We start from the raw sequence: 70,800 nt of genomic DNA, 5'->3' as shown, positions 1-70,800 counted from the left end.
TCCTGTTTATTTGGTGTTGGGCTAGAACCTAGGGCCTTATGCCTGCTAGGCAAGCACTCTACCAACCGAATCATAATCCCAGCTGCAATTTCACTGATGTCGATGGTTGGCTTCCTAATTTGGGTTCATGGGTATTTGTTGTTGTTGTTTTTTGTTTTTTGTCAGGGTTTCTATGTGTAACAGTTCTAGCTGTCCTGGAACTTGCTTCATATACCAGACTAGCCTCCAACTCACCTGCCTCCCAAGTGCTGGGAGGTCAGGGTGCTGTATCCATTATGTAAGAAGCACTAGTTCATCGAAACAACAATAACAACAGAGGTGATGTATGCATGTGTTTATTTACTCATCTAGTAAGTTTGTGATGCTGGGGATGTAACCCAGGACCTTGTGCGCCTGGGCAAGTCTTCTACCACTGAGCAGCCGCACCTGCAGTCAAAGCAAATGTGAAGGGGGGCGGGGCTGAAGAGATGAGAACTGATTCCCAGAACCTGCATGAGGCAGCTCCAGGGGACCCGACACCCTCTTCCGTCTCTGTAGACACCTGTAGACACCCGCACTCACTCACACATGCTCATGCCCACACACATAGTTAAAATAAAATACAGCCTTTTGAAATGTTAAAACAGAAGTTATTGGAAGCTTCATGGAGTAAGATTATTCTGGATTTATTCATTAATTTATTTACTTGTGTGTGTGTGTGTGTGTGTGTGTGTGTGTTTGGGTGTACACACTATGGTGTATTTGTAGAGGCTGGACAACAACTTGCTTAAGTTTGTTCTTTTCTTCCACCATGAGGGTCCCCACATCAAACTCAGGTCATTGGGGTTGGTGGCACCTTTACCTGCTGAGGCATCTTGCCAGCCCTGATGATTCCATTTTAAGACACTTGCATTCCGCTATGAAATGCAAGTCTAACTTCTGAGGGAACCCAGAGGGACAGTGGGGACCACCCTAACAAACTTTGTCACTGGTTAAGTTATAAATACAAGCTTTCTATAAGGTGGCTAGTCAATGTCACACCCTGAATTTATAAAACAAAGCTAGCTGTGGTGCCTCCCACCTATAATCTTAGCATTAGGGAGGTCGAGGCAGGAGGATCCCCAGTTCAAGGACAGCCTGAGCTACACAACAAGACTCTGAATCAAAAAGAAGTAAAGAGGGCCAGAGAGATGTCTCAGTGGTAAAAAGCACTTGCTGCCCTTGCATAGGACAAGTTTGGGTCTCAGCCCCCACATTTGGGGGCTCAGAGCCTCCAGCTCCAGGGGAGCTGACAGTCTTCTGGTCTTTGTCGGCTCCTATGTAAACATGTGCACATAGACACACACAATAATAATAATAATGATTACAGAATGATATTAATGATAAATCTTTTTTAAAAAAAATTATAAAGTAAAACTCTAGTCAATGGTCATGTCTTTTGGATTTTCCCTCCAAAAAAGCAAAAGAGCAGCTATGAGGGTCATGCTGAGCGATTTCCTGCCCTAGCTTCTGCAGAGGCGGCACTGGCACCTGCAGAGTAGGGTGAGGTTCAGGACCCAGGGCAGAAGCCAAGAGCAGCTCCACCCCCTGAAGACAGTCTGTGTGCGGCATGAAAGCTAAGGGTTCCTGCTTTGTGCCATATCCTGATTCCGTATTTGTATTTCAGGCCGTGGTTTTGTTTTTAAAGCTCCTCTCCCTGAACACATGTCTCAAGGGTGTAATGAACAAGAATAGGGTGAAGCTCTCACTGTGGGGAGTAATCCACACAATGCCCGTTGGGGGCCTCGCTTTGGAGGCCACACTGGGTCAGCTCACCTCCGGTGGTATTTTCCCATGACCTCCACCACCAGCAACATGGAAGTCAGAATTGCCTTACATACTTACCTTGCTCTGAGACCATCCGAGAAACGTAGTTTGGGGTTTGTTTGTTTGTTTGTTTGTTTGTTTTGTTTTTTTAATCTAGGTGAATGTTGCTTACACCCCAAGAAGATCAGGATTTTCAACTGGGGATGGAACTCTGTGGTAGAGACCTGGCTGGGCAGAGGCCAGGCCTTAGGCTCCATCTTCAGCACTACCCACAGGGCAGGAATTCCCTCCTGAGAAGACATGGCATCTATGCCCACCTCAGAAGGTTATAAAGACAAACCGAAGTACAGCCCCAGCACAAGTCACCCTGGAAGCAGATGCATTTGCTGGGCATACTTACCAGCGTGGGTGGGTCACCAGCACGAGTGTGGGGGTCCCAGTACAGCTCCGCTGGAAGGTTTGCGCCCAGCATGGATGATGGCTTCCCCACAGCTACACAGGAGGACTCAGTTCAGTCACCCTTCCCCAGTCCACACACCCTAACACCCTCCCCCAAGACTAATTAGGGCACAACTGCATACAAATGGTTGGGAGGAGTAACAAGGGTCTCAGGTGAGAGGCCTGTGACTGTCCCCACCTCACCCCCTTCCATGAGGGAATGTAAACAAGCACCCAAACCCGATTAGGATGGACTCCTTGGGCCAGGCAGGGCTGACTGGAGAAGGTGGCGGATTTTTCGGAGAGACCCTTGTTGTATAAGAACACCACAAAGGAAAATCAAACAACGTAGAGAAAGGATAAAAAAAGAAACCAAGAAGAGAAAGGTCTTCTGTGGGAACCTCTAACGTCCCCAAAGGACTTTATCTCCCACAGAATTTCCAGAAAGGGAAAGAGGGTCTTCATGGAGGCCAGGATGCTTCCCTCTGCAAAGGAGAATGGGAAATGTAGCTATCGGTTTTGTGTTTGGTTGGTTTTTGCTGCTTCGTGTTGTTTTCATTGATTTTTAAATTCAGATCAAGGGCCAAGGATATAGCTCGGTTGGTAGTGATTGCCCAGTATGTACAAAGCCCTGGATTCAGTCCCCAGTGCCACCATACACCGGCCGTGGTGGTGCACACCTGTAATCCCGGCTGTAATCGAGAGGTGGAGATGGGGGATCCGGAATCCAGGGTTGTTGTCAGCTACATGATGGGTTTGAGGCTAGCCTGAACTACATGGAACCCTGTAAAACAGACTCTAAGGAAGAGAGCAACCCCACCCCACCCACGACACACACACACACACACACACACACACACACACACACACAATTGTGTGGAGTCAGCATATCTCATCGATTCTCAGACGCAAGTTTTGTTCCCACGTTTCCTATCTCCACAGTTTGGATGCCGCTGACAGTTGATGAAACCAGTTGGTGAAACTTGGTTGGTGGGCTGTTTTGCGATATGCCTGGTGTTGTCTGCAAGCTCGTACAACTTCCTTGGGGGACTGAGGGAGTCCATACTGAGTCATGAGGAGGAAGGCTAATATCAGTGATGTCAAAGAAACTGTCAGCAGTATCGCAGCCAACAGTAAAGCTCTGTCTGCGAGTGATGGCCATACAATGCTCTTTTGGAGGGTTGGCGGTTGGGATGCCCAGTAGGGACGTGAACTGGAGACCCTCCTGCCTCAGCTTACTGAGTGATTTACATGGGTTGATGTCCTATTCCATGATTTTAGAAGGAAAGGGTTTTGTTTTTAGAATATCTTTTATTAGTTGACAGTTTCACGCCTGTAGACGATGTATATGGACCCTCAACTCCCCTTCCACTCCGAGGTCCCCCCTCCTTCAGATCCTCTTCTTTTTTGTTGATAACCCACTGAGTCCAGTTAGTGCTCCCTGCTGGAATGTTGATTGGTCTTACTGTCTGGATCCAGGGGGGGGGTTGGGGTTGGGGGGGGGCGGGAATAATAGCTGCAGGGAGTTAGTGGGCGCAATAGCCACATCTCGGGCAGAAGCCAGCATTTATTTCACAGCTTTCCTCCCATCCTCTGGCTCTTTCGTCCTTTCTGCCTCCTCTTCCATAATGTTCTCTTCTCTGAGGCTGGGAGGGGGTGTTGATACAGACGTCCCATTTAGGGCTGAGCACTTAACAGTCATGTGTCCAATTATGAGTCTCTGTATTCAGTGCTGTTTACTGTGCCTCATGGTTTTTGGGTTTTGTTGTTTTGCTTTTGGAGGGAGGTCTCATTTAGCCCATGGTGCCCTCTAACTGAATTCATTATGTAGCCAAAGCTAGGCCTGGACTTCTGATACTTCCATCTCTCAAGTGCTGGGATCACAGGAGTGTGCCATCATGTCTGCGTTGCTTTCTCCTTTTCCTTTTTCTCGTTCTTTTTTTCTTTGCTGAGATACAGAGTCTCACTCTGTAGCCCAGGCTAGGCTGGACCCACAGTGAGCCCCATGCCTCAGCTTCCTAAATGCTGGGATTATAAGAGTGAGCCACCACACTTGGCTCCCCCAGTATAGATGTAACCAACCGTCTTATTAAATAAGAAACACAGAAACAATGCAAAAGAGAAAGCCGAGAGGTCAGAGCTCAGAGCTGAAATCTCACCCTTCCGCCTGCGGTGTCCCAGCTTCCCGAATCAGGGCTCTATTTCCTGTCTGTTAGTCTATTTAAAGAGACAGAACAAGCCACAGCTATCTCACCTCACCAGTTCCTCAGCTGGTCCTGTTTCCTCAGACTGGAAGCTTCTGTGTCCTCATCCCAATAGCTCTCAGCTGAACTGTGTTGCTCCAAAGCCTGAAAGCTTAACCAGCCAAATGCTTCTAGTTTCTGGTCCTCACGCCTTATATATCTTTTTGCTTTCTACCATCACTCCCTGGGATTAAAGGCTGGCTTTCTGGGATTAAAGGCGTGTGCCACCACCGCCACACTCTTGCTATGGCTCTAATAGCTCTGACCCCCGGGCAACTTTATTTATTAACATACAATCAAAATCACATTTCAGTATAATTAGATTACCACCACACCCCAGTGCTCTCGATGGCCCAAGGCTCAGCCCAGTTTGCAAAACCAGCAACATGCACAAAGTGCATTGGACAGGGATTGGGAAGAGCTGGGCACTGATCTGATTCTGGGCCCTCTGGAAGAGCTGCAAACACCCTTAACCACTGAGCTATCTCTGTAGCCCATAAATGGTATCTTTTAATATGAACAAGATGCTGGACCAGGCAAGTCTCTCAGGGGATGGAGTACTTGCTTAGCTGGCACTACACCCTGGTTCCATCTCCAGCACTGTATAAACTGAACGTGTTGGTGCATACCTGTAACCCCAGCACTCAGGATTTGGAGGCCTGAGGATCACAAGTTCAAAATCATCCTTAGCTACACAATAGAGTTCAAGGACAATTTAAGTTCAGCCTGAGCTAAGTGAGAATCCTCAGTGGGGCATGGGGAGAGAAGATGCACATTTAATAAGAATGTCTTTATAGCTCTCTTTCTCTCCCACTCACTTTCTATTTTCATGACAAGCTGTTTTTGTATCCAGGCTAGCTCTGAACTTGCCATCCTCCTGCCTCTGTCTCCTGAGATCATGATTACAGTGTTTCCATGTTGGTTCAAACATAGTGGCATAGCTCACCACTGAGGGCATCTTGGAGTCACGGGGATATGCTGTGCAAGCATGGACAGGTAGAGAGAATCCTGTTACCAACTTTCCTCACTGTTGAGACAAACTATCTGGCAAAAGCCATCAAAGGAACAAACGAAGACAGAAGAGGAGAGGAATGAAGGAGGAAGGGAGGGAGGGAGGGAGGGAGGGAGGAAGGAAGGAAGGAAGGAAGGAAGGAAGGAAGGAAGGAAGGAAGGAAGGAAGGAAGGAAGGGTTTCTGTTGGCTCACAGTTTGAGATGACACAGTCCACCATGATGGAGAAGTCATGATGTCAGAAGCTTGACATATCTGGTCACATTGTGTCCACCGGGAAGTCAGAGAAGGACAAATCCTGGTGCTCAGCTCACTTTCACCAAGGCTCCAGTCCATGGAGTAGTGCCACCCACAGCTAGGTTATATCTACCCATCTCAGTTAAACCAATCTAGAAAACTCCCTCTGTCTTACATAGGTGATTCTGGATGCTGTCGAGTTCACGAGTAATGTTAACCATCATATCAAGTGCTCACTATAATACTTTTGAACAACACACTGAAGAACTGGACCCCTGACCCTGCAGATATATGATGCTGGGAGCCACAACCCTGCATGGGTGTAGGTGTTTTGTTATGGGATCCAAAGTCACAGTGGACAGGGCAGAGGCTATCCAATGGGCCAAGATTAGTGTCCAAAACTCCCAAGGAACACAAGAGAAGTGTGTTTCCCTGGGAGCCCCAGGGTCTTGCGTCCTCAGCTGATCTGTGACTCAAAACATCCATTAAGAGCATTTGCTGGGGGCTGGAGATGTGGCTCAGCGGTTAAGAGCACTGGCTGCTTTCCCAGAGAAATCTGGGTTCAATTCCCAGCACCCACACGGCAGCTCACAACTGTCTCTAACTCCAGTTCCAGGGGATCGGACACCTTCATACCAATGCACATAAAGTTAAGTAGTTTATTTTTTTAAAAAAATAGCATTTGCTGATCTTGTAGTGGACTTGAGTTCAATTCCCAGCACCCACATAAATTAGCTCACAACCACATAACTCTAGCTCCAGGGGAGACGTTACCCTGCGTAGATAGACTTTCTTTTCCACTGCCAGTCCCAAATAATGACACGGAGACTTCTTATTAATTATGAAAGCTTGGCCTTTAGCTTAGGCTTGTCTCAACTAGCTCTTATAACTTAAATTAACCCATTTATATTAATCCATATTCTGTCACGTGGTGTTACCTCATCTCTCCATGCTGCTCATGTTGCGTCCTCTGAGTATGGCTAGCAACTGCCTTCTTCTTCCCAGAGTTCTCTCTCTGCCCGGAAGTCCCGCCTATACCTCCTGCCTAGCTACTGGCCATTCAGCTTTTTATTACACCAATCACTGCAATACATTTTCACACAGTGTACAAATATCCCACAACAGCCCTCTTCTGGCCTCTGTGGGCACCTGCACTCATATGTCATACCCCCACACAGGCATACAAACAGACACATAATTAAAAATAAAACTGTCACTGGGAAGCGACTTGGCTTGGTCTTTGGCTGGGGACTCTCCATGGCCAAATATCTTCCAGCTTCTTTCTAGTTTTTCTAGTTCTCAGCTGGGAGCCGCAGACAGGGCCTCACTTCTACATGCAGACTTCACTAGCTCGGTTTCTGGCTGCACTGCCCCCAAGCCTTACAGGTTTGGCCAAGCTGCTGAACCTCGGAGCTTGGGGTTTCTCAGCAGTGACGTGGGACAGTGATGCCGCCCTCAGGTATGTGAAGACCTGCAAGGGAAGCTCATGCCTTCTGTCCCTCCTCCTGGGACCCAGAGAGGGGGTTACTGCTGTCTCCTCAGACTTCCCTGCCACTGCTCCCGGTCCCTGAGGGAGAGATGCTCCCAGTCCCTGAGGGAGAGGTGCTCCCGGGCCCTGAGGGAGAGGTGCTCCCGGTCCCTGAGGAAGAGGTGCTCCCGGTCCCTCTCAGGGGCTGGCACTTGCAACTAGGGACATTTGCAAAAGGAGGTGTGAAGCTGAGAAGAGGCTTCTTTGGCCCCAGAAGGCACTGTGCAAGTGGCCAGCTCCACCCAGGACTAGTCTCTGGGTCTGCTCAAGAGGGCACAGCAGCCCTGTGAGCGAGCATGAGGAGTTCCGGCCCTGGGGATACAGCTCAGCTGGTAGAGTACCAATCTTGTATGCTTGAGGCCTGGAGTTAATCCCCACTCTATAAACCTGAGTGGTGGCAGTTGTCTGTGATCCCAGTGGGAGGTAGAGGCAGGAGCATCAGAAGTTCGAGATGACCATTGGCTGTATAAGAATTCAAGGAAAGCCTAGGCTACATGAGACCCTTTTTCCAAAAATAATGATCTCTTATATAGTTGGTATATGTATGAGTTATTAACAGGTTATAGTATAGTTCTGTGGGTTTGTTTGTTTATTTGTTTTGTCTTGTTTTTGTCAGGCTGGGGATGGACTCAGGGCCTTATGCATTCTAAGCTCACACTAATTGAGCTATATCTTAGCCTGTTTCCTCATACACATGTGTCTTTGTAGTTAGTGTGTACTTCACACTCCCAGCATGCAAGTGGTCGGTGGCCCTTTGTGGCCCATGGGTACCTTGGTGAGTGTTTTTGACTATTGACTTCTAAAACTTGCTGAAGGGATACCTTTCCCTGTCATTTAAATTTTTGTTCTTTTTGAGGTAGTATCTCATGTATCCCAGGATGGCCTCGAACTCTCTGAGGGTGACCTTGAACTTCTGATCCTCTTGCCTTCACCTCCAGAGTGCTGGGATGATAGCCAGGCATCACTGTGACTGGTTTTATGGAGTTGTGAGGATTGAATCCAGGGCTTTGTACATGCTGGGCAAGTACCCTACCAACTGTGCTCTATTACACTTACAAGTAAGTGTAACACAGTAAGTCCCTTTTTTGTGCACAAATAAGTTCCTTACACTTATTTGTGGTTTCTTTTTTATTACAATTTATTATTTATTGTGTGTGTGTGTACACAAGTGTCTATGTGTGCTGTGCTGGTGTACTCACGGCATGGCATACAATGTGGCAGCCAGAGGTAAGCTGCATGAGTCAGTTTTCTCCTTCTCATCCTGGACTGCGGGTCCAGGGATGGAACTCCGATGGTCCGGCTTGGCAGCAAGCACCTTCATCTTCTGAGCCATCTCACCCGCCCTTGCTTTGGGTTTCTGTGCCGTGTGACAGAAAACAATTGTAACCAGCTCCTGAGGAGCCCCAGAGGTGATAACCGCTGAAGTAACTGGACAAGGCATCAGAGGCGCCTGGCAGCCAAGAGGAGCTTCTGGCCAAGTTCGCTCTCCATCACAGTCACATGTACCTTCACCCCCAGGGACTTGACAGCTCCGAGAGGCTTCAGCATCTTTGTCGTAAGTGGTGACTCCAAGTTCAGAGAGCATGGCAGGTGCCGGCATGCCCAGCTGACGTGTCTCCTCCAGGACAGGGTGCTTGGCACCCTACTGCCCTCTGGTCCCCCGAGTCCCCAAGGCTGGGAGGCCTTGTGGCTTGACTGGACTTTCTGCCCACTGCTTCCCCGACTCCCTCACAGCTGCTGGCCCATGAGTACCTGACACCTCCATACAATGCTTATGCTTTCTTCCTCCTGTCAAATCCCAGCCCCTCCCCAGGCCACATGAACTCCTACTCACCCATTCAAATCATATTCTTAGAGGGCAGGCTTCAGAGTGAGGGTGATGGCCATGAAAAACCGGGAGCCCCTTGTGGAACTGTTAAATGGGTGATTCCTGGGACTCTGCAGGAATGGGGAGCTTATTTTTGTTCTTGAAGGACCCTGGGGTTGATTCTCGGGGCAGATACACATGCTGATCATAACAAGCTTTTTCCTGTACCAGGTGAAGAAAGGCACTCAGGGCATGAGGACAGACAGGGACTGTGGTTATCATAGAGCAGGGCCATGTCCCAAGTGCCAGCAGGGATCTGGGTGCACGACTAGACCCACATCCCTGTGGTGTCCACTTCCTGAGCCTCAGACTCTTTGTAAGATGGGAGAATGTGTCAAGAAGATCCTGTCCACTGGGCTGGTGAGATGGCCCAGTGGTTAGGGTGCCTGCCTCCAAGCCTGACAACCTGGGCAAGATCCCTGGACCCCACATGCTGGAGGGAGAGAATTGACTCTATGCAAGTTGTCTTCTGACAGTCACTCGAGGGCTGTGTCATGCACCCTCCTGCAAATAAATTAATTTTTTTAAAAAAATGTGTTTTGAGACAGGGTTTCTCTGTGTAGCCTTGGCTGTCCTGGAACTCACTTTGGAGACCAGGCTGGCCTTGAACTCACAGAGATTCGCCTGCCCCTGCCTCTCAAATGCTGGGATTAAAGGCGTGCACCACCACTGCCTGGTCAAATAAATTAATTTTTAAAAAGCAATAAAAAGTCAGTATTCCAGGTCATATGCAAATCACAGACATTTACGAAACAGAGCCGGGGAAAGTTGGTTCATCTGCATGTCTCTTCTCTCTACAGCAGACTAATTGTGTCCCAGAAGACTGAAGAGTCAAAAGCTCAGAAACTCATCATTATCCTCCCAGCAGGAATCAAAAGGCTGCCTCTGTCCTCCTGAGAGAAGTTTTGTGGTCCCCTGGCACACCCTTGGACAACAGGATCTACATTTCCTTTCCCCTGGAGCGTGTTACAGCCCAGAAGGTAAGCTTCGCTCTTCCCAGGTTTAGGTTCTCAGGGCCAGGGTTCATTCAGCAAGCCATCTTAGTTTGCTGCATGGAGGGTTCCAGCAGTCTTTGTGTTGGCTGGAGCACTGAGTGGCTGGGATGCCTGGAACATTTGCTGTTGTTTCAGACCTGGGGCTGAGGGAGGAGCTTCCGGCTACCCTGGGGATCTGGCTGGGCCTACTCCAGCATTACTTCCATGAGAAGCCTTCAGGAGCCCAGTTGGAAGGGAAGGGGAGAGAACCAATAGAGACGCAGGGTACTACCAACCAGGGGTAAATTAGCCCCACGTGGTCCGAGCCCTTGGCACGTGCTTGTCTTTGTGGATTCCCTTTCTCCAGTTATTAGCACGTGATGCCTGCTCACCTGGAGGTCTTCATTCATTGCTACCACCGTCCACTGCTGCTGTGCTATTAGCTTCACCGCCACCCACCCACACCCTGGAAACCTCCCAAGTCCTGCCGTCACCACCCCCCCCACCCCCCCCCCACCCCAACGTTCACATAATAGTTTTTACTTCTGGGTTTTTTTGGTTTGTTTTTTTCAAGACAGGGTTTCTCTGCGTAGCGCTGGCTGTCCTGGAACTCGCTCTGTAAACCAGGCTGGCCTGGAACTCACAGAGATCCGCCTGCCTCTGCCTCCCAAGTGCTGGGATTAGGCTGGCTAGTTTTTACGTCTTCGGTGACACTGGCCAGTGTCGGCTGGCTGCTCACCCACTGGCCTTGCTAGAACGACAGGAGCCTCCGGAAGGGCTGGCTCATTGGCATTTCCTCGGGTGCTCTCCACCTGAACACATGCACCTGTCACAGTCCCTAATGGGAAACTTAGTGGTCAGGATGTTCATTACAGAATTCTTTAGTATCAATATCTGGGAGAGTGAGAAGGATAGACAAAGGTGACCGCTTCTTCCAGTTTCTCCATGGGGTCTCTGGGGCTAAAATAGCCTCTGCATTGTCACACATCTAAAGAAATGGGTGTGATAGCCTCAGGAATGTTGACCCCCACCCCACCCCCCGGAGACACGTGACTTCCAGGAGCATCCAGTGCAGCAGAGGTTGTCCCTGGAGAGGCCGACAGGGAGGGACTGACACAGTGGCGCCTCACAGAGCAGCGACCTGCAGCTAGAGAGAGCAGGGCCAGCAAGGAAGGGAGGACTTGTGTATCTGCAGTCAGGCTGTGAAGGGCTCGGGTCGCCAAAGTTGCACTCAGTTACTTCCCTGACTGAGGCCCCGGGGCATGGTCTGTGGGTCCAGCTCCAGGGGTTGTACCACTTCCTACCTGCCCGTGCCCACTGTTCACACTCAGCCAGGCTCACCTTTCCAAAAGCAGATTATAAACAACATCAAAACCTTAAAGGGCCAGAAAGATGGTAAATGTGCTTGCTGCCTATCCTGAGGACCATAGTGAAAGATGGCACATTGATAAGGGTGCTTGCTGCCTGTCCTGAAGACCTTAGTTCGATCCTCAGACCCGCATAGAAAAAGAAATGACTCCTGCAAGTTGTCCTCTGAACTTCACGCATGCCAAGGTACAATGCCGCGCACCCCAACCCCCCTCAAGAGAGGTGTAGGGTAGGGACGGAGAGAGAGAATTGTAAACTAAAAACCAACCCTAAGGAAGTGGGAAGAGACCCCAGTCTCCTGTGTTTCTGTTGCCCTGGACACTTCACCCCATTTCCTAAGCTCTTCTGTAGGTCACAGGAGCCCCGCTCATCAAAGCACAGGGCTGTCACAAGCCTCGTGTCTCTGTAACTACTTTCTCTTCAGATGCTTGCTAGGCACATCTGGACTCCAACTAAGGACAAACTGGGCTCTGAGTAACACGCCCAGGTGTCTATTTTATTTTACGGAAAGGTCTCCTGCATTTCCGTAACTTTACTGTGTAGCAGAAAATGACCTTGAACTTGTGATCTTTCTGCCTCCACCAGTGCTGGGATAACTGGTCTGTTCTACCGCACCTGGGCTTAGAACCAAGGCTTTGTGTATGTTAGGAGAGCAGTGAACTGCATAAACGCCCAGCCACAGAATTAAAGACAAGAAAAAGCTACAGGGGAGGAAAAAAAAAGCCATAGCATCAGTGTTCAGTGCAAGGAAATACAAAAGCAACCTTAAGGCGACCCAGAGTGCCAAGGTACTTCTGCCACTGACAACTGCCCTGTGGCTCTGGGGATCTGCCCTGGGCTCAGCGTCGGGGCTGAGAGGCGAGCAGGCAGCAGCAGCGAGGGTGGCCGCGTCCCCAGGGTCAGCGGCCAGGAGCTAGCTCCGGGAAAGGCACAGGACAGCTCAGCCAGGTGCGGCCAGCGCCGCCCTCCCGCCGCGCTAGCCGTGGGGGGCGGACCTGCAGTAACCACGCCCCAGGATGCCACGCCCACCCGAGGCCCATAAAAGGCGCCGCCCGCCCGCTGCTCGGGTTCGAGTGCTGCTTTAGGGTGCACTGCTGACGGCCTGCGACGCGGCGTCCAGCTCGGTGCCACGCCCCAGCCGGTGCTGCGGGAGCCCCAGCCATGCTGTTCTGGCACACGCAGCCCGAACACTACAACCAGCACAACTCTGGCAGTTACCTGCGGTAAGACCGGGCAGCACCTGCCTGCGATCCGGGTCAGGGCGCCGACCGATCAGTGCGGCCTCCAGGGTGGGGACCCTCCGGGAGACCCCCGGGGGGGGCTGATCAGGGAGGCGGCGCGTTGATGCCCGCGGGCCGGTTCTCCGAGGTCTCCCTGTCGCTCGCAGCGTCCCCGACCGGGTCCCGCAGCTTTCCCTCTCCCTTCTCCAGTTGGAGAAATAAACTTGCCACATCCATCAGGAGCTCGTGTGTCCCGGGAAGCCAGGCCCCCAGCTCTTTGCTCTTCGCGGCCGGTAGGCCCACAGGTGGGTGGCGGGAGCCGGTCTGCGCTGCACCCTTGTCGGCCGAGGCTCCAGGGGTCTGGCTGTCCCTGCCCGGGTGAGCTTGGTGTGGCCCCCAAGGCCCCGGCTTCACTGAAATCTCTTCTGCGGGGATTTCTTGGCGTACTTCAAGCGAAGAGGGTCCCGCGGGTTTTGCAAAGTTCTCTGAACTCCCTGCTTTAGGAAGTAGACCCCCCCTACCCCCACCCCTTTTCCTTCGGTGACTATGGGATTCTTTTTCCACTGTGGTGCAGCTGACTGGAGGGCTAATAGGCAGGCATTTCATTTTCTGAACTCGCCAGAACCAGCTTCAACCTGTCTTTATTTCCATCCTAGTCACAGTTTATTATATGTGCCTTACTTAACCCAAAGGGTGTTGGACGTGGGCTCAGGAAAACGTGAACTGGCAAGCAGAAGTCAATCCCAGCTACAGAACCTTAAGTGCTTCCTTGGACCCCCAAATCTCCCCGCTTGGATTTTCTGTTGTTTATTTGTACTTTCCAGCTTCTGATTCATTTATGTCCAGAAATCCTCTGGGAAGGCACCCCCTTCTTAGCAAGCCAAGGACTGACCAGGTCTCACTGGTGTATCTTCAGTTGTTGTTTGTTTGTTTGTTGAAACTCAGGTCACAGTAAGTGGCGATTAGCCTAGGGTCTAGACTGCAGACCCCGGTGTGGTGAGGGTTATGCAAAGCCCACTGTTAAAATGCTTCAGAGTAAAGACATGTTAACTGTATAACACTACAGGGTTGCTTGTAGTTTCTTTGGAATTGAAGTGAGTGGCCATTAGGTATCTCATCCTATTTTAAAAAGGAATTTGAAGGTGACCTTGAGCTGAAGGAAGCGTATTTGAAAGCTAGATGCATAAGACATCATCCTAGTAGGGGACGGTTTTGTGAGACTCGGAGAGGTGTGGTTTCTGCATCTGTGCCTGCCATGGAAGTTTGTGAGCCGGCCCAGATACTTTTAGGCTTTGGACTTTGCATGGGAGAAGGACGGAACATTGGGGCTGAGAGCCACTACAAAGCCACACTGGCTCCTTTGAGGAAGCAGTGGGTGAAGACAACCCATACTCCCCTCCTGGAAGCTGTTTTATTATTATTATTATTATGTATTTTTACTTTCAAATAGACCCAGTGAGGATATTTTTCTTTGTTTTGCTTTCCTTTTTAAAAAATGTTTTAAATTTAATTTTATTTTCCACAGTGCTGGAATGAACCCTGGGACTTCCACTTCTTCCATTTTGACAACTTCCGGCCCTCCTTTTTATCATGATTATTTTTGTTCTGCTAGAAGTTCTGCAAGCCCTCTGACTTCACCGAACAGTGAATGGCCTTCCAGTCCCTCCCTCTCCTTTGCGTTTGATGTTCTGGTGACTTTTATTCCTTGGCAAATAAGGACACCAGGCCAGAGAAACAAGTTAGTGTTGAGTGACGGTTCTTAACAACCCCCCTTGTTTTTTAATTTAAAAGTAACAGTGCATGGATTATTAACTTAACATGGTCTGGGCAAACATGAAATTATGCAATTCTTAGGTGAGCAGGATGGCTCGCTCCTTCCCGAGCTCCTTGATAACTGCCCAGCCTGGAGAAGGGGAAGAAAGGTTTGTTTCTTGTGAAGGTACAGCTGGGCAGCAGACAGGAATAACTGAAGCGCCCTTGTGGGCAAGGTTTCCAGGTGTGCCCAAAGGCAGGCTTTCTGAGAATCTGTTAGACGCTGTCCGGGTGTGTGCTGGGTTGTGTTTTGTGGACACTCATTTATGATGGTGCACAGGGAACACATCGTACTGGCGATTAGGCTGTGAAGTGGGGTCAGCTGATCTGATTCATGGCCCAGACCCGGGGAGGGAGGAGGCTCATCAAGATAGGGCGGGACACCTTTTGGTAGCTGTTTCTGTGGCAACATAGTTTAGAATCTTTAAGCCTTGCCTGCCTGCAGGTCATTCTGATCCTCAGGGATTTCAGTGTTCCGTGCAAGGACATTATCTGAAGTCCTGGCAACTCAGCAGACTGAGGTGAGACAGTTCACTGAGTCTGGGAGTTCAAGGCTAGCCTGGGCAACATACTGATACACTCCTGAAAAAGTCTAAAAACCAATTCCTCTGCCACAGGGTGATTGGAGGCTGATGTGTACATGTATGTGATGGTGTGTGTACATGTATGTGCATGCGTGTAGGGGCCATAGGGCCGCCTTCAGTATTGTTTTGTTTTTGTCTTTTGAGACAGGGTCTCACTATGTAGCTCTAGCTGTCCTGTAACTCTCTGTAGATCAGGTTGGCCTCGAACTCATAAAGATCTACCTGCCTCTCCCTCCCAAGTGATTCGATTAAAGGTGTGGGCCACTATGACTGTCCAGTCTTTAGTAGTGATCCTCGGGTACCATTCATTCTGTTTTTTGAGGCTGGGTCACCTACTGGTCGGAAATTTGACAAGTAGGCTAAGCTGGCTGGCCAGTGAGCCTCGAGGGTCACCCTGTCCCATCTCCCCAGCACTGGGATCTCTGCTGTGTGCCGCTACACTCAGCTTTTGTAGGCCGTGGGCTCTGGGATTGACTTCGGTCCTTGTGCTTGCAAATGTTTTAATGACTGAGCTGTCTCCCCAGCCCAGGGCTGATGTTTTTGGTGTAGGGAACATGATGTAGAGGTGAAGGAAACAGCTCTCTGAGTATTCTAAGATTTGCCGCTTGGGTAAGAAAACCGAAATCAAGGTTTTCTATCTTCATGGTATTTTGGAGAGATCATTATGAGCTTTTAAACAGGAGCTCTGGGCTGGCAGCATGGCTCAGCAGGTAAAGGTGCTTGCTACCAAGCCTAATGACCTGAGTTCAATCCCAGGAGTCCCCACGGTGGAGAGAGAGACAGCTCCCAAAAGATCTTGGTGTTAGCACACACGCTTATATGCAGTTGTTCACATGTACGTGTGCCTGTGCACACTCACACATCCAGATAACCAACTAAATAAATACATGTCAGAAATTCAAAAAACAACAAAAACAAACAACAAAACCCCAACGGGGGCGCCTCCCCCCCCCCCCACACGCCTTTAATCCCAGCACTCGGGAGGCAGAGGCAGGCAGATCTCTTGTGAATTTAAGGCCCAGCCTGGTCTGCAGAGCGAGTTCCAGGACAGCCAGGGCTACACAGAGAAACTTTGCCTTGAACCCCCTCCTCCTCAACAGAAAACCCCAAATAAACAAGCCAGTTGTCCTCTTTTTGGAAGAGATGGAGGTGTGTGTCCCTCTGGGCGAGGAGGCCACTGGCTCTTCAGTTACGTAGCTTACAGTTAGGAAGTACTGCCGAGCGGAGGAGTTGATCACAGAATAGAAATCGGGGCTGGTGAGGTGGCTCTTGGTAAAGGTGCTGAGTTTGACTCCCCGAGTTCAGTCCCTGGGACTCATATGATAGGAAAGACCTGAGTTTTGCAAGTTGTCTGTGACTTCCACACATGTCGTGATATGTGTGTGACTCGCCCCCCCCCCACTAAATACATAAATAATATAAAAAACGGGAACAAAAATTGTTCAGAGGGTTATTCTCAAAGATGCCTTGAACAAGTACTTACAGACAGGCTTATAGTTCTGTGGTACAGCATTGTTTAGTGTGCACACCACAGTTCGAGGTTCGGTCCCTGAGAAGTACATCCCTCCCCCAGAAAAAAAAGGAGAAAAAAAAGAAAAGAAATAGCTTTCAAAGAGAAAAAGAAAGAAATAGCTGGTGGTTTCTGTTGCTTAGGTTTCGGGAAATAGAAGACAGTTTTACAATTTGCCTTCTCCAGGAGTTGAATGAATAGATCTCCTGAGGACCACTGGATGGGGCTAGGATCATGAAATAGTGATTGCATCTGAGATTTGGGCCATGTGGTAAGGAGGTAGGTCAGCGTGTCACACTGGACTCTGAAGTCATCTTTGGTACCATGGCCTGCATCCATCTCGCCCGACATTGTTCTGTGTTGCTGAGCTTCGCTTCTGATCTCACCACTTCCTGTGTTTTACAGGGATGTGCTGGCTCTGCCCATCTTCAAGCAGGAGGAACCACAGCTATCCCCTGAAAATGGGGCCCGCCTGCCGCCCCTACAGTACGTGCTGTGTGCCGCCACCTCTCCAGCTGTGAAGTTACATGAAGAGACCTTAACATACCTCAACCAAGGTAGAGGCCTCCATAAGGGTGCAACCTGGGTGGGTGGACAAGTGGGGTAGTTAGCAGACGGTGTCCAAGACCCTGTTGGCCTTCTTTAGCTGTGACATGGGACACTGGAAAGAGTACAGGCTTCGGGGTCAGCCACAGGTTTCGATCCTGTTGCTAAGCTGTGCTGTGTGGCTTCCCACACAGGACCACCAGGACTTCACTGGGTAAATGGAAATATTGCAAACTGAGCTGGGAGTAGTGATGTGAGCCTGGAGTCCTACTCCATGGGTAGAGGCAGCCTGAACAACAGAATGACACTCCTGGAAAGGAAGGAAGGAAGGAAGGAAGGTCAAGTACCGGTCATCTTGTAATAATCCTTCCTTACACAGCCTCCAAAAGTCAGGGATTGCTATTACTGTGGGGTGCTTTTGTTACACTTTGGTACCTGGTCTGCTGTCCTTTATGGAGTAACAGCTGGCCTGTATCCTCCTCAGCTCAGGGGTCTGGCTTCCACCCTGGCTGCCTTGGCCACCGTGGCTCTAACACGCTGACCTGCTGTTTCTTATTCTCAGAGCCTCAGTGATTTCTGGGTTTTGTTTTGTTTGAGGCAGGGTTTTTCTGTATAGTTTTGGTGCCTGTCCTGGAACTCATTCTGTAGACCAGGCTGGCCTTGAACTCGCAGAGATCCGCCTGGCTCTGCCTCCCGAGTGCTGGGATTAATGGTGTGTGCCACCAGCACCCAGCCCTCAGTGATTTCTTGTGGAAAATAAGAAAGTCTGATTTGGGGGTTTGTTTAAAAGGGTGAAGGTAAGTGACCTGCCTGGCGTGGTGCCAGTGTGCAACCCTTCCAGTTTTTGTTTCTTTGTTGTTTTTCCGAGTTGGAGTCTCGCTATGTAGTCCAGGTTAGTCTGGAACTCAAGATCCTCCTGCCTCAACCTCCTAAGAAGTGCTGAGACTGTGTCTTGTGGCTTGTGCTCTGTGTCTAGCTTTCAATACTCCTTTAAAAATTTTTCATTATGTTCATATATGTATGTATGTGTGTGATTACGTTATGTATCTATGTATGTGTGTGTGCTTACGTTTATGTATATCTGTGTGTGCATGTGCGCATGCACACTCGAGGTCTGAGGAGTTTGTTCTCTTTAACCATGTGGAACTCAGGTCATGGACTTGGCAGCAATCAGCCATCTCACCACCTCATGTTCCCATTTTTGAGAGTTTTGTTTGTCAGACACATGAACCAGTTACGTAGCTTACAGTTAGGAAGTACTGCCGAGCGGAGGAGTTGATCACAGAATAGAAATCGGGGCTGGTGAGGTGGCTCTTGGTAAAGGTACTGAGTTTGACTCCCCGAGGACCCACATGATAGAAGAGACCTGAGTTTTGCAAGTTGTCTGTGACCTCCACACATGTCGTGATATGTGTATGACTCACCCCCCTTACACTAAATAAATAAATAAATAATATAAAAAATGGGAACAAAAATTGTTCAGATGATTATTCTCAAAGATGCTTTGAGCAAGTGCTTACAGATAGGAAGCAGGAGCCCATGCTGGGGCTATAGTTCTGTGGTACAGCGTTGTTTAGTGTGCACACCATGGTTTGAGGTTCAGTCCCTGAGAAGTACATCCCTTCCCCAGGAAAAAAAAAAGAAAAGAAAGAAATACCTGTTGGTTTCTGTTGCTTAGGTTTCGGGAGGTAGAAGACAGTTTTATACTTTCCCTTCTCCAGGCGATGGATGAACAGATCTCCTGAGGGCCATTGGATGGGGCTAGGATCATGAAGTATAGTGGTTGCAGATGAGATTTGGGCCTGGTGGAGAGTTTCCCTGGTGCCTGTCCTGAGGACGGGACTATGGTTAGCACTGTCTCCTGGACTGCCTCAGAATGAACCTGGTTGCCATCGCCCAGTTCACTGGTTCCTCCTCTGTTGTGAGTCGGAATCTGGGAGGGGCAGTTGAGCCCTGGTAAAAAGCTGCCTCCATTCTGCAGAATTGCCTCTTGGATTTGACCTTGCCCGGGTCCATAGCTCACGATGAATGGAAGTGCCTGGGCTACCCCTGCATGGAATCTGCCCCCGAGGAAGGCAGGCTTCACCCCTGTAGGCTGGATGCTCTCCACTCCTTCTGTGGTGGCTGTTGGCCATTGATGGCAGGTGACAAGCCAGTTGGAAGCAGTCCCTTGTGTGTTTGCACAGTGGCTTCTGTCATTGTCCTTTCTTACTCGGTGAAGGTTAACTGCTGCCAACTTTCTCTTTGGGCAGTTTCTTTCCTCATCAGCCCTCCCACCCCACCCCCTCCCCGCCACCCCTTCTTGCTTAAGTTTGAGAGTGAAGGAATGAGGCCACTGAGCTGATGTGGGTCTTGTTTGGGGCCGTGTCCCATGTGAGCTGGTGGGTGAGCAGTGAACAGGGACATTGTGTGTTTGTCCCCTGCCCCCATTTTAAGGCCTCTCTTCGGTCGTGTTCATCCTGCCCCACCCTGTCATTTAGCGAAAGGTAGAAAGTGTTTGATGGCATACTAGGTCTTATTAACAAGTTTACAAGAGAACATCCTCTTCCCCGTCACAGATGTTAAAGGCCCCACCCCGTGGTTCCATCCGCCTGCCTGTGTTAGTTAACGGGGTGTAATTCCTTTGGATGCTCACAGATTCAGTTATTAATTCACAGCAATGGAAGCTGAGCCCAGGGCCCCTGCACAGCAGGCCGGTGCCTCCCGCGCTGAGCCACACTCCCTCCATCCCTGCCTGCTTTGCGTTATGTGCTCTTTGATGTTTTGAGACAGAGTGTCTCTGTTTCCCAGGTTTGTGGAGCTTCCTGTGCATCCAAGATTGACCTCTGTCTAACTCCATTTGACTCAGTTTTGCCAATGTATTGTCTTGACTGACTAGTAATGTACTGGATGTTCATCACAGAAAGTGTAGACTGTTTACAGGATCCAGCTGTTTAGAAGGGCTGGGACATGGCTCACTTGCCAGAGGGCTTGCCTAGCATGCAGGAAGCCCTGGGTTCGATCCCCAGTACCTCCTAAACCAAGTGTGGTGGCACACACTCACAATCCCAGGTCTCTGAGAGGCAGGAGTTATCAGAAGTTCAAGGTCATCCTCAGCTACATAGAGGGAGGATAGCCAGGGATGCTTGAGACCCTGTCTTTACAAAGAAAGGAAGGAAAGGAGAAAGGAAGCTCTCAGAATTATAATTTTAAAAATGAGTTATATGGGTTTGGTGTGGTAGTATATGAATTTAATCCCAGCACTCAGGAAGCAGAGAGACAGGGGGATTTCTGTGAGTTTGAGGCCAGCCTGGTCTACATGGTGAGTTCCAGGCCGGCCAAAGTTTCATAGAAACCCTGTCTTTAAAAAAGTTACTTTTTACTTTCTATGCTTTCATCCTCTCTGTAGTAACTACTATGTGACAATATCCATACAATGTGTGTAATATATTCATTGTTGCTAATTTGCATGTTTCTGCCAAATTAAAAAAGTATTCAGCTGAAACTTAAGAAAGTAACTGAAAAACAGAGCAAAAGGCAGAAAACTCAAAAATCAAATTTAAGTCTCCTCTAATATCGTGTGCGTGCGTGCGTGCGTGCGTGCGTGCGTGCGTGCGTGCGTGTTTAATACCATTTATTTAGTGTGGGGGAGCACTTCTTGCTACGGCACACTTGCAGAGGTCAGAGGACAACTTTGGGAAGTCGGTTTTCTCCACCCCCTGGGTCCTGGCCTTGGGAGTAGTCAGGCTTGGCAGCTAGTGCCCTTACCAGCTGAACTATCTTGCCAGCCTGGCCATTAATCTTCTATGTATTTTATACATGCATCTTTTAAAACTGGAATAATATAGTGTTGTACCATAAACTCTGTTACTCTGGCCAGTTTTGTTTGTTTGTTTGTTTTGTTTTCTTTTGTTCAAGATAGGGTTTCTCTGTGTAGTTTTGGTGTCCTGGATCTCGCTCTGTAGACCAGGCTGGCCTCAAACTCACAGAGCTTAGCCTGCCTCTCTCTGCCTCCCGAGTGCTGGGAGAAAGGTGTGTGCCACCACCGTCTGGCTCTGGCCAGTTTTATATTGTGAACAGTCATTTTTGTTGTTGTTGGAAATTAAACGCTGAAGGACAATGAGATGACTGAACAGGTAAGGACACTGGCCACCAAGACTGACAACCTGAGTTCAGTCCCCAGGACCCACATGGTGGAAGGAGAGAGCTGATTTTGGAAAGTTGTCCTCTGACCTCTACATATGTGCCATGGCATGGACATGTGCATACACACATACAAATAAATGTAATAATTTTTAAAAAATTAAACTGGGGATATAGTTCCGTGGTAGAGCACTTGTCCAGAAATTAAACGTTGGTAAACATCTTTGCATATACGGCTTGGTTATCCTTTAGTTATATACCTAACAAATAGAATTATGGCATTAAAATGTTACACATCTTGGCACAATGTCTCATTGCCAGTTTTCACATGAAATTTTATTTTTTTAATAAAAATCTTGGTGTAGTGTCTTAGTCACTGTTCTGTTGCTGTGAAGAGACACCATGAACAAGACAGCTCTTAATTATAAAAGAAAGCATTTCACTGGAGGCTTGCTTACAGCAATTTTATTATGTCCTTGGTAAATTTCTCTTGAAGTGTTGGTCCCATCCACTCGGAGAGACACCATTTAGGAACCATTTAGGGTCATATGTTTTTCTCCGACAGCCATTTGGCTGTATTTTGTGATAATTACACTTGTGTGTAGCATGTCAGATCTGAGGGTCCTGAGCATGCTAGGCAAGCACTCTACCACAGGACCAACACTCCCAGGCCAATGATTACATTTTATTATTACATCTATTTATTTGTTTGTTTGTGTGTGTGTGTGAGTGTCTGCAAACCAGGCAAACATGTGGAGATCAGCGGAGAGCTTGAGGGAGTTTTGTCCTTCAACTACATGGGTCAGGCTTGGCCATCTTGCCTGCCCATTGCTTGCTTGCTGATTGATTGATTGATTGATTTGCATTTTAAGCATTATGTTGGGTATCTTATGGTATATGAGCAATAATTACTCAGAAAATTTGTGTATCTTTTCTTCCTTTTGCTCTTAATTAACAATTAACAATACTATATGAGGTGTCTTTTCAGCATACCTCCCGTTCAAGTCCTTCACCAGGACTAACCTTGATTAGCTTGAGATCAGATAAGATTGGGTGCCTTCTGGGTTAATCTGTTTTACATCTGTAATCTCAGTTCCTGAGCACGTCATTCAAGACCTTTTTAGTCCATTGACAGGTTTTCTCTTCAATTATTTGTAGTGTGTTGGCCCTATGGTATTTATTGCTTTCTTTTTCTTGGTGGTACTGAGGATAGAAGCCGGGGCTTTGTGTGTGCTAGGTAAGTGCTTTATCTTTGAACTGTATCCCCAGTTCCTTACGGTTTTATCTGTGTGAAGCCCGTCCATCTCTTGTAGAGATGATGTGTTTAAAGTTCTCTGAGGACGGAGAGCTCCATATGTCTATCAAAGTCTTCTGCCCCGCTGGCCTCCGTTCCCTGGGCAGTGTCCGAGGAGTGCCCTGGCTGGCAGTAGGACTCCGGTCGTCATGTCATACCACACAGGGTGTCCTGGTCACCAAACCTGGTGGCCGGTTTTCGACGTGGGAAAATGGTTGGAAAATAAGTATATCTTTTGAGAAAAAGACTCGTAAGGGAGGGAACAGCTGCAGAAGAAGGCTTGCAAGTTCGCTGTTGGGGTCAAAGGTCCTTGTGGACACAGCTTTCCTGACCGTGGAGCCTGAGGGGAGGGAGGAGGAGGTGCAGAGGCTGTGGAGCAGAAGAACCCCAGGCGCTTCTCGCTTGGAGATAAGAGGCTTCTGTCTGAGTGCTTGCTGAGGAGAAAGCCTTGGTATTTGCCACCCAGACTACTAACTCTTCCTGGTTTTCTTTATCACATTTATTTATTTATTTATTTGTATGCTTCTGAGATAAGACAAGATGAGGTGCACTAACTGTGTGTGCACATGTGCACACGTATGGAGCACACCCAGAGGTCAGAGGACAGCCTGCCTGGGTTGGTTCTCTTGTGCCATGAGGGGTCCCAGGATTGAGTTCAGATCATCAGGCTTGGTGGCACGCGCAGTCTTGACACAGCCTCCAACCTTCAATCTAGTGATGAATTGTCACCGGAGCCTTGATGTCATTCACTCGGGAACTAAAGTCAATGGAGGTCGAAGGTTTTGAAGAGAGGAAGACTGAAGGATGACAAGAATGAATGGAGGGGCCGGCATGGCTGACGCTGCGTATTCCAGCAAGTCAAGGACCTCTCTCCTTCCCCTCCCCCTCCTTCCCGCCTCTCCTTCCCCCCTCTCCTTCCCATGACTTACTGTCAACTGGGCAAAGAAAATCCCTTAGGTAGGTAGGTGGCCCTGGGAAGAGTGAGCTGGAGATCGCAGAGCTTAAAGTCGGGCACCAGGCTCCAACAAGCCCATCTCTGCCGTTATTGTTTATAGAGAGGAAACGCGGGCTGGTGGGTTGGCTCAGCTGGCAAAGGTGTTTGCTGCTAAGCATGGCAGCCTGGCTTCGATCCCAGGACTCCTGAGAGTGAAACCAGTGGTGGAAAGAGAGACCCCTGCCAGTTGTCCTCTGACTGCCATAGAGTGCTCTGCGTACGCGTGCGTGCGTGCGTGTGCGTGTGCGTGTGTGTGTAAAATGAGCAGTACAGTGTACCTTGTTGTGCTACTGTGTCTGACACTTGAGAATTAGAGAACCTTTTTTTTTGAGACAGTCTTATATACCCCATGCTGGCCTCAAACTCATAGCTGAGGATGATCACACACGTCTGATCCTCCTGCCTCCACCTCCTAAGAGCTGGGATTACCTGAACAGGCTTATGCAGGACTGGGGATCTAGCCACACCACAGCCTTGGGCATAGCAAGTAAGCACCCTGTGGACCAAGCCATGTCCCCAGTACCTAAAACTATTTCTTTTTCATTTCTTTCCTTTCTTTTTTGGTTTATCGAGGCAGGGTTTCTCTGTGTAACAGTCCTGGCTGTCTTGGAACTCACAGAGATCACCTGCCTCTGACTCCCGAGTGCTGGGATTAAAGGCGTGCACCACCCCCCACCCCCCCCAACCCATTTCTAAATACCACTATTGAGTGGCAGAGCCTGCTAGGTGAGCAGGAAGCCTGTTCACCAGAGATGTACTTTCTATTCCATCTTCCCCATCTACGGCTGAGGATCAGGCTCAGAGCCTGAGTCTTGGTCCTGCCCTGATATTCTCTTCTAGGTTTACTCTAAAATAAATTGTTCTCATTTTTTTTTTCAGGTGATAGCCTGATAGGTGTCTTTAAATTCCCTACTCTCCTCACCTACCTGGTCAGGCAGGTGATGGAGCTATAGTGGGTCATGAAGAACTTTCTGGAAAGGGAAAAGTCATTTGTCAAGCCAGGTTTTATTTTGGGTAGTTTAGGCCTCCCAGGATCTGTGGGGAAAATCTCTCCAGGGAAAGAAGAAAGAAACACCCTCCCTTCAGGGAGGGAGTTTAGACGGTGGGTTAGGGCTGCATAGGACTGCACAGGTCCTGCCTCCTGCTTGTGAAATGGAGTTCAGCTTTTCCCCAGCCCCTGGGAAGTCCTTTAATCCCCGGGCTCCTGGCTGTCCTCTCCAGGACAACCGCCCTTGCGACTATTGCCTGGAGAATTAAGTGTCCCACAAATGTCTGGTTACATTTTTCCTTCTTCCAGGTCTCTCAGTGACTGGATTTAAAGAATGAAGTGGGGTTAACCCCTCTGCCTGCTCTCCTCCATAGCTGAGTTTTCTTTTTCAGATTAATATTTAGCCCAAAGTTCGGGAATATAAACACAGAAGACAAGTGTCCCTGAAGCACATTACTTCAAAACAAAACAAAACAAAATGCTTCCCCTCTCTTTTTTTTAATTTTAGAAGGAGTAAACACTCATTGTGACATGAGTGGCTGAGCAGAGAGACATGCCTGCTCTAGAAAATGTCCTGCAATTTCTGTTTTCTAGATTTTTTTTCTTGGTCTCGCATGGGCATATGTGTATGTGTTTGTTTTCGTTTTTAAGACAGAGTTTTAGTATGTAGCCCTGGCTGGCCTGAAACTTACTATGTAGACCAGGCTGGCCTCAAACTCTTAGAAATCCTCCTGCCTCAGGCTTCAGAGTGCTGAGATTAAAATCATGGGTCACCATGTCTGGATGACTGAATCACATATAAGTTTTTATGATATGAGCATTTTACTTTTTAACACACACACACACACACACACACACACACACACACACACCGCCCCCGAGACAGGATTTCTCTGTATAATTTTGGTTTCTCACCTGGATCTTGCTCTGTAGACCAGGTTGGCCTCGAACTCACAGAGATCCGCCTGGCTCTGTCTCGCAAGTGCTGGGACTAAAGTTGTGCGCCACCAACGCCCAGTTTTTTTCTGTTTTTTTTTTTTTTTTTTTTTTTTTTTTTTAAGACAAGGTTTCTCTGAATAAATAGTCCTGGTTGTCCTGGAACTTACTCTATAGACCAGACTGGCCTCAGAATCCTCGTGCCTCAGCCTCCTAAGTGCTGCGATTAAAGGCGTGTACCAGCACCGCCTGGCTTGAACTTTTTCCTTTCAAAGATAAACAAGGTAAACTGCTCCACCAAACATTCCTATTCCTATCCTAAGGCTACTTGTTGCACTGGAGGTGTGGTTCGGGGAGCATCTGCCTCCTATGCTCAATTGGAAAAAATTTGACAATCAAATCTGCTCACTTACTATGTGTATAGTGTATTTAAATCTCTGTTTAACCAGTTTATTTACTTTCTAGATTTTTTTTTTTTTTTTTTGGTTTTTCAAGACAGGGTTTCAGGGTTTCTCTGTGTGGTCCTCAGGGTGGAAACTGGGTCACCAGGGCTTGTTGGGAGGCCCTTCACCAGCAGCTGCTTTTGGAGACAGGGTCTCATGTAGTCCATTCTGGCCTTGAACCTGCTAGCAGCTGAACCTGTCGTTTACTCCGGGGCTTCCTGCCTCCCTCTCCACAAGCTGGGGGCCCAGGAGTGCACCACCATGCCCAGCTCTCTTCACCGGTGTAGATCTGTCCAGTTAACATCTTCAAACGCACTGTGGAGCCAGGGGTGATTTTGAACTCCTCCTCTTTTTGCCTCTCTCTCCTAAGTGCTGGGATTACACCAGGCACAGTTCTTATGGTGCTAGGGATCAAAGCTGGTGCAGTATGTATGCTAAGCAGGCACCCAGTCCCTCCTCCACATGCCTTCAACTTGAAAAAAATTCATTTGTGTGTATGTGTAAGTGGGTGGGTGCACACCTGGGTACAGGTGCCCACAGGGGCTATAAGAGGGAGTCAGAGGCCCTGGAGATGGAGTTATGGGTGTTTGTGAGCCACCTCATGTATAGAGATGATGGGAACTGAACTCTGGCCTTCTGGAAGAGCAGCAAGTGCTCTTAACCACTGAGTTATCTCTCCAGCCCAGCCCCTCTGCATATCTTAGCATGGCAAAGACCTTTGAGTAACCTGAGGGCCACTTCTTCCAACCCCCATCTAATTGATGAAAAAACTGAGGCCTGGAGGGGATAACACTTTTCAACCTACATAGCGGGGTCCTAACCATCTCTGAGTACAGTCCTGGTTCCCCTCTGCGGCTCAGGGGTGGCAGTCACATGGATTCTAGAATGTGTGGTTTCTTCCTCTGTGTTTGAGTCTCAGGACAGAAGGCTAGGGATCTGTTTTCACTATGCAGGCTGGAATAGAGTAGAGAAACTCTGGGTACACACAGGGGTCTGTTCTCTCCCTTGAAGAGGACTCTGCCTTGCTGGCTGAAGACCACTCTGCCCCTCAGAGAACCTGGGGTGTTCTTGACCTTCCATTCTCCAGCTCGTTACTGAGGATTCTGTGCATCCAGAATAGGAGGGAGAGATCAGGTGTTCTAGGATTCCAGAGTGCAAAAATTAGAACTCCCCACCCCAAGCACAGGACATTTATTATCCTTCCTTGCTCTCAAAATGTCTATGTACTAGCATCCCTACAGAAATACAGAGTCCTCTGGGTGTCTGCCACCAGGACAACTGATCAGGACCTGCACATTGCTGGTGATTATAATAAATGTATTCAGATTATAGATGCATGAGCTAGCTTTGGTACCTCAGCCATCCATTTCATAGGTGGGTAAACTGAGGCTTAGAGAGGTTGTATGAGTTGCCTCAGAACATGCAGTGGTACCCTTCCTCCAGATCTCTTTCCCTTTTTCTAGGGTCTCTTATAGTCTGGGCTAAGGGCTGGCCTTGAACTATTGACCCTCCCAAGTGCTGGAATTACAGGTATACAGGCCACATTCACTTTTATGAGCTTCTGGGGATTATAGGCATGTGCCACCACACCTGGCTTTTTTTTTTCTAAAGATTTATTTTTATTTTACACATAAGTGTTCTTCCCATGTCTTAGTCACTTTTCTATTGCTGTGAAGAGACACTATGACCAAGACAACTCTTATAAAAGAAAGCATTTCATTGGAGGCTTACTTATAGTTTTAGAGGGTTAGACCATTATTATCATGGCAAGAAGCAGGCAGGCATGATGCTGTAGCCGTAGCTGAGAACTTTACAACCTGATCCACAGAAGGGGGGCAGGGAGCGAGCCTGGAGAGGGCTTTTGAAACTTCAAAGCCCACCTCTAGTGACACACCTCCTCTGAAATCCTTCCCCAAAAGTTCTACTAACTGGGGACCTCATTCAAACATGAGCCTGCGGGGGCCGTTCTCATTCAGACCACCATACCCTAAATGTTTGTATGTGCACCACGTGTGTGCCTGGTGCTGGTGGAGGGCAGAAGAGGACATCGAATCCATTGGAACTAGAGTTAGAAATGGCTGTGAACTGCCTCGTAGGTAAAACCCAAATGTAGTTCTGTAAGAACAGCAAGTGCTCTTAAGCATTGAGCCATTTTTCTAGCCCTTGGTCTGTCTTTTAAGAGCATTCTTAGAAAACAGCTTTATTGGGATGTAATTTCTACAACATGCAAACCACCCATTTAAAGTGTACAATTTAGCCGGGTGTGGTGGCAAATCTCAGCTTGTCACTGAGTCCCAGAATGTCACTTTTCCATACAGCAGAGGCAGAGGTAGAGGCAGCAGGATTTCCATTCTAAGGCCAGCCTGGACTATACAGCAAGATTTACCTAAAAAAAGGCAGTTTAATGCTTTTTAGTGTATTCAGCTAAATACACCATCATCCTTTTGATTAATCAGAATGTTTTTGTCCTTGGCATCCATGAGCAGTAGTCTTCATCACCACAACCCTTCTAGAGCACAAATAGCTTACTGAATACATCAGTAAATGGACATCAAGTCCAGTAATCCACATCTTAGTGTTATTAAACGATGGTAAAGCACTAGCCACAGAAGCATGAGGACTTAGTTCAATCCCTCAGAACCCGCGCGGGGAGCAGGGTGCAGGGGCTGGATGTGATGGTGCACCCTTAACTCCAACACTGGAAGCAGAGGTAAGACGGTCCCTAGGGCTTGCGAGCAAATGAGCTCCAGGTTCAGTGAGAGACCCTGGCCAAAAAGAAAGAAAAAGGAAGATTGGTGGAAGAAACCCCGGACATTGAGTGCTGGCCTCCCATGGACATACATGGACACGGACATTCAATTTGCATATTAATGGTGTCCTGGATTGTTGGCCATCTGAGATGACTTCTTTACAGCTCAGCCATGATGACCACACATCAAAATCTTTACTCCTTGAAATCACAGAACCATTTTCTAATGTGCAAGCAATGTGTCCATATTTTATTTAATTGTTCTTTAATTGGCAGACAGTTGTTATAGCTCTGTGTGTGTGTGTGTGTGTGTGTGTGTGTGTGTGTGTGTGTGTGTATGTTTGTGTGTTTCTGGGGTCTTGTTCATAGTGAAACACTGTTCTGGCTCTGAGCTAAGTTCACCAGCCCTTGTGTTCGTGAACACGTGTGTATGTGTGTGTATGTATGCTTGTGTTTGTGTGTTTGTGAACACGTGTGTATGTGTGTGTATGTATGCTTGTGTTTGTGTGTTTGTGAACACGTGTGTATGTGTGTGTATGTATGCTTGTGTTTGTGTGTTTGTGAACACGTGTGTATGTGTGTGTATGTATGCTTGTGTTTGTGTGTTTGTGAACACGTGTGTATGTGTGTGTATGTATGCTTGTGTTTGTGTGTTTGTGAACACATGTGTATGTGTGTGTATGTATGCTTGTGTTTGTGTGTTTGTGAACACGTGTGTATGTGTGTGTATGTATGCTTGTGTTTGTGTGTTTGTGAACACGTGTGTATGTGTGTGTATGTATGTTTGTGTGTTTGTGAACACGTGTGTATGTGTGTGTATGTATGTTTGTGTTTGTGTGTTTGTGAACACGTGTGTATGTGTGTGTATGTATGCTTGTGTTTGTGTGTTTGTGAACACGTATGTATGTGTGTGTATGTATGCTTGGGGGGGTGGGCAGAGGACAGCCTTAGGAGTCATTGTTCCTTGAGTGTTAAATACCTTAATATTTTAAAAACCACATTTATTTATTTACTTACATTAACTTATTTATTGTGTGTGTACATGCCATGGTGTTTGTTTATGTGGCAGTCAGAGGACCCTGGGCAGGAACTGAGTCTCCCCCTCTATCTTGTGGATTGTGGAGATCCCCACCTCTGCCTCCTGAGTGCTGGGATTAAAGGTGTGTGACACCACAGCTCAGTTTAATCTTTACAGTAGTATGACTGTGGTTTTGTGTGTATAGAAGGCATAATGATCATGTGAGGGGATTAACATTCCCATCTCTGAATATCAATCACTGGTGTGTGTGTGTGTGTGTGTGTGTAGCCTTTGAACTCCCTCTTATTCATTTATTATTTCTTGAGATAGGATCTCCCTGTGTAGCTCAGGCTGGCCTCAACCCTTTGTGGATCCTCGGCTTCCCAATTGTTGGATTATGAGACTCCAATAAAGCGTTCTGAACTGTAGTTACCTCGTCATGCTGTAGAACACTCTAATGTGTTTTAGCGCCCAGTGCTCAACTCTCCAGCCTCCCTCCTCCCTCTGGAAGATTTTTTGTGGGAAATGGTAGTGCTAGGGACGGAACACAGCTCTGAACTTTTTGTTTGTTTTTGTTTTACGAGGCAGGGTATCTCTGAGTGGCCCTGGCTGTCCTAGAACTTGCTCTGTAGACCAGGCTGGCCTCGAACTCACACAGATCCACCTGTCTATGCCTTCTGAGTGCTGGGATCAAAGGCGTGCGCCACCACCGCCCCGCTGGCTTTGCAAACGTTAAGCACATCTTCTACCACTGGTCTCCCAGCCTCCTGAGGTTTTCTGTGTGTGTTTGTGTGTTGTGTATATGTGCACGCGGAGGCCAGAGGATAACTGTAGATGCCTTTCCTTCAAGTATCTTCCACTCACTTTTCGACTTGGGGTCTGTTTCGACTTAGAGTCTAGTACTGACCCCGGAACCACACAGTCAGCTAGGCTGGCTAGCTGGTAAGCATCAAAAATTCTGTCTTGTTTTGTGATTTTAGTCTCTTTGTATATCCCTGGAACTCACACATATCTGTCTGCGTCAGGCTCCTTACTGCTGAGTTTAAAGGTGTGCATTAACTACCAGATCCAGCCTGCATGGCTTTTTTTTTTTTTAACCAAAACAAAACATTGGTTCCAGGAGTCAAACTCAGGCCCTTGTACTTGCATAGCAAGTGCTTTATTCACTGAGCCATCTCCTGAGCCCCTCAGTTTTGCACGATGACATTTATTTAGAGTTTGCACATCTGGACTGAGAGTTGTGGAAGCGACCGGCACCTTGGCAGGGCTAGTGAATTAAGTGAATTAAGACAGTCGGTATGTGTAGGGTTCCTGTTCAGTGAGTGGAGTTATACATCCCCCTGTGCAGCAGATAAATACCTGAGCTAACAAGTACTCAGGCTATGCTGGCAGCGCGACCCTTTCTGCCTGTTGTGGAGTAAATAGTTACTGCTGTAGTTGTCTGATAATGCTTTCCTATTTATTTCCTTCTTCCTACACTTGTATTAGAAATGCTTCTGTAAGGAGTTCTCTCAGGCTGGAGAGATAAGATAGCTCAGCCAGTAAGAAGCTTGTCAAGCAAGCAAGGGGACCCAAGTTCAATCCCCAACACCCCAGGGAGAAAAAAAAGTCCAGGTGTGGTAGTGCAGACTTTCAGTCCCCGTGTTCGGGCGATAAAGACAAGTGAATCCTTAGAGCTCACTGGCCAGCCGGCCCCCCAAATCTGTGAGCTCCAGGTTTAATGAGAGAGCCTGTCTCAAAAAAATACCGTGGAGGACGATAAAGGACAGCACCTGACGTTGACCTCTGGCCTCCACACACAAAAGGAAAAAATAAAAACCTAAAAAAGAATTTCCAGTGTTGGTAAGAAGGCTCAGCAGGTAAAAGTGCTTGCCTCCAAGCTGATGACCTGAGTTCGGTTCCTGGGATCCATCCACACGGTGAAAGCGAAGAGCTCACTCCCCGTGGTTGTGCCCCGACGCCATGTATACATTCTTTTGCCCCATAAATACATGTATTTAATAAAGAATCTTAAAAGAGAATTTGCTTTGCTGTTCTTTTCTTTTCCTGTTCTTCCTGCCCTGGTCTAACCTCCTGGCACGTTGACAGGTTAACAGATGAGTACTTTGGTACATAGTTCAGTGCTCAGGCTGTCCTGCCGATGCTGTAGGGACTCCCTCTGCCTGGCTCTGTCTCTTGTGCCTTGAGCAGTTCCTCACTTTTTGCACTGTAAGATGCTTCATGTTCTTCCGGTGTTTGCCCTGCCCCAGCCCCGGCAGCAGCCCCTTCTCTGAGAAGTGTCCAGGTCACGGTTCTCTTGGAAGGGTGGACATACCCACACATATCTATCTTACATATTCTGACTGGGGGCCTACTGTGTGTCAGGCATGGTCCCTCATCCACGACACTCAGCAGGAAGGAGGTTAAGGCCTTCCAAGGGCACAGAGGTCATGGACCTTCTGGGTCAGGACTTGGGTCCTTGGACAGAAAGGCCTTTGTCCTGCAGTGTGCTGGCTCCTTGATTGAGTGCCCTCGACCACAGTCTCAGGTGCTTGCATAGTACCATACACATTGGGGCGACAAGACAGATTACCCACGCTGGGCTGCATGGCCACCTCACTGTGTTTTCCTCCTCTGTCATTCTTACAGGACTCTTGGCACAGTGCCCTCCTTTCTCTGGGGTGATAATGGCCTCTTATATATTTTACGTGGCATTCATCACCCGAACCGGCAACTGTTGGAAAGTAAACAACCTGTAAATCTTGGCTGGCCCGGGCAGTTGCCTTCTGTTCTTGGGAACATGGTGATCTGGGCAGAAGGCCCTGCTCTGGGTTCTGCCCACTGGGTAGAACTACTCTGGTTTGTATGCTGTTCTTGCAAAGGCACCTGGTGGGTTCTGCCCATTGGAGGCCAGCTGGGATAGGCTGCCCTGTGCAGCACCGTGTACGCAGGAGCTGGGTTCTGGGGGACAGTTGGCTGCCTGATGGAGTCCGAGTCCTGAGGATGGGTCCCTGCTGGGTCACTTGGGTTAGAGGGTGGTGCTGCTGCAGGAGAGTTATTTGTGCAGTTTGGAGTGGCTAGCACAGGGGTGGGGCAGGGAGGGAAAAGTGCTTCCCTTCCCTTGCTGTTGTGTTGTGGTCATGGGGAGTGCTCATCAGAAGTGCTGCAGACAATATTTTTGCAGGTATCAAAGAAAGAGACACAGGGAGGCTGAAAACTTGCCTTTGGAAGCTGGGGAAATGGCTGAATGGCTAGAACACTGGGCCAGCATGAGGACCAGAGTTCAGATCCCCATTGCACACGTAAAATGATGGGTGTGACCGCACCTGTACCAGTAACCCCAGTGCTATAAGGGGTGGAGACAGGAGGATAGCCGGGGTTTTCTGGCTGCCAGCCCAGCTCCAGATGAGACACTGTATCAAGGGAATAGGACAGAGTGATAGAGCAGGACAACCAGTGTCCTTTGTGGCCTCTGTGTGGTGCTCAGGAACCTGTACACATATGCATGTGCAGCACATACACACTTAACTCTTTCTCTTGCACACACACACACACACACACACACACAACTTCACAACTTGCCAGTGAGACTAGGGGTATATCTCAGTGGTAGATTGCTTGCCTAACACAGATGAGGACTCTGTTTGGTTCTATCACAGAAAAAAAAAATCAAAACCCAAACCAGAGATTCCTTGGTCACCCAGACCAAACCTGGGAGGGTCTGGATTCAACCCCAGGGCATCTGCCCTGATCCTGTCTCCTTTTCCCCTTCGTGCTCCGGTCTAGGCTGCAGGCTGCTGCATCTTTGCCACTGACCCACAATACCCCACGGTCACGGGTGTGTTAGCATCCCCTGGACCTCCTGTCGCCCTGCACCATGGGCCCTTCACTTTTCTAGACAGGATCCCAGGCTGACTTAGTGCAATGGAGTCTAAAGTGAACCCCGGTCCCCTTGCCTCTCTTGACTTCTGGGATTACGGGTGTGCACCTTTACACCCCGTTAGTTCACTGCTGAGTAGCAAACCCAGGGCCTCGCGCACACTGGATGAGTGTGAGTGCTTGACTGCCTGAGCTGCATCTCCTGCTCTGGCACGGTGGAGTCTCGCTGCCTGGGCCACAGCCTCCTCCCGTCTGCTTGATGTGCCTTGCACATGTTCTGTGCCTCTTATGGTTCCCCTTCCTCAAATGCCCACCTGTCTGATGAGCCTTGGGCACCAACTAGACTCTGAAAGAAGAAATAGCAACCACTGTTGCCCAGAGAATCGACTGTGGCCTGGAACAGCTCGAGGCAACTTGCCAGTCTTCTTGGTTTGTGTTTCTTCAGATTCTTCATAATATGCTCCCATCTTGTATGTTCTTAACAGTTTTCTTAAGGCATTTGAATGGAATTTTATTGTTTTATTTTTGGTGTGTGTATATTTGTATGTGTCCGGGTGTATGTATACACTGGTGACAGATGGAGGTTAGAAGACAGCTTGTGTGAGTCTGTCTGTCTGTATTTATCTGCCTCTGCATCTATAATAGGTAGATAAGTGTGTATGTTTGCATATGTGTACATGGTATGCATGTGTATGCATGTTTGGATGTGTGGGAGTACATGTGAACATATATGCCTGCTGTGGAGGTCCAAGGCTGCTGACGTCAAGTGTCTTGCTTGAATCATTTCAGAGTTCATTGCACACAACATAACCCTTTATTCCCATTTACCATATGTTTCTTGAAAACAAAGATTTTTTTTTAACTTATTATGTGTGTGTATACATGTGCAGGTTGGCCAACAATCCATGGAGGTTGGTTCTGTCTTTCTACCATGTGGGTCCCAAACTTGAGCTCAGGTGTTCAGGGTTAGTGGCAGACATCTTTACCAGCTGACCCATCCTGATGCCTGCAAGGACATCATTTTATATTCCCGAACTGAGCAAGGTTAGCAATAGCAGCACCTGGACAGTGTTGATAAGGCTCTGGCATGGTGGTGCCCACCTTTAATTAAGTACAGCACTCAGGAGGCGGAGACAGTGGATCTTTGTGAGCTAGAGGCCAGCCAGGGCTGCACAGTGTGACCCTGCCCTGCCGATGCCCGCTTTTTTTTTTTTTTTTTTTTTAATGTGCTGGAAATCAAACCCAGGGTCTTGAGCATGCTAGGTGAGTGCTCCTTCACAGGACCAAATTCCAGCCCTAGACAGCATCATTTGTAACAGGTTTCTGGCCTGATTGAAGCTCCCTCGAGGATGAGGCCTTGCATTCAGTCTCTCCCATCAGCTGTTTAGCCGGCACCTGCCTGCCTTGTTTCTGAAGGATGCAGGCCAGGTGACTGTATACTGTTACTCCATCTAAGTTCACCTCCTCTGTGCCCAGATGATGCCAGCTTGGACCCTAAGTGAGTGTGTGTGCCTTGTTCTCTGCTTGTGTATTACAGTTTCCCGGGAACACAGTGGTGGACATTTCAGTGTGTGTCCAGGGTTTAGCTGTCAGTAATGCTGCTTGATACAGTCTTGTGCTAGTTTTTTTCATTTGTGTTTTTTTTGTTTGTGTGTATGTGTGTGTCTATGTGTTTGCATGTGTGTGTATATGGGCATGTGTTTGCACACATGTGTGTATTGTGTGTGTGTGTGTGTGTATTTATAGATTTCGAGCGCAGACTGACATCCAGTACCTTTTTTTTACCATGCTCCACCTTACATATTGAAGTAGGGTCTCTTGCTGAACCCTGAGTTTGAGGCTTGGTTTTTACGCTAACCAGCTTGCTCCAGGGTCTCCACTTCTCACATGCTGAGATATGGACGGGCTTCTGTGCTCACCTGGCTTTTATTTTATTTTTTTTATTTTATTTATTTATTTTCTTGGTTTATTTATTTACTTTTTTTTGAGACAGTGTTTCTCTGTGTAGTTTTGGTGCTGTCCTGGAACTCGCTCTGTAGACCAGGCTGGCCTTGAACTCACAGAGATCCGCCTGGCTCTGCCTCCCGAGTGCAGGGATTGAAGGCATGCGCCACCACCGCCCAGCCTCACCTGGCTCTTATATGAGCAAGCCCTTTACCTGCTGATCTAGCTCACTAGCCCTGTGCAAATGTTTTTAAGCACCAACCAGTGTGCGCCCTGTAAACTAGTGTCCTGGTGGTGGGGTATCTGAGGCCATTAGTTACATGTCTTGTTGCTGTGACAAAATGCCCCATAAAAGCAGCTCACAGAAAGGAAGGGTTGTTTGGGCTCACAGTCCATCCTGGCAGGGAAGACATGGTGGGTGGTGGGAGTGTGAGGCAGCTGAGCATGCCGCCAGGAGACAGGACAGATGATGTGGGGCTCAGCTCACCCTGTCCCTTGTATTGACCCCTGCCCATGGAATGGTACTGTCCACATTAGGATAGGTTTCCCTGCCTCAGTTAGCCTAACCTAGAAAGTTCCTCACAGATGTGCCCAAAGATTTGTCTCTTGGGTGATTCTAGATCCTGTCAAGTTAACAATCAGTCTTCACCATCACATGAGGGTTGTCAAAATGTCAGCTAGAATGTATGGCCAATCTTCCTCCAGCATGGTAGAAGATCCAGATAATGACCTGTTCCTCCTGTCTGTGTCTTGTGGGACATTAGCAGTCCGCTGTGTTTGATAACCCGATGCGAACCAGACTGTTATTTTTACTTTGCATCTTTTAATCATTCATGGGGTAAGGAAGATTCCATGCTTGTCTTGGTTCCCCAGCTCCAGCTCTTATTTGCATTAGGGGGTTATGGTGGAATTGACTATGAACAAGAAACTTGGAAGGATGTGGGAGTATATGAAAATCCACATTGCGGGCCAGCAGGGTGTCTCAGCAGATACAGGCTCTTGTCATCGTGCCTGATGACCTGAGTTCAATCCCAGAGCCTACCCCCGCAGGTTACCCTCTGACCGCCACCAGGACGTCTGTAAATCTTTTTGTTGAAACTCAGCTGTGCCTTTCCTGGCCTGCACATCCCTCGGAGCCGCTTCCTTATTCTAACGGCAGGGGCCTAGCCACTATGACTCGCTGGTCCTGATCATAGTTGGTACCTGAGGAACTTTGATGCTGCCAGGGACGTGTGATAGCAGTGGTTCTCAACCCTCCTCATGCTGTGACAGTTCCTCATGCTGTGACAGTTCCTCATGCTGTGGTGACCCCAACCATAAAACTACTTTCGTTGCTACTTCATAACTGCCATTTTGCTACTGCTGTGAATTGTAATGTAAATATCTGTGTCTTCTGATGGTCTTAGGCGCCCCCTGTGACAGGGTCATTTGACCCGCAAGGGGCTGCGTGTGACCTGCAGGTGGAGAAGAATTGCTGACTTAAGGAAAGAAGAAAATAAGATTTATGTCTGTCTGTCTGTCTGTCTGTCTCTGTGTGTGTGTGTGTGTTTCACTACCTCTTCCGCCCCCTGTCCTCATGGGTCAAGTGAGGAAGGGTAAGGGGGCTAGGTGGCCCAGGCCCCTTTGGGCATGTTCCAAGCCATCCCTCTGAGGTAGAGGTGAAGTTGAACTGAACTTAAACTACTTCAGGGAGTCCCCACCCCTCTGAGAGCGACAGTACTGTTCAGAGCTCTAAGACTGAAGAAGGAAGGGGTCACGGGGGGGGGGGGGGGGGGGGGGGGCTCAGCCCCCACTGTCAGTGGGTGTGAACCCTGCCTCAGTTCCTGCCACTCCCAGGTCACCTTGGCTCCCTGGGTTGGGCTGGGAGCCACCTGCCAAGGGCTAGTTTACATCACAAAGGGACCTGGGGCTCTTTCCCTGCTCTCCTTGGCCGACCTTTAACAACTGCGAGAAGAAGACTGGGCTGGGTCTTCCCAGGGAATTTCCTTGAAGCTGTTTGCTGCTGTCACCTGCCTGTCTGTTTTTTCTTTTCTTTCTACTTCCTCCTGCCAGGCTAGGACCCTCAGACCTCCCAGCACCAGATTCCCTGATGGGCACACTGTCACCTGCCCAACACTCTGCACCAGTTAAATGTCAGTATTACCCCCATTTCAGAATGCAGAGACCAGGATGGGGAGGTAGGCTCCTAAGAGATCCCACAAGAACAATTGTTTTCCCATTATTATTATTATTTTTTTATGGTTTATGATTGTGGGTGGTGTTTTTTTGTTTGTTGGTTGGTTGAGTTTTTTGTTTTGTTTTGTCTTTTTGAGATAGAGTTTTCCTGTGTAGCCCTGGCTGTCCTGGAGCTCACTCTGTAGACCAGGCTGGCCTCAAGCTCAGAGATTCACCTACCTCTGCCTCCCAGAGTGCTGGGACTAAAGGTGTGCGCCTCCACCACCTGGCGATTATGATTTCTTCTGTGAAGATGTAATATGTACTTTAAAATACATATTGATTCTAGTTTAAAGTGATAGGTGGCTGGGGGTGTAATTTGGTTGGTTGAGTGTTCACCTAACATGAACAAAGCCTGGCATTTGACCCCAGTGTCCCATAACCCCATAAATTGAGGATAATGGTATGTCTATAATCTGTAATGTCAATACTCTGGAGGCGGAGGCAGGAAGATCAGAAGTTCAAGGTCATTCTCAGTTATCTGGGAACCCTATTTCAGAAACAAGCAAAACAACATAAGAACTCCTGTTTCATTTGAAATTAAAATTTCCATTTCCTGTAAGCACTCTTTTTTTCTCCTCCATTCTTAAATAATTGCTTACATGTTAGAAAAGATCTTAACTTGGCAGAAGGATGTTGTAAGATGCTTGGTGTAGCCTTGAGCACATGCCTTCCAGACAGGATCAGTTGAAAGAGAATCACACACAGCTGCCTGGCCCTGTCACACACTAGGTGTTTGAGCTTGTCCTGGGAACCTCTGGGCCTGTACTTCTATCCAGTGGGACTCCTGATCCAGAGTGCTGCCATTGGCTAGTCGAGAGGCCTTGGCAAATCAAGATCCCGGTCGTCTCTGCCGCCAGCATGGCCCCCATGAGTGAGTGAGGCTGGTGCTTATCGCTGTCCAGCGGAAATCTCATCCCTGCTGCACTTTCGCTTGGAGTTTCAGTCATATGCATTCCTTCCCTTGACCATGGACACCCTGCCTCTTCTTCAGAGTCCTCTCCCGTGCTACCTCCATGCTCCAGCCTCGCTTCTCGTACCATCCATAATCAGGATGAGTGGACCTGGCCATCCCATCTCCTTGTCCCTGAAGGAATTATTCAAATGCTGCTTCATCCTGTCCCTTTCCCTGCACTGTTTGATGTACCTGGAAAATGAAAAACCTTTCAGGGCAGGAGTGTGTTAAACACTTTGCAAAACCCCGTAGCTGTAACAGAAGAGCATTGTGAAGAATTTGACATGGGGGCTGGGGAAGTAGCTCAGTTGGTAAGATGTTTGCTGTGCATGGGGATTTGCGTGAGACCCCTAGAACCCACATGAAAAGCTGGACATCACGGGGCTGGAAAGATGACTGGGGTTATGAGCACCTGGTACTACTTCTGAGGACCCAGCACCCACACCAGGAAGCTCCCAACTGCCTGTAACTCCAGTTCCAGCGAATCTAACACCCTCTATTGACCTCTACAGGTATGCACACATAAACAAAGAAGAATTTAAAATTAAATCTTAAAAAAGAAAGAAAAAAGAGCGTGTGCTGGTATTTCCAGTATTGAGAAGGTGAAGACAGGTGGGCCCCAGGGGATTGCTGGCTTACCAGCCTAGCTAGATTGGTGAACCCCAAGTTCAGTGAAATACTCTCATCTCAAAAGATATGGTAAAGAACCAGGCATTGTGGCTCATTCATTTAATCCCAGAATTTGAGAAGCAGAGGCAGGCAGATCCCTGTGAGTTCAAGCTCAGCCTGCTCTATATAGAAGTCTCAAGCCAGTCAGAGCTATATAGAGACACCCTGTCTCAAACAAAACAGTACCAGCCAATCAGCCAGTCAAACAAAAACCAGATCAGTCAAAAAGATAAGGCAGGGAGTGGTTGACAGCAGGGAAGACACAATCTCGCCTCTGTGTATGTGCACACATTTGCACACAAGAACACTATACATATACATACCAGCATATGAAATCACATTGAGACTTTGGCACAGCACCTACTGTGTGCCAAGTAGTGCAGCTGTGAGCCAAACAAAGCAACAATTAGGCTGCGTGGTGGTGATGGTGGTGGTACACATTTTAATCCCAGCACTCTGGAGGCAGAGGCAGGAGAGTCTCCAAGTTCAAGGACAGCTTAGGCTATAGAGTGAGTTCCAGGATGGCCAGGGCTACACACAGAGAAACCCTATCTGGAAAAACCAACCCTACCCTGAAAACAACAACAAAAACCCCAACAATTACACAAAGACTCCAGACATGATCCTGGCCTTCAGAGATCCCTTCCCCCCATGCTGGTACAGAAGAGTACTGGCCAAGCCACCCACGGTGAATTTGGTCTATGTGACCATGCTCATCAGATAGCATGGGACCCTGATCCCCTGTGAGGGGTGGAGAAAACAGTCTGGTCCTAGTGTGTTAGCCTTGACAGGGCAGCTGGATGACTTGGGAGGGGACAGGGTGGCTGGAGGAAGGACCAGGAAGATTGCGTGGGAAGAGCATTGATTCCCATTTGATGGAGAAGCTCACCATAGGATCCTGGCCCACAATCCACTCAATGGGCCTGATCTGGCAGTGCTACCTCTTGGTACAGACTTGGAAACAGTTCTCTATCTGGCAGGAGTTGCCTCTGCTTGGCCTGAGTAGAGGTCATGCCGCAGAGCCTGGGGCCAGTGCTAATTGCCCTCCTGGGCTCCTGTAAACTCCTGTAATGACCACTTGGGCCTTGGGCCTCTGCCAACACCATCTACATTCTTCAGCAAAGGCAAGGACCCTGGAAAAACCAGTTAGGGTGTGGAAGGCCCTTAGTGTGTCCAGGCCTACGGAGTGCTGGACTCTTGGTTCAGGGGCCTAGAAGCAGAGCTTAAAAGCCTTAGTTGCTAAGAACATACTTGAGCTGATAAAAATGCTTGGTGCTAAGTTTGATTCCCAGTGCTCGCATCGAAACGTTGGGCATGGTAGCACTCTCTTGTACACCACGCTCTAGGGAGGTAAAGACAGGTAGATCCCTGGGGCATTCTGGCCAGCAAATCTGGTCAACTTGGCAAGCCACAGGCTAGTGAGAGACTCTCAAAACACAAGTTGGCTGATGCCTGAAGAAGGACAGCTGTTGTCCTTGGCCTCCACACTTAGGTGCTTACACTGCATTTCTGCATGCACCCCTACTGAAGAGCATCCACACACACAGACACACCCACCCACAGACACACAGTGGTGACTAGAGAAGGGTGCTTTACTGTGCATGGCCGGCATCGGGTCTAGGCCCAGAGGCTGTGGTCAGGAATCTCTGCGGTCCACATGTGGCTGGGGCCTTCCACTTACTCCCAAGGCTCCGGGGTTTGCAGAGTGTTCCCTGTATAATTGTTACTCAGCAAATACTTGCAGCAAATGGTCTGGTTTCCGGTTCTCTGCCCATTCTGGAATCCTTGCTCTGGCTTGTTTTTTTAGCAGCTGGTTCTTGCAGCTCAGAAGGCTGGAGGAGAAGAATCACAGGGCCGGGCTGTTTCTCGGGCACCTATGGGAGGTGCCACTGTTGGCCATCAACCTTCTGGTGTCTCCAGGCCATTCTTGGCTTGTGGCCACATCACTTTTCTCCACCTCTGACATTCTTTTTTCCCTCTCTGCCACTTCTGTGTGTCTCACTGTGCGTGCCATTGGATTCGGGGCCAGGGCTTTTCTCCCATTGTCCCCTTACCTTAGAATCCTTAAGTTTAATTGTCTGCTGAGACTGCCTGTCCTAATTTAAGGACACATTCCCAGTTTCTGTGACTGGATGAAGGAGGGTGTAGGTATTTCTCTAACTAGTTGCCTTTTTTGTTTAAAAATGTTGTGTGTCTGTGTGTGTGTGTGTGAGTGTGAGTGTGAAGACTTTCCTTCTACCATGTCACCAGCCCCGTGTTTTGTTTTTTGACAAAGACTCTCACCACATGGCCTATGCTGGCCTTCAACTGTCAATCCTCCTGCCTCAGCTTCCCCTACAGGGATTCTAGGCTGCGTCACCATTCCCGTCAGTTTTAAAGGTGCTTGTAAAGCCGCCCAGGAGTCGCTGGGCTTGCTGCTGCCCCGGCTTTGTTGGGATTCGGTTCACATTTCCGTGATGTAGCTTTAGAGCCGTGCCTCCTCTTGGTCTCCGACTTCAGGCTGGGAAGGGCTTTCCCTAGGAAGCAGCTCCTAGCGCCTGGTCATGAAAATAAAGCCTTGAGAAATGGATTGCTTATTTATTCTGAGACAGGGTCTCACTGTGTAGCCCTGGCTGGCTCATAACTCCTAGTGAGCTACCTGCCTTTGCCTCCCAAGTGTCAGCATGCCTATCCGAGAATCTGATTTTTAAGTTTTTAAAATTATTTTATGTGTATGGGTGTTCTGGCTACATGTCTGTACACCGCATGTGTGTCTGGTGCCCTCAGAGGCCCGTTCCCCATAGATGGTTATGAGCCACCATGTAAGAGCTGAGAATTGAAAGGCGGTCCTTTGGAGGAGCAGCCAGTGCTCTGAGCCATCTCTCTGGCTCTGAGAAACTTTTTTTTTTTTTTAAATCAATTAAAATTTTTTTACCTGAATGTGTAAAGTGCTTGTTGCACAAGCTCGTGGACCTGAGTTCTGAGCCCTGGAACCTGTGACTCAACTAGACGTGGCCAGGAGGCAGAAAGAGGAGGGTCAGGAGGTCACGGTCCTCCTTAGCCTCACAGCAAGTCTGAGGCCAGCTCAGGTGACATGAGATCCTGTCTCAAAATAAAATTACAGAAAGAAATGGAAAAATGTGCTGCCCCCTCCCCCAGGTCAGTCCTATGAAATCCGGCTGCTGGAGAATCGGAAGCTAGGGGACTTCCAAGATCTGAACACGAAATATGTGAAGGTGAGTGAGCCTAAACACGCCAGAGGATGAGCACTGTGGGGTTTGAGTACCTGGGGCTGGGAGGGTAGGAAGGCATCAGAGGGAGGGGCAGCCTCCTTCTCATCCCTGAGCTACAGTACTGCCCCCGTTTAGGGAGGGCACTGTCCCCATGAAATGGGGAGGCAGCGGACCAGGGTAGAGTGGCGCACGTTGGTGGACGTGATTTTGACCTCAGTTGAACCTTTCTTACCTGCACAGAACAGCACATAGTTAGACATGTATGTGAAGCTGTTCAGAATACTGGAAGCCCTGGAAGGCGGCGTCCTTCTCACCATTCTCCATGTTCTTGGGGTTCTGAGGAAAGGAAGCCCCCAGAAAAGGGGCTGGTGAGGGGCAGAGGGCTTCCCTCATCAGGGGCAGGGCTGCACACTCTCTGAGGTCCCCCAGTCCCCACACACAGCCGACTTCGACATCTGCCCTTCACAGAGTATCATCCGTGTAGTTTTCCATGACCGCAGGCTTCAGTACACAGAGCACCAGCAGTTGGAGGGCTGGCGGTGGAGCAGGCCTGGGGACCGGATCCTGGACATTGGTGAGTCCCCCAGCCAGTCCCAACCCCCAACACTTGGGCCAGGTCGGGGGCTTCTCTGTGGGTGCCACTTGGATTTATGCTCACAGGGAAGCTCAGCATGGTGGCACATACATGCAGTCCTAACACTGGAGATGCACAGGCAGAGACACTGAGGTGAGGCCATGCTGGTCTACATACAGTGAGTCCGAAAGAAAGAGGACGATGAGATGGCTCTGCTGGTACAGTGCAAGCATGAGGACCTGAGTTCGATCCCCAGAACCTGTGTTAAAATAAAAAAGGAGGACCTGAGTTCATGTGTTAAAATAAAAAAGCCATGTGTGGTAGCAAAGCTCTTGTAATCCCAGCTATGTATGGGGAGGAGAAACAGGCAGATCCCCAGTGCTCGCTGTCCAGCTAGCTGAGATGAGTTGATGAACTTCAGATACAAGGAGAGACCCTGTTCTGAAAACCATGATGAAGAGTAACACTCAAGGTTTACCTCTCATCTCCCTGCGCGCACACACTCCTGGCACGAATAACCCCATATATATATATATATATATATATATATATATATATATATAGTTGGAAGTTTTCCCCGGCTGGCCAGGGGTTGGGACAAAACTCTCCCACTCGCGTCCCCCAAGTAAACACACAGAGACTTCCAACTACATATATGGAAGGAAGGAAGGAAGGAAGGAAGGGTGGAAGGGTGGAAGGAAGGAAGGAAGGAAGGAAGGGTGGGTCATGAGAGTTTCCGTGATGACTCAGCCACCGGGTGCTACCCTCAGGGAGTTCTCTATAGAAGAGTGCAGAGTCTTAAAGGGTGACCAACCTGGCTGGTTTGAAACTCTATGTAGACCATGCTGGATTCAAACTCACAGGAATCCACATGCCTCTGCCTCCTGAGTGCATCATGTGCCACCATGCCCGGCTCCTTCAAGGATTTTGATAAGTGGCTAGGGAAGGGTGGGCGTATCACAGAGCTGGAGGGCTCAGGTACTGGCCACCCTGCTTTGCCCACAGCCCTCAGCTGATGATAGGGTATGTATACCCGGCCAACAGCCAGTCCTTCCACATGGAATCAGGGGAAATTTTCATAAGTTTTATAACGCCTTTAATCCCAGCACTTGGGAGGCAGAGGCAGGTGGATCTTTGTGAGTTCCAGGCCAGCCTGGTCTACAGAGCGAGATCCAGGAAAGGCTACACAGAGGAACCCTGTCTCGAAAAACCAAAAAAAAAAAAAAAAAAAAGATTAAAAAACAAAAGAAAGGATAACGACATCAAGCAATCCACAGCAACTCCTCCAGGCTGTCTACCAGTAGACAGTGGGCAAAGATGAATTTCAGATTAGCTGCAGTTTCAAACCACAGGAGTTTGGGCCCTACCTGGGATCCTTCCCTCAGTGTGTGGGAGAGGCTGACGGTCGTACTTTTGTGTGTGTGTGTGCAGATATTCCACTCTCTGTTGGTATCTTGGACCCCAGGGCCAGCCCAACCCAACTGAATGCCGTGGAGTTTCTGTGGGATCCAGCAAAAAGAGCATCCGCGTTCATTCAGGTGAGCGAACATGAGAGCTTTGGGGAGTACCCATCAGCGAGCCAAGATGGCTGACTCTTGAACAGAAAGTAGAAGAGAGGACAAAGGATGGGTGGAGTCAGGGTCAGAGGTCAGGAGAGCTGGAGCAAGGACTTGGAATGTTGCAGAATCATGTTTGGGTTCTCGCTTCCAGAATGCTGTGAGGTTAAAAAAGATTTGGTATTCGCAAGGCTAGGGATTTGGCGCGGTTTATAAAGTACTTTCCACAAAACCTGAGTTCAGTCCTCCACATAAGAAAGACTGGAATGGTGGTGCACTGTGTTTGGAGGGCGGGAGGTGGGGGGTGGGGCGTGAAAGCAGGTAGACCAGTCAGCTAGCTCAATTAGTGAGTCCCAGGCCATCGAGAGACCCTGACTTAAGAAATCCATCAAGATAGTGCACATCTGAGGGATCACACGTGAGGCTGATCTCTAACCTCTATGTGGATGCATGTGCACGTACACACACACACACACACACACACACACACACACACACACCCCACTCCATTAATCGAATCAGTATTTTGGAGTGGCCTGAGTTTGATTCTGTGTACTAAATAGTGAAAGGATTGAACTGACTCCCAAAAGTGGTCCTCTGCATGGGTCCTCTGGCATGCACCCACCCACATTTACACACACACAGTGAATAAAATGGTAACAAGTTATTTTTTTTTTAGTTTTGTTTTTTCTTTTGAGACAGTGTCTCTATGAAGCCCTGGCTATTCTGGAATACTGTCAGTGGTTTTCAACCTATGGGTGGCAACCCTTTAGCAAACCTCTGTCTCCAAAGATATTTACATGAAGATTCGTAGCAGTAGCAAAATTACAGTTATGAAATAGCAAAGAAAATAATTTTATGGTTGGGGGTCACTATATCCTGAGGAACTGTATTTAATAGGAAAGTTGAGAACCACTGTTCTAAATAGACCAGGGTGGCCTTGAACTCACAGAGATCTGCCTACCTCTGCCTCCCAAGTGCTGGGATGGAAGGTGTGCGCCGCCATCCTTAGCAATAACAAAAGTTTTTAAAGTCACTGTTGGCTGGTGTGAATAACTGGAGAGGAACATTCTTCCATTCTAGTCGTTGTTGAGTGGGTTCATTATTTGCATCCTATGTGGCTTCCACTTTGTGTTAGCCACTGTCTGGGGTTCAGGTGGCCAAGGGCATGGCCATGGTCTGCTGTGGCTCTCGACTAGCCTGGCTCTTGCTGACGGGCTGTATGGTTTTTTCATATGAGCTTTGCTCCCTATTGTTTGTTTTTGAGACAGGGTCTTTCTGTGGAGACTCAAGCTGGCCTTGAACACAATCTGCCTCAGTTTCCCGAGTGCTAGGATTATAAGTGTGTGCCACCACACTTCCCCTCCCCATTTTGAGTCTTAGTAGTTGTCCATATGTGTGTTTAATAAAGTACGTAAGAAATACGCCGGGTCCATAGGAAGAGCTCAAGGAAAACCAGCGACAGTCGGTAAAATGCTTGCTGTGTACCATGAGGGTTTGAGTCTGATCCTCAGTGTGTAAGAGCTGGACATAGTGACCCCAGTGCTGAAGTGGGGAGAAGACAGGATGCCTGGGGCTTGTCCCCCAGCTAGCCTAGCCAAATCTGTAAACTCTAGGTTCAGTGAGAGACCCTGGCTTAAAAATTAAATGGAGCCTGTCATGGTGGGTCTTTATCATCCCAAGCCTTTAACCCCTGCACTCAGGATGCAGAGGCAAATGGATCTACACAGTTGCATCCCAGGACTGCCAGGGCTATCTGTCTCAAACAACAACAACAAAACAAAAACAGATTACCCCCCCCAAAAAAAACCTATAAACAACAACAACAAAAATGTTGAATGGGGGAGCACCTGAAGAAGACACACAATGTCAACATCTGTCTTCCAGATGTATGGACATGTATACACACATGCATTGGAACACACTGATACAGTTTTTAAGAACAAATAATAATGTTGTTGCAAATTTTAGTTAATTTGTACTGTGATAATACTGTATCTTATAACATTACAGTATTAGAACAATGCATAGGTATCCATTGCCTTCTGTAATATGTACTCAGAGATCTATAGATGAGTTTGGCATTCTGACTGTGGCTTCAGACTTGCTCAGTAACCAGGACACCAGGATTTCAGAGAGCAACAGAAGTGTGCTCATCGGCCCTGCAAGTCTAGGATTCACCTGGGTAAGGGGTGATACTGTGGCTACTGTGTTTAGCCCAAAGCAATGATAAAGACTTAGCTGGTCAGACAGAGCTCTAAATAAAGGGATAGAGGTGGATGATGTGTGTGTTCTGTGGCTAGAGGGCAGGAAGGCCTTGCATGGCCTTTATGGGGGTAAATGGGAAGTTAAGCAGAACACGGAGTTGAAGGCAGGAATGGTCACCGCCTTGGAAGAGAGGAGCCTTAGGGCCATCCAGACTCCCCTCCCCTACCTGACTTCAGGTCTCACATTCCCCTCCAGGTGCACTGTATCAGCACAGAATTCACCCCCAGGAAGCATGGGGGTGAGAAAGGAGTGCCTTTTCGGGTGCAGATCGACACATTTAAGCAGAACGAGAATGGGGAATACACGGAGCACCTACACTCCGCCAGCTGCCAGATCAAGGTGTTCAAGGTAGGATGCACTGCACAGCCAACCCTGGTCAAACCTGCCTGCAAAATGGCCCTTTGCTATTGCTTAGGGCATAGACCCAGCTGGGCGTGTGGCCTCCCGGGCTTCTCTCTGGATTGCAGCTCCTGGACCTGGCCTGCCCCTGCCCAGACGTCTCGTGTTCCTCAAAAGTGTTGGAAGGGGTGTCTCCCCATATCAGTACAAGGGTCTGCTTTTGTGAGAACGACAGACTTTGTATCTTTTTAGAGTTGTGTTTTCCCAGACTCCCGAGCGTTTCACAGGTATTCATAATGTTCTCCTGTGTAGTGTCTCCTTAAACATGAGGGCAAAGGCACTATATCAGTGCCTTTAATCCCAGGCAGAGGAGTGGATCTCTGTGAGTTTCAGACCAGCCTGGGCTACAAAGTGAGCTCCAGGCCACCAGGGCAACACAGTGAGTGAGCTCCTATGTCAAACAAAAAGAAATAAACATGAAGTCAAGGGGGCTAGGGCTATTCTTGGAGGTCTAGGCCAATGCTGTTCTTCTCTTCATTGGTTGGCTGTGTGTGTGAGAGAGAGAGGGGGGAGGGAGGGAGGGAGGGAGGGAGAGAGAGAGAGAGAGAGAGAGAGAGAGAGAGAGAGAGAGAGAGAGAGAGAGAGAGAGAGAGAGACTGCATACTTACAGTTGTCAGAGGACAGAAATCAGCGCTCTCCCTCTACCATGTGGGTCCTGGGCTTGAACTCAGTGTCATCAACCTCTACCCGCTGGGTGATCTCACCAGTTCACTGTCTGCTTTAGTTTTTGACACAGGCTCTCCCTGAACCTGGAGCCCACCAATACAGTAAGACTAGCTGACCACTGAGCTCCAGGGATCCTCCTGTCTCTGCCTCCTCAGCATCAGTATTCCAGGTGTGTGTCACAACACCTGGCTTTTTCCATGGGTGTTGGTTCTAAATGAGCATGGGTGAGGCTCTCACACATGCATGGTGGACACTCCATAAGAGTTCTACCATTGAGAAGACCCTCAGGCCAGCTTTCCCTTCAAAAAGACCATGGTGTGGCTCAGTGACAGAGGATTGACTCTAGCATGCAAGGAGGTCCTGAGTTCTGTCCCAAGTACCAGGAAAAACAAATTCATCTTGAAGAAACATCTTCAGAGCCAGGCCATGGTGGCGCACACCTTTGATCCCAGCAAAGCCAGGCGGATCTCTGTGAGTTAGAGGCCAGCCTGGTCTACAGAGCGAGATCCAGGATAGCCTCCAAAACTACACAGAGAAACCCTCTCTCTAAAACAAACAAACAAACAAACAAACAAAACAAACAAACAAAAAAACAAACAACGAAAAAGAAACATCTTCAGAAGTCCATCAGCCTCTTGCTGTGCTGATTCACCCTGCAGCCTCTCGCTGGCTCTTATCTCCTCAGTCTGGATTGATTGTTTCCTGAGGGTAGGAGCTGGTGCTCTTACAGGTCCCTTGTGCCCTCGGGGAAATGGATGGTGCAGCAGGCCTGTGGCATTCTTAGAGCATGAGGCTAGCCATGACCATCAGGCTAAACTGCTTCCATCCCCTCCCATCAGGGATTGCTTTGAGTGATCAGCCTTAATACCTGTCCCAGAATCAGAACGCCCCTCTTTACACCTAGGTGAATTTGGAACCTGCTGGAAACACCTGCTGGCCCTGGAGACCAGGGGAGAGTTGATTTCAGATAGGGATGCCGTAGAGACAGCAGGGTCCTGCTGATCCTAAATAGTCACAGAAACTAAATAGTCACAGCTATAACCACAGACCTGGAGGCAGAGCAGTTGAGGCTGTCCCTCTGAAAGCAAGACTGCCGCCACCCTCCTGGCACTTTGAGTCCATGGCAGGCAGGCATGTTACCTATAAAGTATGTTTTCTCTCTGTATGTAGAAGTGGTGTTTGTGTGTGTATGTTGAGTATACATGTGTAGCGTGTGGAGGTCAGGGCTCAGCCTTAGGTTCCTCAGGGTCATCTACCTTATTTTCGAGACAGGTTCTCTCACTGAACGTGGAACCAGCCCATTAGGCTAAAGGATCTACTGGTCTGCTTCCTGCCTCTGGAATTACAAGTGTTTGTCACTATGTCCTGGGATTTCTACATAGTTTCAGGGGGATCAAATTCAGGTTCTTGATGTGTTGGGTTTCTGAAAGAAAAAGCATGTTCTGACCAGCCAGCCCCTTGAAGGACGTGAGGTGGAGGACATGCATGCTAGTCGATGGTCTGGCCATATCTGTCTCACCTATGGCCTCTGAGGCAAGGAGGAGAGGCTAAAACTTTAGTCCCAGAGCAGGAGGCTAGATGTGACTGCCATGACCCTGGGCTCTAAGAGCTTCTCTGGTACTCACGTTGAATACGATGCCTGCTGTTAGTGTCCCTGTGGGGCTCATTGCAAGCTTATCATGATCTGGGGTTGGTGTCATCCTGAAGGAAGCTTCCCTAAAAGCCCTTGAGCCGGGGAACCAGAAGGCGTCCCCTGAGGAAGGCACACACTAGACCTGAACTAATTGTTAATATCTGCACATCACAAGTGCATAATAAAACCGCTCAGTGCGGAAGTGCTGAGGGGCTCTGAGTCTTGTACCTGTGCTTGCCAAGCAGGATGGGAACCGTGGGAGGCACCAGGGAGGTGACACAGGGGGGAGGGACTGTCCCCTCAGGCCTCTCCCGCCAACAACTCAGGCCACCGAGCCTCTGGTTAGTAAAGTAGAAGCAGCGGTGGCTGTGAGGCCGGGGCACGCTTTGTAAGTCAGTTTAGCCCCAGCAGAGACAAAGATGCCACTGAGATTGAGATATGTTAAGGGCTGGGTGAACAGCGTTGAACATGGCACAGGCTGTCAGTAGACACTCTCCACCTCCCTTCAGTCTCCGTCAGTCACCTCAGCACTGTGGTATAGCCCATCTTGGTTCTCCATGGCTCCTTCCAGAAGCAAGAGGCCCCTGGTAGCCATCTTTCCTAAGTACCTATTGAGCTGCCACATGATAGACTCAAGATTCCAGGGGTGGAAAGGAAACATGGCACTCTGGAGGTGCAAGAGCTATCCTGCCTGCTCTCCAGGCCCCAGGTTGAGGCGAGAGCCTGCAGGCCTTGGTCTTCCTTCCCCAGCCAGTGGCTGCCTTCTGGCCTAAGTGGACCCTGTATTCTATACTTACAGCCAAAGGGAGCTGACCGGAAACAGAAAACCGACCGGGAGAAGATGGAGAAAAGAACAGTTCAGGAGAAGGAGAAATATCAGCCGTCCTATGAAACCACCATCCTCACTGAGGTGAGCTAGGGCTGGGCTGGGGCTGAGCCTGGAGTGAGCCAGGGACGTGGTGCACAGTGGTGGAGGATTGCCCATCATCAGGTGGGTGGGAGCTTCAGAGAGTGCCCAGTGCACACATCAGATGAGGCCACTGGTGCGTTGCTCTGAGGTCCCTTTGAGCGCCCTGCTGCCTTTGTATATGCTGGTGCTTTTGAAAATGCGGGTGAACAGTCACACACTCAGTCATGTGGTACAAAATGTAAAAGAGTGTAACCAAAAGTATCTCCCCCATCACCTGGTCAATGCCTTGGCTCTTCCTCCTCTCTCAGCTTCTCTCTCTAGGCACCCGGGGCCTCTGGTTCTGTGGGCATCTGTCTTTCTCTGCAATTAGGGTAAAGTATACACACTTTAACACATGCCTGTCTGTGTATTAGCAATACACATGCTGCTGGGCTGTGTCTTTTGTATTTAATGGCTCATTTTGCATGTGACGCCTGCTGTCCTTTGGTAACAGCCTTCTAGTTCCTTGTCCAGCTGTGGAGGCCTGATGTGGACGTGCACATGGCAGGACTGTGTACAGTACCTGACTCTATGTGAGCTCACTGGCTGGCATGTCAGCATTGGCTTTTGTTTGTTTGTTTGTTTTTGAGACAGGGTCCTCTATGCATCCCTGGCTGTCCTGGAACTCTCAGTATAGACCAGAGCAGGCTGGCCTCCAGCTCACGGAGATCCTGCCTCTGCTTCCTAGGTGCTGGGATTAAAGGTGTGCGCCACTCTGTCCAGCAAGCGCAGACTTTTTATAATTCCGTACTCGGGCCTGAGAGATGGCTCAGGGGGCTCAAGGTGCTTGCTGCGGAAGCCCTAGCAACTTGAGTTTGATCCCCAGATCCAAGGCGGAAGAAAAGAACTGACTTCCGAATGTTGTCCTCTGACCTTCCCTTCATACGCAAGCCATACACATCCCAGAACACACACACACACACACACACACACACACACACACACACACACACACACACACACACACACACACACATTGATGTAATAAAATAAATACACAAGTAAATTGAAGATTTAGTGTCCGAGCTGGAATCCAAGATCTCAGGTGCATACACTGCTTGGCCACTGAGCCCTAGCCCATCCCCAGCCCTGGCTATTTCTTTGGACAGATATAGAAATGTACTTCCTGTTAAGCCTGACACCAAAGAGGCAGCCCTCTGCAGCCATCCGTGGGTTCAGAGTGCTCCTGAGAGGCTATCACCAGCTCTTCCTGCTTCCTGTCCCTGGCCTTCGGTGGCTTCACTCTTGTTGGCCTGTTTTCCGTAAATAACCATTGTGTTAGAGATTGTGACTAGTTGGATTCCCTCTGAAGGTGTGTATAAGACCCAGGATGGCCATGCATGGTCAAGGCTATTGTTGATGGTGAGACTTGCAACGTAGAAATCCAAGAGACGGGTGGCCAGGTCCCAGCTGTGCATATGCCTGTATGTATGTGCTAAGGCACATGTGAGGAATGTTTGCATAAGACAGGGTAAAGAGCTAATGTGGCTTGCAAGTATGTACTGGCACTTTATTTCTCCTGAGGGTGGCAGTGGGCAGGGAGCCCAGAACAGGAAAACTTCCGCTTGCTCTCTGCCAGCAGAAGGACACAGGGACTGTGTTTCATGCATTTTCTTCCCATGCCTGGTCCATACCTGACTGGTGACTCTGCCAGGAGTACCCCATCTAGTGATGTTTCTCATCCTGGCTGAGCCCCAGCTTCTCTGTTCTACTCCCGACTTCCCCGAGAGCAGAGAGTGTGCCGAAGCTGTGCAGGCCCTCGCCACAGCACAGCGTAACTGGTACAGAGAAGCCAGGCTGTGACCTTGGGATGCCAGTGTGCCCCTTCTATCAGCTCATCAGATTTCCTCCCCTGGTAGAATTTAGCATCAACAAATTCCAGCCCACACTCACAACGGTTAAATATTTACCAGCCTGGCATTTGGTGGGGGATAGTCAGTCTTTAGGAATGCTTCAGACTGGCCCTCTCCAAGCAAAGTCATAGACCTCCAAGGGAGGGAAGGGAAGAAACACAGGCTTGGGGTGCTCCCTTTCCCCGGAGGTCTCTGTTCTCTCTCCAACACCCCCAGCTGGCCTGTGCATTGGAATGTCCGCCAAGGGAAGGCTCTCACATCATGCCCGCTTCTGTCGTTTGGAGCCCAGATGGGCACTAAAATGGAGTAACTGCACAAGTGGGCTGGGAGGAAGATCTCCAAGACCCCTCCTGCCTGCTGCAGCCCTGCCTGCAGGTCCCTCACTCAGTAGAGTGGTTTTGGCTCTGAACTAATCCTGTTCTCGTCTTCTTTAGGAGCATAGCTAAACATATTGACTGCTTGGGTTTTGATTGTCTTCATTTGTGGGCTTGGGCATTACATGCTTCTTCCCACCTTTGGTTTGACTACCAGGGAGCTCCAAGGGGTGCATCCCATGGTTTGCCTGCTCCAGACGACTTCCTGAGTTCTAGGTCTCTTCCGTCATGTTTGTTGGGTGACCCTAGCAGTACGACTGGCCATGGCTCACTGGGAGTGCTCAGTTAGAATGAGCTCTGCTGACACAGCAGCGTCTTAGACAGCAGTGTTGATGAATGCTTACTTGGACAAGCCAAGGAGTATGGGCTGGCTCTTGAGCTTCTCCCAAGACCACTGTTGAGTCCCGCTGTCCTATATCTCTTCCCACAGTGCTCGCCATGGCCCGACGTCGCCTACCAGGTGAACAGTGCTCCATCCCCAAGCTACAATGGCTCCCCCAACAGCTTTGGCCTTGGTGAAGGGTATGTCCAGCCTTTCTTTCCTTGGGGTCCTGGCATGTGGTGGGGTAGAGGTTCCTTTTTTGGTTTTCCTTCATTCCATGACCTGGCATCTTATTTGGGTTTTCATGTGGCTAACTGGTATATCAATTGTAGCCATATTCATCTATTCCTTACCTGCTCCCCATGTTGGGGGTGCGATCCAGGGCCTGGTACATGCTAGGCAAGAGCTGTGCCACTGAGCTGCATCCCCAGCTCCCGTATTTAGCTTTGGGTCTTTGAGGGCAGGCTTGTATATGGCCCAGGTTGAACTTGAGTTTGTTGGTTAGCACAGGCTGGCCTTGAACTCAGAATCCTACTTTTTCGGCCTTTTGAGTGCTCGGGTTCCAGGTGTATGCCATCCCACCTGGCTGTGTGCAGTGTGTGTGTGTGTGTGTGTGTGTGTGTGTGTGTGTGTGTGTGTGTGTGTGTGTGTTCTTTTTTATATACTTCCACAAGTGGCAACAAGTTTGTGAGAATTCACCTAGAACACCAGTGTTCTCCTGAGGTGGGTGCTGGATGGCTGAGGTATTTAGAAGGTCCTCCTTAGTTCTCTCTCTACCTCTTGTGCATGCTTCCTGAAGGGACTGTCTACATAAGAGCCTCCAACCCTGGGTTTCAGTGTTTGTAGCACCAAAACTAGTTTTGCTGAACCTTGGCTGACTCTACAAATAGGCCATGTGGCCCCAAGACAGTGACAGGACAGTGCAGACATCGTAGGCAGATTCTGACTGGCAGGCTGTGCAGACATGACGGCTTTGTAGTAATGTCCTGGTAGTGAGCAGAGGACTCCAGCCCGGGTGCTGTTAGTGAGCACAGAATCTCTGTGTTTTGTGCCTGGAGCTCCTGCTCAGCCATCCATCTGTAATAAAAAGTCGGGGTTGGGGGATGGAGCTGAGCTCATTGGTAGACGAAATGCCTGGTTTGATCTCCAGCACCCGCTGTGGTGGCTGGCACCTGTAATTCCAGCATTCTGGAGGTAAAGGAAGAGGATCAGCAGTTCAAGGTTCTGTAGCAAGTTCAAGGCCAGCCCAAGCTAAAGGAGATATGCTCAAAGGCAGACAGACATACAGACAGAAGAAAAAGCAAGGCTGCCTGTGTGTGAGCTTAGTTTTACCATTGTGAAATGTCTTCTCAAGAGTATAGAACTGAAAGAAAAGGTCATTTAGATCAGGCAGACTTGTTCTTTAATGTCTACCTTCTGGGGAGCGACTGTCTTACCTTCCCTCAGCCCTGCTTTCCCCGATGCAGAAGAGGGTTAGGGGTTCAACACAGGGTCATGAGGAACGATGTACCTGTGATACAGAAATGGAGTGGCTGCTGGGGAGATACCTGGGATGAGCGTCATCTCTGCAAGGGGCCTGTATGTGCCTATGCATGTGTGGGTATGCATGTAGAAGCCAGAAGTTGATGTCAGGCATCTTCCTCAATCATTCTCTTCCTCACTTTTGAGCCAGGGTCCCTAATTGAACCTGGAGTTCTCTGACTTGGTGAGCCTGGCTGACTGGTGCTCTCCAGTGATGCTTCTGTCTCATTTCCCAGGACTGGGATTAGAGGCATGCCTTGCTGCACCAGTGTGTGTGTGTGTGTGTGGGGGGGGGGGGTGTTGGGACTTGAACATGCTTGCATGCCAAGCACTTCTGTACCTTCCTATTGGGAAAAACCCAGGCCATGTTTTTCTTAAGTAGGTACCAACCTGTGGATTCAGCACAGTGGCCCTTATGTGCCTCTCTGGTTATGATTTGGTTGATGATTTGGGTCCAGCTGCAGCTTCCAGATTCAGGTCCAGGAGCTGAAGTACTGGAAGGAGTGTGGCCTGTGTCCTGGTTAGCTTGTCCTTTCCTTAGGCTGGAACTTGGGTATTTTACCTATTTCCTTGCACTGGGACAAAAATTCTTGATAAGAAGTGACTTAAGGAAGGATTTATTTCAGCTCACAACTCACGGAGATACAGTCCATTGCTGTGCAGAGAAGCCATGGCAGCAGGAGCATGAGGCAGCTGGTCCATTTAGGATGTAGGATGCAGAGATGGATGTTGTGCTCAGTTCCTTTTCTCCCTTATAGTCAGTCCAGGACCCCCGCCCATGGGATGCTGCCGCCCATGTTTAGAGTGGGTCTTCCCACCTCAGTCAGCTTGATGTTGAAACTCACCCTCAGACATGCGCACAGGTTTGTTTCCATGGTGATTCTAAACCCTACCAAGGTGAACCATCCCAAGGGGTGAGGCTCCACCATGCAGCACACATCCAGTCGCAGTGGACGAGCTCTTCTTGGTTGTTGCTGCAGACTACACAGGTAGAGTTATTGTTGCTTGAACAATGGTGCAGTCATCGAAACCTCCCATGCAGTGATAGTTGAGTTCAGGAGACATCATGAGAGACCGGGTCTTGTTTGTCTATCTTATGTCAGTCAGTCTTCCAGGACTTACTTTTAAAGCAAGTCACACACCTTCGGGAATGTAGGCACCACGTAGGTTCTGGAACCTTCTTCGTGTCCCTGGAAGCCCTCAGGCTCACCTCCCTTCTCTTTTCCGTTACAGCAACAGCTCACCTACCCACCCAGTGGAGCCCTTACCCCTGGGCAGTGATGTAAGTGTGCGCGGGTGCTGGCGGGCTGGCGGTCCCTCTGGCTCTGTGGCCATTTGAGCCTCCTTTCTCTCGCCTGCAGCATCTGCTCCCCTCAGCCTCTATCCAGGATGCCCAGCAGTGGCTGTACCGCAACCGCTTCTCACAGTTCTGCCGGCTCTTCGCCAGCTTCTCAGGTGAGCGTGGTGCAGTCAGGTTTGACAGCCAGAGGTGTCCTGCCTTACTCTTGGTCCCACAGGCCTGTGGCTTGTCCAGGGAAAGTGGCTTCCCTTTCTTACAGCTTGCAGATGTCCCTAGACAATCCTTGTCAAGTTCAACTTGCGGAGCTGTTTGAGTGACGGTACTCAGATCCTCTTAGCTGTCGGTGCGGCTGGGCCCTGCCCTGCCCAGGTAGGGCTCTGTATCGGTTCCTCTTCTCATCGATGTGGCAGAATACCTCAAAAGCAACTTACATGGGAAGGGCAGGGGAGTCCTGCAGCAAGAGCGTCATCCACGGTATAGAAACCGAGGTGGATGCTGGTGCTCAGCTCCCTTCCCTTTTTTATTCAGTCCAGAAGCCCAGCCCGTGGGATGGTGCTGCCCACATTCGGGGTGAGTCTTCCCACCCTAGTTAACCAAATCTAGAAACTCCCTCACAGGCATGCACAGAGGTTTCTCTCCTAACTGAGTGTAGATCCTGTCAAGTTGACAGCATTAAAAACCACAGGCCCTCTTAGCCAATCAGGGCAGCTCATACCTGTCATGTGGGCCCTGCATGTTTCCTCCAGGCCTATCCCCTGGAGTTGGAGGTGAGCCTTAGGCAGGAGAGAAAACCTGCTTTCCTTCCTCTCTGAAGGCTTTCTGAGGATTTGGCTGGGGGACGGCCCACTGATGAACGTTGTAAGTGGGGTGCTGCAGGTACAGAGGTGAACAAGGCCCTGGGCCTGACCACTCAGCAGTGAACCCCAATGGAGGGGAGTAAAGGTCCCTCCCAATGTGGGGAGTTGTCGGCAGCAGAGGGAAGAAAGGAATCGCTAGTTGCCTCAGCTTTATCTCCAAGAGCATTCTTTTTTTTTAAATTATTTATTTATTTATTTATTTATTTATTTATTTATTTATTTATTATGGATACAGCACTCTGCCTACATGCATGCTTGCAGGCCAGAAGAGGGTACCAGATCTTATTACGGATGGTTGGGAACCACCATGTGGTTGCTGGGAGTTGAACTCAGGACCTCTGGAAGAACAGTCAGTGTTCTTAACCTCTGAGCCATCTCTCCAGCCCCCCAAGAGCATTCTTAATGAGAGGTAGAAGTGCAAGGACAACCGGGCACCTGTGCTGCCATGGGAACTGGCCACTTAAGTGCACTGTGACCTGTGCTGGGTGAAGGAGGGGAGACATGGCTCCTGGGACCTACGCTGGGCAAGGGAGGGGAGGAGGGCTTACCCAGGGGTCCTTGAGTGCTAGAGAGAGCTGGGGGGTGGTAGGGGAGAGCTCTGCCAGCAGAGAGAAAGTGCAGAGGCTGTGAGGTAGGTGAACTGAGGAAGCAGTGAGGTCAGGTCACCAGGGGGAGGCGGCCTGGATTCTGGTAGGACCATGGGAGGATATTGGCTTTTAGTCCCAATACAAAGCCAACCATTCTGGACTGGAGCTGGAGCTCAGTTAATAGATTGCTTGCCTGGCATGCACAAGGCCCCAGCACCACATAAACTGGGTGCAGTGTGCTCAGGAGGTAGAAGAATGAGAAGTTCAAGCCCACCCAGGGTTACATGAAACCATGTCTCAAAGAAAAGAAAAAGCGGGGGCCGGATGCAGGGAAGGAGCCATTGTGTCCGCAGAGCTATTCCAGACATCACCTGAGATAGAGATAATGGAGGAGAGACAGAGTGACTGGAGACCCCTGGGAATCTGGAATCTGGGGACTCAGTCTTTAAAGACGTCACACTGTGGCCATCCTTACTAACCGTCATTCTCCTCTCTTCCCATGAGACACTGGCCTCCTCTTCCCTTCAGTGGGTTGGCAGGTCTGTCCGTGTGTCTTGGGCTGAGCTAGTCCTCAGAGTCTGTCTGTCTTGTCAACCTGCAGCGAGCTGTATGCTTCTGCACAGAGACACACGCGGGTCATTGGTGGTAGCGTGCTGACCAAATCTGCGCACTCTAGTGCTGATGAGCACGGAGAGCGGGGTGGGCTCATTTTGTCCTTTGACTTGTGAGCACACAAGCTTTTAGCTTCTGACGTCGTATGGCTGTGACCTTCTGCGTCTATGTCTTATGTCATTTCTCCTTGTGGAAGGTTTAGTGCCCACTGAGCATGAGGCTGGCCCTGCTTTGCCCAAGCCCTGCTGTGGGGTCAGCATGTATACACCATGTGACTGGTGGTGTGTTGTTAGTTGTTTTTTAGCCTTTTGGGGGGCCTGCCACCCAGCTCCCAAATAAATCACACGTGGAGGCTTATTCTTAATTATGAATGCTCGGCCTTAACGTGACTTATTGCTAGCCAGCTTTTCTTAAATTATCCCTGTCTACCTTTTGCCTCTGGGCTTTTCCAGTTCTCTTACTTAATACTCTGTGGTTGGCTGGGTGGCTGGGTGGCTGGCTCCTGGAGTCCTCCTCTTTCTCTGGCTCCTTTTTTCCTCCCAGATTTCTCCTACCATCTATTTCTCTCTCCTGCCTCGCTGTTGGCCGTTCAGTTCTTTATTAGACCATCAGGTGTTTTAGACAGGCAGAGTAACACAGCTTCACAGAGTTAAACAAATGCAACATAAACAAAAGAAACACACCTTAAAATAATATTCTACAACAGTGGTGGATGTCTCCACTTAGGTGCTGACCTGCTGAAAATGTCCAGAGACGATCTGGTGCAGGTCTGTGGTCCTGCAGATGGGATTCGGCTCTTCAATGCCATCAAAGGCAGGTAGGTGTCAGTTTCAGACCAACCAGCCAAAGACTCTGGGCTGCCTGTGTATAGCAAGAGAGAAGCCCACCTCAGCCTCTTGAACTGTGGCTAAGCCTGCTAGTGGGACGAGCTGATGGAAGGAATCTCTCTTTTGGTGTGGGGGTGAATACTGGAGGAGGTGTTGGGAGGGATGGGACAGTGAACGAGATGCCATGTGGAGATCACTCAACTCCTGGCTGCAGTGGTCCTTGCTCAGACATACCTCAGTATTAGTTAAGTTTTCCGTTGCCATGACAATGTGCCCGACAAAGGCAGCTTATGAAAAGAAAGGCTTATCCTGGCTCATGGTTCGAAGGCATGGTGCCATGTCCAGTGCAGCTCAGGGGACGGACCAGATGGCGGCCGCTAGGGAATGAAGAAAGGACAGACACATACAGGAGAGCTGGGTTCAGATAGACTGGGTTCCCTGACGATGGAGGAGGCTCAGTGTGCTCATTAGAGCTGAACAGCGAGGTGGGGTTATGGCGTGCCCCTGAACAAGGGTTAGTACATACAGGTAAACAGGAAGGAGGTTTTATGGTGTACAGCTGAATGGGGATGATTTAGCTAATCTCAGTATGAACAGTCTCTGTAGGGGAGCAGTCTTCAGGCCATAAATATCAAGGGGGTGGAGCCATGTGGATGTTTTCTGAACCCACTATCAAATATTCACACATGGACTCTGAACCTCACTCCAAGGCAAGGCTTTGCCACTTTCCCATGGGTCTGAGGTCCTTGGCATGGCCTGGTCATGGCAACAACACACATTCACCCAGGACTTCCCACCCTCGGGCCTTCCTCCACTCCCCACAGTGCTGTCCATCAAGGAGGAAGCCATGGCCGCAGTGGGGGAGGTCGCTGGTCCCGTTGTGTCAGGAAGCAGAAAGAGAGGAATGTTGCTGCTTCAGACTGCTTTCTTCCTTGTGTGGGGTCTGAGACCCCAGTTCGTCAGGTGGTGCTGCCTACATTAACGGTGGGGCTTCTGACCTCAGTTAACCCCATCTGGAAACGCCCTCTCTCACAGAAGTCTGCCTCCTACATGATTCCAGATCCTCAATTAATATTAACTATCACAACCTCCCTCTCTTCCACTGGACCCAGAGCCTGTGGATCTTGGCCTTTAGTCACTGGCCCAGACTCTGAACACTTGCAGAGTCCTGACTGAGAGCTGACTCCCCAGGGGCGGGGTATGGCCTTGAAAACCACAGTGCGGTTTTCAGGGCGATGTTGTCTGCAGAACTCTCCACCACCACGGACATGAAATGGTCTATGATAGTCCAGAAACCTCTAGCCACGTGGGCCCCTGTACAGTGGCACTGGAATTAGCATCACAGTCAAACCAAATTTAAGTGTTTGCTGCAATGTTGTGCTCTTTACTTTTTCTGGTGCTGAGACTAGAACCCAGAGCTTGTGTATGCCAACAAGTGCTCTGTCGTTGAGCTATACCTGAGCCTTAAGGTTAAAACAGAGCAGCCAGCTGGGTATAGTACAGTTGAAAGTAGAGAACACAATGGAGGGTGAATCCCAGGTCTGCCTCCTTGGAGCTGTGCAATGAAAAAAAAAAAGCCATTTGCCCCCCTAAGCCCCAGTTTTCCTGTATGTGGAGTGGAGAGGAGCCTTGCTCACTCTCGTGAAGGACTCTCTGCCTCTTTTCTTCTCCCCTTTGGGGGGTGAAACCCAGGGCTGCACACATGCCAAGCACATATTGTACCACCAAGCTACACTCCATGCCACCTCTTGAGATTCAGGGCCACAGAAAAGCCTCAGCTTGGCAGGTCGCAAAGAGTCATCTACCCCCTTCCTCCAGAACAGCCTGTATGAAGCCATAAAGATCCATCAGGACTGGATTCTATTCCTGAAAACATGTCCCTGAGAAGCATGCTGCATCCCTACCACCTGCTTCTTTTCTAAATCCCTCCAACCTGCAAATTCTACTCTAGGTTCTGGAATATTCTAGAACATTCCAAAATACTGTAGAGCAACATTCCATCCTATCTGCTAACTATTTCCTCTTCTTTTGCCAGGAATGTGAGGCCAAAGATGACCATCTATGTCTGCCAGGAGCTGGAGCAGAACCAAGTACTCTTGCCCCAGAAGCAGGATGGCAGTGGAGACAACAGCCTGTGTGGTGAGTGGAGCAGAAGCCTGCAGCCAGACTCCCGAGCCTGCTCAGTTTCTGCTCTCAGTGTTTTAGTGACATTTGTCTTCGCTGTGAAGGAAGTTTGTTAGGCCTCACAGTCTGAGGGCATAGTCCCTGTGGCAGGGACGTCATGGCCGTGAAAGTGTGATGGTCATGTCACATCCACAGTGAGGAAGCAGAGAGGAATGAAAACTGGGGCTCAGTTGGCTTTCTCCCCAGCACCCTCTAATTGTCCTTAAATACCCTTCTGCCGCCAGAAGCCACTGCGTAACCCCCGGAAAGGTGTCATAGCGCTCTCTCCTCCCACGGTGCAGGATACATGCACACCAGGCACCACATCGGAATTCCATTGCTCCTCTAGGTCCTCCCCTCCCCTAGCTGGGTGCCTTGGGGTCTGGTTGGGTCCAGGATTCAACATATGTGCCCAGGAGAGACAGAAACAGCCAGCCTGTGCTTACTTGTCAATAGGCTCCACCAGCCTTCTCAGCTTCCGACAGAATCCATGGCTCTGGGCGTGAGCATCCTTACATGTGAGCTCTTGGCTTCTCAGGATGGGGTAGGGACACATAATCAGGTTCTTGTGTCCTTAAACGAAGGCGCTTGCTCCTCCCTAGTGTACCACGCCATCTTCCTGGAAGAGCTGACCACCTTGGAGCTGATAGAGAAGATCGCCAGTCTGTACAGCATCCCCCCACAGCACATTCACCGGGTTTATCGGCAGGGCCCCACTGGCATCCACGTGGTGGTGAGCAATGAGGTGAGCTGAGGTAGCGGTTCTCAGCCTGTGGAGCACTACCCCTCCATCAACCCTCTGTCTCCAAGAATATTTACATTACGATTCATAATGGTAGCAAAGTTACGGTTATAAAGTGGCGATGAAATAATTTCGTGGTGGGGGTCACCACAGCACGAGGAACTGTATTAAGGGGTCACAGCATTAGGAAGATCGAGAGCCCCATAGAGTCTACTGACGCCACAAGAGCCACACCACCAAAAAGTCTTCTCTCCGAAGCTGTATAGATGGAGTCTCTCTTGCAGTTAACCTTGCAAACTGATTGCATAAACCTGGGAGGGAGGTGTAGGAAGAATCAGCTTCCTGTGAGGAGCCGAGAACCCTCCTCCTGCCCTCCCTCCATAAGGGACTGGCAACAAGCCCCATAATTAAAAACATTTTTGTTACATTTATTTACTTATTTTGTGAGGGGTGGTAGGTGGGTGCGTGGGTGCATGGGTGCTACTGCACGCAGGCACGCAGGCACGCAGGCACGCAGGCACGCAGGCACGCAGGCACGCAGGAGGACTTGCAGGAGTCAGTTCTCTCCTTCCACCATGTGGGACTAGACATCAGACCTGGGGCAGGCAAGTTATTAGCTTGGCCATCTCCATGGCCCAACAGGCTCGTTCTTAAGGGTCCCTTGTGGGTAGTCATAGCTGCTGTGACTAAGGTGGTAATGGCTGTTACACTCAGAGGACAGCTTTCTTTATGTGCCTTGGGGCACGTGTACAGTCAGAGGAATGTGTCACCCATCAAGTAGGGAGCAAGTCCGCAGAGGCCGGTAGTTAAAGGAGGGCAGGGGTGGCCCCTGGGAGACACTAGCAAGGCCTCCTTCAGCGATGAAGGTACACACCACTGAATCGGTGCTCAACATAATCCCGTGGAAGGAATGTGGAACTAGCTGCTAGCGCGAGGTCCAGGAAGTGACAGAGCCCTGTTGGAACCTCGTCCCAGCCCTTTGGGGAGTGATGTGTTGAGGAGCAGACTTGCCTACCAAATTGGGCATCACTTACCCATGATGGAACAGGTGATCTTAAGCTCATGTCCTGGACCTTCCTTCCACTGACTGGTATTGTATCGGTTAGCTCTCGGGCACTGTAACGAATGTGTGGGATCATGAACTTAAGAAGAGAGGTTCAGTCTGGGCAAGAGCTCACCTTCCTTGAAAGTGTGAGCACCCGGGTTCAATCTTCCGAACCCATCCATGTCAAAGCCGACATGGTGGTATACCTCAGTGTAATCTCAGTGTTGGAGAGAAGGTATACACACACACACACACACACACACACACACACACACACACACACACACACACGTGACTGCCTTACATTTGAGCGATTTTGGTCCATCATCAGTTTCCTATTGTTTAGGGGCTGGTGGTGAGATAGCCCATCGTGGCAGGAGAGTGGCTGAGCAAACTGTTCTCACTATGGCCAAGAAGGAAGGGGGTGGGGTGGGGTGCTAAGGTCCCACTTTCCCCTTCAGTACTAACCCTGGTGACCTAACTTCTTTTTATTGGGCCCATGGAATCACAGAGTGCTGGAATTACACCTCTGTACCATATCACACCTGGTTTAGGCAGCCCTGGAAACGGGACCCAGGGCTTTGTACATGCTAGCTAAGCATGCATTCTAGCAATGGAGCCACGTCCTCAGGCCCCGGAGCATTTCTCTTTGAGAAGATACAAACCATGAATGTATGTGCCTTGCGACTTCCCAGGTCCCTGAGGAAGTCCCTCCCCCATTTGCCCTGTGCCCTCAACAACAGGCAGTTAGCGAGCGAGCGAGGCAGAGAGCAGACCTCGAATGCCACCTTGGCTAAGTAGGCCATTCTCATTCCCCCAAGTCTCCTTCCCACTCAACCCGAATCAATTTGGAAACCTTCGGCTGGCTCAGAATTACCCAGCGCTCTGGAGGCAGCCTGGCCAGCAAGGAGCCAGCCCCTGGGGTGCAAGGGCACTCAATTAAACAAGGGAGTTACTGATTAAGCCCTTGTGGGCCCTGCTTAGGGCTTTTCATGCCCAAGTGGCTGGGCGGCCAAGAGTCCGAGCTGGAGCAGGCTGAGGTATAGAATAAATGTACTTCATGCACCATTAGGCTCTGCAGGGAGGGTCAGGGTCGACAGGTGGGTGCATTTGTAGGATTTGAGGCAGTAGTCCAGAGCAGGCAATAAAAAGTCGGCTGCTTTTTTTTTTTTTTTTTTAATTGAAAGGGGCTTTGCTTACCCTGTTGGGTTTGGCATGCATGCTTGTGTTTATATTTTAACTGTTTCTGAAGTGTATATTAGGAAATGCAGCCTACACGTAAAGATTTATAAAATTAATGTACGTTTTGTTTTTAAATCTGATTGTGCGTGTGTGTGTGTGTGTGTGTGTGTGTGTGCGCGCGCGCGCGCGCGCGCGCGCGCGCATGTGCACGCACGCACTGTAGTATATGTGTGGAGACCATAGGACAATGTGTGTGCATGGTTTTTCTCCTTCCTCTGTGGGTTCTGTAAATCAAACTCAGGTCTTCAGGCTCACATAGCAAGTGCTTCTACCTGCTGACCCACCTCACTGGCCCTGACTCACACATTTTACTAGGTTTTCAGGTCCTTGTACCCAGTTTACTAGACTGTAATGGTTATAACCCCCTTGGCAGGCTTGCACCATCTTTGACCCTTGCTGTTCATGTGTCTTTTATAATAATCATCTTTTTCTTTTCTCCCTAACACATTAGGGGTGGGAGCAGTACACATGTGTGCTTGTGGAGACTGGAAGATAGTCTTTGTCTGTTGCCCCTCAGGCACCGCCCACCATGGCTTTTAAGACAGGGCCTCTTTGTGTCCTAGAGCTGGCCGAGTAGGCTGTGATGGCTGCTCAGGGAACCTCAGCAATCCTCTTGTCTCTCTCTGCCCAGCCTGGAGTTACAAGCCCACAGCATCATGCCTGTTTCATTTGATTGGCTTTTGACCTGGGTTCTGGGGGTCAAACTCAGCTTTCCATGGCTGCAAAGCATTGTGCTACCAACCAGCCATCTCCTCAGCCCAGTAGGCCCCTTTCTTCTGCCTACTTTAAAACTTAGAGGTGTGGAATAGCCATGCATTTCTCCAGGGCCCCCTTTTTCCCCTCCACCATGGTTTTGATTCATGAATGCTGATGTGTGCCACTGAGGGTCACTATACCTCTGAGCGCCATGAATGATTAGGTCCCAGTTGGCTCCCTCTCCTGCCGCTGACAATGTTGGGTATGGTATGAGCTTTATGTGACCAATGTTCTTCAGCATGTCTTGAGGGCGCACATGCCTTGCAGGAGAACCCCAGGGGTGACTTCCAGTAGATGAGTTTTCTAAAGGTTTGTCACCCCCTGGAGGTGCTGGTTCCCTTGTATATCCTGGTTACATTTTATCATCATGATGCTCCATTTTGCAGGTGGCGCCACGAAGCCAGAAAATTCTTTTTTTCTCATGATTACTGGTTAGAAATCACAGTGAGAGCTTGGGATAGGTGGCTGTGGGTCATCTTTCTTGTGCATGTGGGGAGTAGCAGCCCCTTTCTGTTGGTCTTTGCAAGCCACTGACACACACTTCAGTTAATCACTGTTGGTTGCTTTCTTGTTACCATAATAAAATATGGGACAAGAACCGATGCAAGGGAGGAGGGTTTATTGTGCCATCGAGCTGGGGAAAGCGTGGCAGCAGGAGCCGGGGAGGGAGCAGAGTGACCAGGAAGTGGTGTCTAGCCATAAACACTCAGGACCCACCCATTGACCCCCTTCCTCTAACAAGGTTCTACCTCCTGAAGGTTCCGCAACTTTCCCAACTGGTGCCACCAGCCCTGGACTGAGTGTTCAAAGACATGGGTCTATGGAGGATATTTTTCATTCAGGCACAATTGTTTTGTTTAAAAACATGTTCCAGTCATGAGCCTCTTGAATGATGAGAATGCTTCGCTGGGTGATTTCATCCAGGGTTGCTGGAAACACCCCGGCTTACAGGCACTTGGAACCTGGATGGTGCATGCCAGTCACTAGACATGGCACTGATGCCACCGATGCAGTCAAGTGACCTGGTGTGTGAGCACACGCTGAAATAATAGCACCAAGGATGGTGTGGCAAGTGTGCAGATCGGGAGTGGTGTGTGCTGTGAGTCATCTTCTGCACCGTACTGGCCACATAGTGGAGTGTTTACAGTGTCACCACAGACATGAGGGATGTCAACAGGGTGGCAGGGCCACCAGCAGTGAGAATTCTTCAGCTCCACCAGTTGTACATGTGTCCTATGGTTGACCAAAATGGAACATCTGCGGTATGTGACTTGATTTTTCTTGTTTGTTTTTGAGACAGAGTCTCACTGTGTAGCCTTGGTGTGCCTGGAACTAGCTGTGTAGACCAGGCTAGCTTCAAACTCATAGGGATCTACCTGCCTCTGGTGCCTGTGGGCATGTGGAGGACAAAGGAGAGCCTGTTGCCGTGGCTTCCATGCCGTCCTCATGCTCACGCAGCGATCACTGACCGGGCCGTCTCTCCAACCCCTCCAGCCTTGCAACGATATGACGACACCATTGAGAAAAACATGGCTCTCTTTTGCCTTTCAGATGGTTCAGAATTTTGAAGATGAGTCTTGTTTTATCCTCAGCACATTAAAAGGTAAGCCCCCACCCCCACCCCTCCCCCACCCCCCGCCTTCCTGATTGAAGTGTGTGTCTGTGAACCCCGCCGTCATAGGCTGGTGGGTGGCAGGTGGGATCTTCCTGGACAGGGTCCCTCCAGAAGATGCTGAACTTGGAGCAACCTCTGGGAGCAAGAAAAGCCAAGCTTTCTCATCCCTAGTCCTAGCCATGCCAGAATGAGTGCCATCTTCAGGGAAGCAGCAGGCCCCGGGCATTTGTTCTCCATGACCTTGGCTTTCATAGGTCTCTGGGCAGCCCAAGCAAGGACTGCAATGCCCAGCAGGGTGAATCAGGGGCTTAGAGGATCCATCTGAGCCAGATGTCTTGAGAGAATGACAGGATGCCTATACTCTGCTGAGAGTAAGCCTGCATACCAAGTCATGTTAATTTGCGCAAGGCAGAGAAAGGCCAGCTGTGAGGTTTCTTGGCTGGGAGGATCAATGGATGGGCTTCATTAGAACAGAAGACTGGAGCCTGGAAGGAGGCTCAGTGGATGACAGCACATACTGCTGTGGCAGAGAATCCAAGTTTGGCTCCCAGCACCCACGTCTGGTGGTTCACAACCACTTGTAACTCCCGCTTCATGGGACCCAAAGCCTGCTTCTGGCTCTCCAGGCATTCATTCATTTGCACATACACATACATAACATAATTAAGACTAAAATAAGACTTAAAGAAAATAAAGAATAGGAGACTGGGTTTCAGACTCTGCTGTGACCACTTCCTGTCCCATTCTGTGAATCTAGGTTATGTTAGTTAGCTTTCTGTTACTGTAACAATGCCTGAGATAACCAAAATGAAGGTGGGTTGGTTTGGGCTCAGTTCTGGAGGTTTTAGTCCATGGCCGATGGGGCCCATAGCAGCAAGGCAGCGTGTGATGGTGTGAGTGTGGTGAACTGCTCTGTTCACTGCAGAACAGCTGGGGAGTGAGTGAAGAGGAAGAGCTAAGACTGGGCGTTCCCTATTCCCTCGGGGACATGCCTTCTTTGATGTCACCTTCTCCCGCTAGGCTCCATCCCTTCATGGTCCCACCGTCACTCACTATTACCATAGGCTGGAGACTGAACCTTTCACAACGTGGGCCTTATCCTAAATAGAGCACAGAGAACGCCTCTTACAGGCCTCTGAGTGGAGCCACAGCATCGGAGAAAGCCATCGTTTGCCTGTCCTCCTTGGGTTACGGTGAAAAGGCTCATCGTAGAAACCAGGGTGCCTGGGAAGATCAGTACAGTGCTTGCCATGCCAGCATGAAGACCCGAGTTCAGTCTTCAGAGTCCATGTTTGTTTGTTCTTTAAAAAGCTGGACATTGGTGGTGCGTGCCTTTATTCGATCCCAGCACCGGTGAGACAGGGGTGGACTCCTGAGGCTCTTAGGCCAGCCAGCCCAGCTTCCTTGCTGAGCTGCAGACCAATGAGAGACCCTGTCCCAAAACCCAAGATGGATAACTCCTAAGGAATGATACCTGAGGTTGTCCTATGGCCTTTGTGAGCGCAGAGTAATTACATAAGGCAGATGCCAAAACCTGGCTAGCATCTCTGCTTGTATAAACATGCTCTTCTTTATGTAGCTATGTAAGTGGTTTCGCTTCTGTCTTAATACATGCTTTTGGGGGACACCTCGACCCCGCTGCACCTCCTCTCTTCCTCTCACACATGCCCATGCCCTGTGTTTCTCTTGCAGCAGAGAGCAATGACGGCTACCACATCATCCTCAAGTGTGGACTCTGAGCAGCTGAGACCTGCGCCTGTCCCCACCCCACGCATCCCCGGCTGTAGACGTTGCACCCACTGTTGGCCGCTGTTTCACCTAACAAGCTCAGACCAGGAAAGCCAGCGACAGCCACGGACACAGAGTCTGGCCTGCGGAACGCCAGCGGTTCCCTTCTCTCTCCTCTTGGCTTTCCGCTTTTTAACGGTTCCTTGTTCTGTTTCCCAGGCAGACGGTGGGGACATACATCTCTTAAACCCCGAACCTGTGGTTGGAGGCTCCTTAGTTGGTCCCTCCTGACTACTCTCTTTGCCTCACCCTGTTCTGCACCTCCTTCCTGGGCCACTGGCTTCATGGCTAGCTCTGCCAGCCTGACGGGGACACCTCCAGCTCTCCTCTAGTACTCGCTCCCCTTCTCACGGACCTGGTGGCAGCCTCTCTCCTGTTCTTGGATGAATTACTAGGACTGGGGCTATTTATTTTGTGCCTTCCGCCTCTCCCTCAGTTGCCTTGATTCTAAGGAGCTGCCACATTCAAGCCTGGAGGTGTGTGCATGTCTGCCTTGACACGGTTGATGCCACAGTACGCCAGTGTGACCTCATGGTCATTGTATTAGTTATTCTTCTGTAGTGTGATAAGATAACCCGATAAAAGCAACTAAGTGGAGACAGGGCTTGTCTGGGCTTCTAGAGTTGAGGAGGGATAGATTCTATTATGGTGAGGAAGGTGTACTATGGAAAGCTGGTTGAACTCATTTTCATATACATAGGACGCAGAGAGAGAATGCACATGAACCAGAAGTGGTGCAAGCTTTCAAGCCCTCAGTGACCACCCCCCGTGGTAAACTTCCCCCAGCAAGACTGCATCTTCTAAAGGTCCCATAACCTCCACAGACAGTACCACCAGCTGGGACAACACGTGCAAATAAATACACGAACCTATGGGATACATTTGTCATTCAAACCATGCATTTTGCCCCTGTGTGACCTCTCATAGCTGCTAATTGGGGTGGCAATGGACTGGAAGATGGCGTGGAACCTCCTCACCAGGGAAGAGGGATGAGAACAAAATGATTCCTCTCGGGCTATTGCAGTGTAATCTCAGTGAGTAAAGAGTACTGAGGAGGTGAGGATTGCATTGGATCTAGTGGCCTTGACCATTAATTTAGAGCTTTAGGTTGGGGGTGTGGCTCAGCAAACCCCTTGCCTGGCAAGTGTGAGGTACTGGGTACCATCCCGGTCCTGCAGCAGGAGGGATTTATGGAATTCCCTTTTTGAGACAACTTTGGTTAACCAAGCTGTTTGCCAAGTCTCCTGGGGGAAGTGTATTCTCTGCAGTGCTCTCATGTAAGAGTCTGGCTTTCCCAATTGTAGGTGTACTTTGTCTTGTTGGTATGGTTGAATCACCTTTTTTCTTGGATCTCGCTCTGTAGACCAGGCTGGCCTCGAACTTACAGAGATCCACCTGGCCCTGGCTCTGCCTCCTGAGTGCTGGGATCAAAGGTGTGCACCACTGACGCCCAGCTGAATCACCTTTTTTAACTATGGGGAAATTTGAGGATCAGTAGCTGTGGTAGACCCAAGAATTCATCTTCATTTTGCCAGGGATCTATGCTGGCCCAAGGCTTCAACTCCTTCCTAGTCTAAGTTCCCCCAAAACATGGTGAGCCCTCTGATCACCAGAGCTTTTGTGGGATATTCTAGACTTAAAGAGCATCAGGCTTTGGCAAACATTATTTTACAGGCAGAGAAACTGTTCCTACAGTGAGGCTGGGCTCTCAGTTCCTTGACTTCTGGGAGTGTGTGGGTGGGGCTGACAGCTTGATTCAGATGTTGGTGCTGTGACCATATTGGCACAGACTTTCGTGTGGACAGGGTTTCATTTTGGGAATGTGGCTGGGAGTAGAGTGGATAGTTCTTAAAATAACTTCACCTCTTTGAGGAACTGCCCTGTGTTTCCCACATTGCTACTGCACCTGTTTACGGTCCCACGAGTAATGGAGGACGGTTCTAGTTTCTCTGCTTCACCAACATTTGCTGTGATCTCTCTCTATCTCTCCCTCCCTCCCTCCCTCCCTGCCTCCCTCCCTCCCTCCTCCTCCTCCTCCTCCTCCTCCTCCTCCTCCTCCTCCTCCTCCTCCTCCTCCTCCTCCTCCTCCTCTCCATGTTGTCCAGTCTGGCCTCCAGGTCGCTAGGTAGAAGAGGTTGATGGACCTTCCGGTCCTCTACCTCTGTTTTCTGAGTGCTAAGAACACAGAGAAGTACCTCCACCCTAGTGTCTGCCCTGCTGGGACAGAAGCCAGGGCTTTGTGCTTGGAGGGAAGTGCTCTACCCACTGAGCTCCTCCCCTTGTGTTGATCGGTCTTTTGTGTCACAGTGTCCTGCGGTGTCCTGCATTTCTCTGATGGCCAGTGATGTTCAACGGTCCTGTCACATGTTGATTGGCCATTTGTATGTCTTTGGGGAAGTGTCTGTTCAGGGCCTCTGCCCCTTTTTAAATTGTGCTATATCTTTTCATCGAGTTGTCCAAGTTGTTGGTAAATTCTAGGTGAAGTCCTCTACCAGTTTGTCTCCGTTTTGTAGATTGTCTTCACCCTCTTAATGGTGGCCCTTGATGTGTACAAGTTGAACCTGGCTGAGCTTGGTGGTATGCACCAGCACTCCGGTATGCAGAAGGCTGAGGCTTCCAAGTCGAAGGGCAGC

At 49.4% G+C, this 70,800-nt stretch overlaps 1 protein-coding gene across 1 annotated transcript; it reads left to right on the top strand.

The window, feature by feature from the left end:
* The first annotated feature begins 12,510 nt into the window (after window positions 1–12,510).
* Tfcp2l1 (transcription factor CP2 like 1) lies at window positions 12,511–68,764 on the top strand. The gene is made up of 15 exons (XM_006994895.4): window positions 12,511–12,673; window positions 16,982–17,133; window positions 42,445–42,521; window positions 42,987–43,092; window positions 44,524–44,630; window positions 47,112–47,264; window positions 50,414–50,524; window positions 53,221–53,312; window positions 55,867–55,915; window positions 55,995–56,088; window positions 58,716–58,806; window positions 60,852–60,955; window positions 61,582–61,724; window positions 66,316–66,367; window positions 68,072–68,764. The coding sequence occupies exons 1-15, from the start codon at window positions 12,612–12,614 to the stop codon at window positions 68,116–68,118; spliced, it is 1,440 nt and encodes a 479-aa protein (XP_006994957.1). The 5' UTR covers window positions 12,511–12,611; the 3' UTR covers window positions 68,119–68,764.
* Window positions 68,765–70,800: the final 2,036 nt, after the last annotated feature.

The sequence above is a fragment of the Peromyscus maniculatus genome, chromosome 11, assembly GCF_049852395.1.
Source record: "Peromyscus maniculatus bairdii isolate BWxNUB_F1_BW_parent chromosome 11, HU_Pman_BW_mat_3.1, whole genome shotgun sequence".
Taxonomy (NCBI): domain Eukaryota; kingdom Metazoa; phylum Chordata; class Mammalia; order Rodentia; family Cricetidae; genus Peromyscus; species Peromyscus maniculatus.
The sequence above is the reverse complement of the archived record's forward strand: the minus strand, read 5'-3'. Positions and strand labels throughout refer to the sequence as shown.

What these genes read in the sequence shown, in the direction of transcription:
- Tfcp2l1 (XM_006994895.4), top strand. Translation starts at nt 12,612, where the DNA reads ATGCTGTTCTGGCACACGCAGCCCGAACACTACAACCAGCACAACTCT. An exon ending in CTTAACATACCTCAACCAAG is followed by an intron (nt 17,134 to 42,444) that starts GTAGAGGCCTCC and finishes CCCCTCCCCCAG; the next exon opens with GTCAGTCCTATGAAATCCGG. An exon ending in GGACCGGATCCTGGACATTG is followed by an intron (nt 43,093 to 44,523) that starts GTGAGTCCCCCA and finishes GTGTGTGTGCAG; the next exon opens with ATATTCCACTCTCTGTTGGT.